Below are 72,089 nucleotides of genomic sequence, written 5' to 3' on the forward strand. Positions count from 1 at the left end.
ATTGTACTATCAGACTAAGGAAGGTCTAAAAGAGCAAATATCATCGAGAAATCAAAGAAATACAAAAATTCTCATGTTGCTTCTAAGTGACCTCCTAGTATACATACAAATTACTTCTCTCCTAGCTCCTGATAATAATAACAGCTGACATTTATACAATGATCCAAGGCAGGGGTGGAGAACCTGCAGCCTTAAGGCCATATGTGGCCTTCTAGGTCCTTAAACTTGGTCTTTTGACTAAATCCATTTTATAGAACAAATCCTTTTATTTTTATTAATACATTTTTGTTCTTTTTACAATTTTTACATCATTGAATGGTCTCTCTTTTTTCCTGAGTATATAAGCTACTTTATAAGGTGCTTCAGTGGCATTATTCCCAGATCTTATTGCTGCTCGAAAGAATTATCTTTGCTTTTGCTTTTCATCTTTTAATTTCTTCAATACAACCTTTCACACATCTCTCTCTAATTTTAAATATTTGTGGTCCTTATGAGTGTTATAATGCTGATGAGCATTTAATTTCTTTAATGTTGATATTGTATCACAAGGCAAGCAAGTCATCTTATCTTTAGCAGAAACAAGATAGTATTGCAATTCTCAATCCTCATTAAAAAAATCTGTTTTCTTCCTTTAGCATTCTCTTAGTCTTTAACATGACAAACTGTTAAATGGACAGAATTAAAAAATACTGTCGAGCCATGTAGCTATTCACAAATTCCACTTCAAACATAAGCAGAATGCACCATTGTCAAAAGATGATAACAGATTGGAGTACTCAACCCCCATAAGCTCATGCCAACCAGCCTTGTGTGGTAGTGGTGCCAGTCAGGTGGGGGCAGTTAGAACTAAATAATGAGCATTGTAGCCATCAATTTAGCCCTTATGGTTTACTAATTTTCTAATTTTGCTGGTCAATCTGGGAGGATTATTTTACTGAAACTTATTCTTTGGTATTTAAAATATGTTCATTTAAAAAATAAAATAAAAATATAAAAGACCAAAAATGTATTAATAAAAATAAAAGGATTTGTTCTATAAAATGGATTCAGTCAAAAGACCAAGTTTAAGGACCTAGAAGGCCACATATGGCCTTAAGGCTGCAGGTTCTCCACCCCTGCCTTGGATCATTGTATAAATGTCAGCTGTTATTATTATCAGGAGCTAGGAGAGAAGTAATTTGTATGTATACTAGGGGGCCACTTAGAAGCAACATGAGAATTTTTGTATTTCTTTGATTTCTCGATGATATTTGCTCTTTTAGACCTTCCTTAGTCTGATAGTACAATGTTATTCCAAGATGGAATTGGAAGAGGTGGTCCAGTGGACAATAATAATAGCTAACATTTCTATAGTACCTATTATGGGCCGGGCAAATATTGGATCCTTTCATTGGATCCTCATCTTCAACCCTGCAAGGTAGGGGCTATTATTATTCCCATTTTACAGGTGAGGAAACTGAGGCAAAGAGAGGTTAAGAGAGTTGTCCAGAGTGGCACAACTAGTAAGAGCCTGAGGCTGGATTTGAACTCAGGTTTTCTTGACCAGCCCAGTGTTCTATGTATTCTACCACCTAGCCACACTGAGCTTGGAACCAGAAGTCCAAATCTGAACCCAGGTGCTTCATCGTCCTCCTCTTCCTCCTAATACCTGGCACTTAGTGTTTTAAAGTTTTAAAAAGTGCTTTACAAATGTTAAATCATTTAATCCTTGCAACAGCCATGTGAGGTAGGTCTCTTTTTATCCCTGTTTTACAGATGAGGAAACTGAGATACAGAATGGTTAAGTGAGTAGCCCAGGGTCACATAGCAGGTAAGGGAGGAAGAGATTTTTCTCACTTTCTCACTCCCAGTTGTATGCTGTCTCCAGTGTCCTACCTAGTAGGCTTAACAGCTGTATGAGCCTGGGCAAGTCACTTTTTTTTTTTTTTTTGCTTTTTGGAGGGGGGAAGGCAGGGCAATTGGGGTTAAGTGACTTGCCCAAGGTCACACAGCTAGTTTTGTGTTAAGTGTCTGAGATCAGATTTGAACTCAGGTCCTCCTGACTCCAGGGCCGGTGTTCTCTTCACTGTTCCACCTCACCACCCCCTGGCAAGTCACTTAACTGCTGTCTGATTTAGTTTCCTTATCTGAAAAATAAGAATAATAACATCTATTTCCTAGGATTTTAGGATCCTGTTTGTAAGGATCAAATGAAATAATATCTGTGAAGCCCTTTGAGCTATTATTGTTGTTGTTGCTGCTATTAGATAAAATTTTGCACATATTAATAAAAGTTAAGGCATTTAGACAGCCCGCCGGTTCTTTGTCTGATGCTGACACAGCTTCCCTGTCTATTAAACATCTATAACGTGCAGTGTAGAATGCTTTGTGCTGAGGGGGCAGTAAAAGAATAAGGCACGGTTCCTGGCCACCTGCAGCTCAGTGGTCCGTTTGGGGAGACAAGGTATATATGCACACGAATGAATTCTGAGTAATAGTATGACTGTATTCTGTACTCTACCGACCTCCATTACAGTGCCCTCCTCCCCCAACACTGATCAATCCCATTTCTTATCCAAATAAAAGAATTCCTAGTTATAACTCAGATAGTCATGTTTGTAAATCACTTTGTAAACCACTACACACTTTAAAAGCTTTAGACCGTTAACTATTATTATCAGAATCTCCTTCCCATCTGGTGTCAAAACAATTGAAAAGAAAAAGATCCCCATTTCTCTTTGTATTGTGAATGGATGATTTGCTTCAGATTTACCTTCTCATTTCCCAACATGTTGGGTTTTTTGTCGTTGTTGTTGCTATTGTTTTAAATGTGTGTTTGAAAGCAGAACTTTTATCCCATAGCACAATACTGAAATCTTGGGCTGCCTGGGCCAGCCTGGTCTTTAAGGGAACCGGCCAAAAGAGCAAATGTTTTTCATTTTTCTTGGCCTGGTAGGCAGAAAAAAAGAGAGACCAAAGATCAATGACCAATTAGTGTCCAGCTGCTAAAAAGCTACAATGCCCTGACCTCAACAGGATGTCATAAACAATTCCAAAACCAGACTTTTAAGGAAGTATTAGAGGGAAATAGAAACAAAATGACCCACTAGAGGACTAGAAGATCTTGAGGGTTGGAGAGTTGGAACTGGGCTGGGTGGAATGAAGAAGGCTGGGGAACATGTGTGTGTGTGTGTGTGTTTTGTAGGATGCTCTAAAATCAGAATACATCATGGCAGCCAGTGAGATGTAATGGAAAGAGTATCAGAAGAAGAGACATAGCTGGAATCCCAGCTCTGTTGTTTCATAGCTGCGTAACTGTGGGCAAGTCACTGATCCTCTTGTAAACTTGAATTTGTCATCTTATGAGATGGGAATATCATCTATTGTGCCCAGAAGAAAGTTGAAGCCTGCTTTGCTGGCTCAAGAAAGCTGATTGTAAAATTTTTGGTGTGAATATTTATGGCTCAGCGATTGGCTAGTGCTACAAATTAGGGCTTGATTTATTGTGTTGTTGCTTGTCGAGACTTAAGAAAGTGATGAAGATAATGTTACTTTAATGTTAACTAAACTTAAAAGTGTGTCCCATGGTTTTTCCCCCCAGAGATCTGGTTGTTAAACCTTTACCAGCATACCACTGGTTGCACCTACCTTAGACAGTTGCTGTGAGGGTCAAAGGAGATAAAGTACACGAATTGCTTTGTAAATCTTAAAGTAGAATATAAACTTCAGCTGTTATAATTAGAGTAAGTATTCTGTGTATGTTTCTAGGATAAAGACTTTGAAGACAAATTAGCAAAGTCTTTTTTTTTTAAAGCAATCGGGGTTAAGTAACTTGCTCAAGGTTACACCGCCAGTTATTTCTGGGTGTGGTGCTGAGTGTCTGAGCCCAGGATTCGATCTCCAGGTCGTCCCAACACTGGAGCCGGTGCTCTTACTCTCTGAGCCACCTGGCTGCCCCAAAATTAGCAAAGTCTTGAGTTATGTTTTTGTTAAGTGTAACCTGGAGCTCAAGCCCATTTGCATAAGACTCTCCTTGCTGGTGGAGAATGCATGAAGGGATGAGTTGAGGAGATCACAGAATAGAAGAGATCTTAATTCTTCTGGCTTCTGGAGTCAAGAAAGCACACCCATGCTTCCAGGCTCTCTTCAGAAAGAGGACTTTGGAGGGAGACAGACTCTGGGAGGAAGCTGACATGTAGAGGAGCCAGTGCCTTGGAGCTCGTCCCTGTTTCTAGTTTACCAAAATAGAAGCTTTGGGGATTTTATCCTTGGGTGAGATCAAGGACTGTTTCTTTTATGATGGAGCTTAGATATTTTAGTTCCAGGGGGAGAGCTCATTCACTGTATATTGTCTGGTATATTTTAACCTGTGCAACTTTTATGATTTCTATTTGTTATGGGCTTGGATAAATAGGTTTCTTTGCTACTCCCTATATGTAATTGTCTTCTTGTAACTGGCATTTGGTGGGAAGAGAATCAAATCTTTGGATATGTAGTTTGGGGTAATCCTTCCCTGTTAGAAGGACAGTGACCAGGAGCACAGTTTAAATCTAAAAATTATTACTCCTAGTTCAGCAATATTTAGAGCGGTGTTGGGGGGAGGAAGGTAGAGTGGCTGGCTTTGTGGCCCCAATTTCCTACTCCCTTCCTGGCAGGAATCAATGTCCCTTGGAAAAAAAGCAGGGAGAAGAGACTCTGAGAACTCTAATCATGTCTCTCTGTGAGCCACATTTGACAAATCCCTGTGGAAACACAAACTACATAGGCAGCAAATACCCACACACCTTACATAAGTTTTCTAAACCTAAGGTCGATTAAGCAAAAGTTTCTGCTCTAATTAAGTCTATTAGAGCGACACCACACTCAGCATCTCACATTGTGTAGTAGTGGAAATAGATCAGAATTGAATGTCTTGGATCATAGTTCCTAATCTTCCAGTAACTAATCTCTTTGACCTTGGGCAAATCACTGAAAGTCTCTAGGCCTTATTTTCCCCATCAATAAAATGAATAGCTGAATTAAATGATCTTTAAGATACTTTTTTAGCTCTAAAACTCTCTGATTCTATGACATTCAAATCCACAGTTACTAAGGGCTATAATCAAAGCAGAAACTTTTATTTAATTAAAGCATCCATTGGCTTTGGGAACAGCAGTCTAAATGGAGACACAATGAATTTGTTAATTGTTCTTCCCTGATTATGACCACAACTGTCATTTGGCTATTATCAATTACATATACATTTAAGGATTTTCCTATTAGAATTTATCATGGTTTATTGCACAACAGGAATGGAAGCAGGTCACCCATTGAAGCTTAGGAGACCCTCATTGGTTTGGCAGAACACAGGATGAATCAGTCCACTTTCCCAGTCCCTGTCCATTAGGACCCTACAATCTCAGTCATTCTAGAATGTGAGCAGCATGGTAAGCCAACAAGGGATTGGATACTAAATTATATTCTTCATATATGTAACACATATGATAAGGTATATGCTAGACAAAAAGTGAAATTATATATGGTACTTTGGTGGAAAATTGGATAGGCAACAATCCTTTCCAGTTTCATGAGACAACTTACCAGGATCACAATTTTTGTTTTAGCTTGTCCTTCTTAATAAAAAAAAAAAATACTTGGTAAATATTTTTTTTTGCTGAATTTGGAAAGGCAGTATCAGTTCAATTGTTTTTCAGATGGAGCTTTGCTGTGGCACGCTGCCCAAAGCAAGAAATTAAAAGAACTGTCAATTCAAATTTTCAAAAACTTTTTAAAAATAGAAAACTGAGACTAATTTTAAGCAAAGGAAAAAAAATCACTTCAGATATCAGAAATAAATGTTCTCCTATTTTTTAAACCTTTTAAAAGCTGGAATAATAATAGATAGTATTGACATAGCACTTTACAATTCTCAAGGTGTTTTATCTAGATTATTTCATTTGACCCTCACAATAATCCTTTGACATAGGTGCTATTATTTCCACTTTATGAATAAGGAAACTGAGGCTGAAAGAAGTGAAATGGTTTGTTTAGGGTTGCCCAACTATTAAGTGTCTGAGGCTGGATTCTAATTCAGGTCTTCCCGACCCCAAGTCAGGCACTGTAATCCCTCTACCTCCTAGGAATTACTTCCTAGAAGAAAAGAAAATATCGTTACATGAATTATTTTAAAAAAGATTTGGTATGCAAATAAAATTTCATGTATATGGATGGAAAGTCCAATAAGTCTTTCTTCTTTTTAATGTCCATATGTATCTTTTACAAACATAAGGATTTTGCAAAGTACGTTTTTGGTCCTATGTATCTTAAATTGAAATTACATGTATAATGTCCATCACAGGTTAAAGAGACAGTGTATCAAGGAAGCAAAATTAGAAAATGGTTGAATTAGGGCCTGTTTGCATCTCTGTTATCAAGCATAATTATTTATTTTGTGGAATATTTCCTGCCTTGAATAAGAACATTACTGGCCATGAATAAATTAAAAGGTATTTGAATTCCACAATTACGTTTGAATTTTACTTGTATTTCATAGCTGAGACCCAGACTCAGACAATATGTTTTTTTTTTTTTTAAGCAATTGGGGTTAAGTAACTTGCTCAAGGTTACACGGCCAGTTATTTCTGGGTGTGGTGCTAAGTGTCTGAGCCTGCATTCGATCCCCAGCCGGTGCTCTTACTCGCTGTGCTGCCTGGCTGCCCCCAGACAATATGTTTTTTTGTTGATACCTGTAATTGGAGTACAGAGTCTTAAATTTACCAAGGATCATCTTTTGCAGTCCACAAATGCTTTCACTGATTTGGGAATTATTTCCAGTGATGTTGATTGAAACCCATTTGGTCTATGCCATCCCACAAGTTCATAACAGGAATGTCCCCCCACTGTGCTGGTGGTCCTCTTTTCCTAACCTTGCAAGGGTACTACTTATCTTTACCCTCCCTCTACTCCCTTATCTCTTACTCTTCCCGCGTGACCAACCTATCACACAAATCTTACTCCTGATCTTCCTCCAAGTTCTTCATAGGTTATACATGTTACAACCTGTTCATACCCACCAGGAACCTCTCCATTGATTTTTAAATGATACTCATTTTACATTTTTCAGAGGTAGCCATTGTCCAAGTCTCCCTGTCATATTAAAAACGACTGGTAGAATGTTGGTATTACAAAGACAGACCTTTGCTTTCATGAGAAGTTTGGGGCATTAGAGATGCCCTGAAATTTCCCAATGGCAATCCAGTTTATTCTGTTCCTTGTGTTGAATCTGTGCCCATCTCATTCTCCCTCTCTATTGTCCATCTCCGTTATACACAATAGGCAAGTTCTGTGGGGTGTCCCATCCTTCCAAATGCATGTTGAGATCTGAGCAATAGCTATTTTTTGCTCTTGTTTTATCTTTCCTGAGCAGGTGGATGGGACAAACTCTTTTCAGTGATTACAGATCTCTTCCAGAAGGCTTTGCAAAGTTCTGGGGGCATGATGTAATCAGGGCAATTTCATCGGCAGGAACACCTAGTGAACCTTACCATACCAAGGAGCCCCTTTGACCTGAATTCTGCTCTGGATGAACTCCACCACAGTGGTGAACAACTTTGGGGTAAAGCCATTGGTTTTGTTCCATTACTAGCATTTATAGAGTACTTCTTAGTACTTTATAACTTTTTATGTTTGCAAAGTGCTTTACAAATATTCTCACATTTGGTCCTCTCAAAAAAACCTGGGAGGTAGGTACTAATATAATCTCAATTTTATAAACAAGGAAGCTGAGGCAGACAGTCAAAAAATGACTTTGCCCAGGTTATACAGCTCATAAATGCCTGAGGCTGGATTTGAACTTGGTCTTCCTGACTTCAGGTCTAGCACTCTGTGCACTGTGTCACCAAGGGACTACAGCTAATCAAATGCTTTTTCATAATCAACAAATAATGAGCAGGATGGAATCTTCCATTCTCCACATTTTTCAATTAGTTGTGAAATAGTGATGAAGTCCCTTGTTGAATATTGTTTATGAAAGCCTACTTGTTTCCTTCTAATGCCTTCATTGATGATGCACTCAGTTCCCATAAAAATAAATGACTGTCATAAAGATTTTGTATATCTAGGAGAGGAGGTAAACAAGTCAGTAGTTATTGATGTTCTCTTGGACACTTTTCTGGGGGTGGAGTGGGGTGGGGGTCCAAGATTTTTTTCCATACCTTTGATAACTCCCTCACTATCAGATGCCTTATATATTCAGCCCTCAATCCCCTTACAGTTGTTGTCTCTGGCATAGTTCTCCTTTATATACACTTGTCCTAATCGGGCTATTTTTCCTGTCTTTGCTTCCATTTTCATTTTTACTCTAAGTATCCCAGGGGCTATGATGTTGATGCCAAAATGGCTCCACTATCCATTCTCATCCTTGAATGACCTTGGGATCACAGGATCATACTGGAGGTGACCTTAGGGGCCGTTCCACCTTGAGGCTCTCCTTTCCTGACTGGTGACCCACTTCTCCAGGACCGCGATTTTAGGTTGGACCTTCAACTTTGAGATCCTTCTTTACATTTTTAGTCCTATCACAGGGCTTTGGGGGTTGTTTCTTTTTGTTGCTGTTCAGTTGTTTAAGTCACATCTGACTCTTTGTGATCTTATTTGGGGTTTTCTTAGCAAAGATATAGTAGCGATTTGCCATTTTTTTCCTCCAGCTCATTTTATAGATGAGGAACTGAGGCAAATAGGGTTAAGTGACTTGCCCAGGGTCACACAGCAAGTGTCTAAGGCTAGATTTGGACTTAGGAAGATGAGTCTTCCTGACTTCTGGCCTGGCACTGTATCCTCTGTGCCACCTAGCTGTCCTGTTCCTTCATAGTGTCTAAGATACTTATCAAGGGAGGAAAATGTGGCTGATTATGACTGGCATTTCCATCATGCTTTAAGGCTTTCAAAACTTTTATGACAATAGCTTGTTTACATGGGTGAGGATTATTTCCATTATGTACCATATCCTTTTTCTCATTCTTCCTTTTCTTGTGTTTTACTTGTTCTAATCTTTGCTCTGACAAGTCAATGGTCTGACTGTACACAGACAGCTGACTCAGAAATAACTCCCACACCAGAAACAAGTCTTTTCCTGTCTGTTAAAATCTAATGGAGTTCATTTTTGTATGTAGTTATTTTGGTGCTCTCCATGTTCTGTACATGACATTAGAAGCAGGAGGTGTCTGTGGAATCTCTTTCTTTGGACTCTCTGATTCCTCTTTTTTTTTTTTTAGAAGAAAAGAACTATTTTTTAAAAATTAATTTACTTACTTTTTAGTTTATAACATTCAGTTCCTCAACCCCTTGAGTTTCAAATTTTCTCCCACTTCCTCTCCTCCCCTCTCCCCTTCATGGAGGCATGCAATCAAATACAGGGTCTACAAATACCTTCACATTAAACATTAGTCAAGTTGTAAAGAGGGATTATAACCAATGGAGTGAACAATGAGAAAGAAGAAATAAAACAAAACATAAGAGAGAGAAAGTAGTTTGGTTCAATCTGCATTCAGACTCTGTAGTTCTTTCTCTGGATATGGATACTCTTTCCATCATGAGTCTTTCGGAGTTGTCTTATAACCTTGCATTGCTGAGAGGATCCAGTCTATCAAAGTTAGTCATTACACATATGATGTGTCTGTAATTGTGTACAAATTTCTCCTGGTTCTGCTCTTCTCACTCAGCATCAGTTTATATAAGTCTCTCCAGGTTATTATGAAGTCCATCTGCTCCTCATTTCTTTTTTTTGGGGGGGAGGGGCAATTAGGGTTAAGTGACTTGCCCAAGGTCACACGGCTAGTTTTTGTGGTAAGTGTCTGAGGCCGAATTTGAACTCCGGTCCTCCTGAATCCAGGGCCGGTGCTCTATTCATTGCACCACCTAGCTGCCCCTGCTCCTTATTTCTTATAGCACAGTAATATTCCATTACATTCGTATACCACGACTTGTTCAGCCATTCCCCAATTGATGGGCATCCCCTTGATTTCCAATTCTTTGCCACCACAAAGAGTGCTGCTATAAATATTTTTGTAGTATGATCTCTTTGGGATAAAGCCCTAGAAGTGGTATTGCTGGGTCAAAGGGTATGCACTTATTTATAGCCCTCTGGGTATAGTTCCAGACTGCTCTCCAGAACGGTTGAATCAGTTCACAATCCCACCAACGATGCATAGTGTTCTAATTTTTCCACATCTTCTCCAGTGTTGATCATTTTCCTGTTTTGTCATCTTAGCCAATCTGACTGGTGAGATGTGGCTAAGAGTTGTTTTTATTTGCATTTCTCTAATCAATAGTGAATTAGAGCATTTTTTCAAATACTTATAGATGTCTTTAATTTCTCATTCCTCTTTCTTGGACCATACTTTAGCATATGTTCCCTCCCATCTTCACCTTTTCCTATCTTTGCCTTGAAGTCAGCAAGTATCAGAGCATATGTTAATTTAATTTGTTGAGTTCAAATTTGATATAGATCATCTTTTACAATAGTATTGTAAATAGACCTCAGAACCTTAATTTATAAATTTGCTAATTATTTTTTTTTCTATACTGTTGGTACTTGGCCACTAATGAGCTTCATGTTGACCAACTATTTGACATTCCTTTCTAAAAATAACCTAACATGGGTAAAAACCCTTTAGATATTTAAAGTCTGAAATTAGAGAGGGTTAGGAAGTGTGTGTGTGTGTGTGTGTATGTGTGTGTGTGTGTGTGTGTGTGTGTGTGTGGGTGGAGGGTAGAGTAAGATAGAACTGGAAAACGGGGAAAAAGATTACAAGCAAAGTCTATCATATATTTGAAAATACACCAGAGGATGAACAGTCTTATGATAGTAGAAATTCTTTTTTTTTTTTTGCCTTTTTTTTAGAGGGCAATTGGGGTTAAGTGATTTGCCCAAAGTCACAGGGCTAGTGAGTAGGAATTCTTAACCAGGGGTCCCAGAGTTTGATTAAAAAAATATTTTGATAACTATATTTCAGTCTAATTGATTTCCTTTGAAATACTATTTATTTTATTTTTTGTCTACCCTCAGTCTGGTTTAGTCTGTCTGCTGGTACAGTTTTCCCAGGATATGGCCACTTCACATGCTACAGTTTCTTGGAACCACAGGTGAGAGCTGGATGAAAGATGGACTCCAAAGGTGGACAAGCAGCCTTGAAAAGGGCTGGGCATACCCTCACACTGGAAGTGCTGGTCCTCCCTGAACACTGGTGAATTAGGGGGATGTCAACCCCAAGTACGTGAAGACTTCCCACTGCAGAATGCGTGTGATGAGGGACGGAATCCCAATAGGTTCAGCAGGAACTCTGATCTTATCTAAGACCAGAAAACCTGCAATAGCGTCTGGAAAGAATTCAAGCTCTCAGGCTTAATTGGAGTGAGAGTTGTAGAAGTTTATTGTTACGATTCTATAAGAAGCGGGCAAGAATCCTTTAGGGGACCTGCGAGTGAGAGGGGTACATGCTTTTACTTTTAAAGGGTAGGGCTGCCATTGTCCGGGCTGACCGGAAGGAAGGGACCTCAGTGCATAGATAAAGGTCAGAGCTGACCCAGAGGAACTTGTGACTTTAGTGCATAGATAGTTTAGATGAGATTTGGGCCAGACCAGAACAGAGGAGACATGAGGCCAGGACAGAGGAGTATTTGGGCCAGACGGGAGGAGACATGAAGAGATTAAGTAAGAACAAAGGAGTCACAAGGTGTTGCCTAGGCGGAGTGCAGGATAGGGGGAAGGGGCAGAGCCTGAGGCTGGGAAAGGGATTTCACAGATTACAATTTTACAATACAAATTGCAGTTACAATTGTACAAACTGGTTTTACAAATTGATTTAGACCGCAGGTACCCTATCAGGTAGATGAGAACAATTTATTCCAAAGACCATGAAGGCAGCTGAAGCAGGTGCTGTGGAACACTTAGAGCTTAGTCAGACATTGAGGATGCCAAGGTCCACTGGATCCTGGGTCATCACCAGTCGTCCTAACTTTTGTCCTGCCAGTAGACTTCAATAACTCTGGAAGAGAGGGTGAGGTTGATGACTTTGCCCAACTCTGCCTCTCTTAAATCTAACTCATGTACAAGTCAAGATATCAGTCCATGATATCATTGGTCCTCTTCAAAGTGAAGGGTGAATAATGACATTTTACTTTATGCATTTAAAAACATTATATAGAGAAGGGGTTGATGGGCTTTACCAGTCAGCCAAAGGGGGTGCCATGACACACAATGGTTTAGAGCCCCTGCTCTATGTTCTGGTCCAAAGAAAAAAATGACAACCATTCTGAAGCTTCTGCCAAGTTACAATATAGGGCCAGGCCTCTAAAAGGCAATGTGGAAATAATACTGGATTTAGATTCGGAAGATGATGGTTCAAATCCCAGCTCTGTAACTTATTACCCATCTAACCTTGGATGAATCATTTAGCTCCTCTGGGCTCAGTTTCCTCATCTGTAAAATGAGGAGTTTGGACTAAATGATCTCTTAAGGAATTTCCTGGCTCTAAAACCTGTGATCCTGTGTACTAAGACCAGAAGATGGCTGTAAGAGAAGGCTCAGTGAGTCTGGGAATTTAAGTTGACTGCCAATTACCAGGTCTGTTAAAGTAAGAATGAAAAGATCTCATAAAGATTTTCCTTTAAGGGAACCCCAAAGGAATGGACGTTTACATAACGTTCTCTTCTTTGGAAAGACCCTTCTTTTCTGTCAATAAACTGTTTTGCAGAGATCTAACAATTTTTTTGTTTGTTTATTTTTGTTTTTGATCAGTCTTTCCTAGGAAAATACAAGTGGAACTTGGTGTTCTGTTTCATTTTCTAGATTTGGGTGTGAGTGAGTTTCCATCTCCATTGTTTTGTAAATCATTACCTAGGTTCTGACTCAGGCATTTTTATAGTTACTTCTGGTATGTACTTAATGCTAAGGCAGAATGGAATGACTTTCCAGGCACTTTGACCCAGCAGAGGTCTCCCAGCAAGTTTCATTCTTGCACCAGAAACAGCTTTGCATTGTGGATACAATGCACCACTGGGAGCCAGAATGCAGTGACTGGTGCTTTCTGTGGGCCAGGACTTGCTCAATTTTCATCCTTGAAAAAGTAGAATAAAAACAACTAAATCTACCCCACATCATTCTTGTGAAGCTAAAATAAGATAGTGAATGAATAATAAAGCATTTATAAACATTTGCTTTGTGCCAGGCAGCTGGGTGGTTCGGGCCTGGAGTTAGGAAGCCTCATCTTCCTTCAGACTCTTACATGGGACCCTGAGCAAGTCACTTAACCCTGTTTGTCTCAGTTTCCACATCTGTGAAATGAACTGGAGAAAGAAATGGCAAACTGCTCCAGGATTTTTGCCAAGAAAACTCCAAATGGGGTCATAAAAACTGAACAAAACACCACCACCACATGAACCACATACAAGAAAGCAAATTAGTCCCTGCCTTCAAGAAGCTTAGATTGGGGGTGGGGTGGGGACATGACTCATAATAGGAAGCCTAAGAATGCTAATGGGGGAATTTTGAAAACCTTACAACCCATGTAAATGTTAGTCGTTGTGATTTCTGTGATGTTCTTCCCACCAAAATGCCATAAATCTGGCAAATCCTGCAAATCTGGCAGGACTGATGGAGAGAACAAGAGGTATTGCTTACGGGGCCATTGAGTGAAAACCCATCAAGCCCATTGTCCATAGCTGTTTTCAAGCTTATACTGAAGAAGGTTACCCATAAAGAGGGTTAGGGTTGCTCTGGAGACCCCAAAATACCAATTCATTGGTCCTGCCAAATGAATTTGACTCAAGTCTTCTCAGCCAAAGAAAAATAAAGTTTATTAAAAGTTCGCTTGTATTGGACACAGTAAGTCTGTGCTAGAATTCTATGGTGCTCTCACACCACATGGAGGGAAGATGGGATCTTAGATACAGAAGGTTGTGGGAGGAATCTAGGGGTGATCCAGAGGAGGAGTTTGGGGAGGGTCTTCAGGAGAAGTCAGATGAGGTCAATGAGTAAGGGTGGGAAGTTGCTGGAGGCTACCTGGAGCTGACAGACAATGGTGGGCTAGACCAGTTCTAGGGTGGATTGATATTTTGATAGGCTCAAGGGTGGGAAGTAGATGGACAATGGAGGACTGGGCTAGTAACAGAGGTCTGGGCCCAGGCCACAACTGTGAGGCTTGTGGCCTCATGCAAATGGGACAATTTAATCAGAGTTCAAGGAGGGTTCCCAGAGCTTGTACCTCAAGGACTCAAGGAGAGCTCAAGGGGGCTCCCAGAGACCGTACCTCATCAATATTAATGTAAACTCATTGAGGGCAGGTACTGTTTGAGTTCTGTTTCCTTTGGCCCTAGCACAATGCCTGGTTCCCAAGTAGCTACTTAATGAATTTGTATAGACTGATAGTGAAATATTCTAGGAAGAGAATCTTCCTTTGGTGCATGATATTTTTGCTCTTGTAGCTAAGGAAAATCAGACCTGGTCAGTCACATAAGGTATACCAAAAATTTGTCACTTAAGAAAAGGCTGAGGAGGCGATGGCAGCTGCTCTCAGTGGAAACAAGGTTGCTGCCAGCTGGGTCAAAGCTGTTTTCAGTGGGAAAGATTTCAGTATAGACCCACTTAGGCTGCTGAAAATTAAAAAAAAAAAAAAGGCTCCTAAGGGAGAATTTGGTTGGATGATGGTGTTATTTCTCCCTGGGGAGAATAAGAAGTTCCCAGCAATAGGGGCCCAGCTTGTGCCAAGCAGAAGTGAGAGAACAAGAGGAAATCTGTTAAATGCCCTGTTGGAAGATTGAAGAGTGTGAATGTAGAAGCTAATCTACCTTCTTCCAAGGCTGACTGAGCAAAGCAGAGCACAAATCATCCGAGTCTAGAGGTCTGAGCCTGGACTATTGAAATCTCCAGGCTAAATTGGATGGCAAATAGCCACTACCACCACAGCCCATGGCATAAGACTTGGAAAACTGGCCATTGTATTTGTTAGACTAGTCCTCTGTCACGTGGTGAGCACTGCCTGGAATACCTTAGAGTATAATTCCCCTAAATAATAAACTTGTAGGAGGAAGGGTACTGCAGAGAGAAAACTCTACTGGAAGGATCTTGGGAGAGGGGAACAAAAAGAATGAGTGTCATCTTTTGAAATCTCAAAATAATTGCGAACTATTAATAACCATATGAAATAATGCTCCAAATCACTAATAGCAAAAGAAATACAAATCAAAAATAACTCTGTGACTTCAACAAATTGGCAAAGATGACAAAGATAGGAAAAATTAATATTGTGGGAAGGGCACAGCAGTGGATTGTTTATGGAACTGCGAGTTCTTACAAATTCTTTGGGAAATAATTTAAAATCATGCCTATAAAATGACTAAAATGTCCATACTCAGAGATTCTACTGCTAGGCATATATCCCAAGGAGGTAATTGATAAGAAGAAAGCCCCTATATACACCAAAATACTTATAGCAGCGCTTTTTGTGATAGTAAAGGACAAGAAACTAGGTATGTACATCAATTGAGAAATAGCTAAATACATTGTAGTATATGAATATAATGGGGTTAATATGATGAATACACAGAAACATAGAGTTACAGGAGCTGATGAAGAGAGAAGAAAGAACAATCACCAAAAAAAAAATCAAAAGTGCATTTTGCCAGATTACAAAGAAAAACTACGGCATCAAAGAAGAGATATTGGAAGATATCCCACCTCGCTCCTTTACAGAAGTGGGAGGTCTAGGGATATGGAACAGGGCATATATTTTCTGATTTTAAAAATGTATTAATTGACTGTTGATTTTTTTTTCCTCTTCCTATTTTTCTTTTCTTTAAAAATCATTGTTAAATGAGATGGCTCTCTGCGAGGAGGAAAGAATCTAGAGAAAACTTTAGCAATATAAAAACAAAAGATAGCAATAAAAATTAAGATTATATGCTGCCCCTAGTTTCCCAGGAAAGAGTGTGATTACCATGCTTCCCCCAATCCCTTTTCTACTTCTATGTCCTGCATTTATGTTTTCTGGGCTTTCACAGTTGAAAAGTAGTTTAATCTAATGATATCCAAACATTTTTGATCAGGTAGCCACCAGAAAGATTTTTGAGCATACTTTCCCAATCCATCTATGTCTCTCCCCTTCCCTCCCCCTTCCCCCTCCCCCTTCCCCTCTCCTTTTCTATACATATATACACACATACATATATGTGTGTGATACAGTACTAATATATTATGTACATAAAATAAAACCTGTAAAGCATGAGATAAAGATGAAATACATATTTTTAAATAATGTCACTTTTAAAAAATGTATTATATTTACTTTCAGTTGGTTGGTCTACAGTCTTGGTCTTTTGCATCCCCTGGTGTGCATGTACCCACTTTCAAAGTCACCAATTTAGTCTTATAAATTGATCCATGGGAATGCCTTAGTGAAAAAATGTTGTCTGACTCCTCCTCAGCTTGTATATTTTAACAGTAATCCACCTGCATTTGTTGCCTCACCTAAAGGAACGACTCTAAGGGTAAGCACTTTCAAGCTAGATAGAGCAAAGATTAGCACCATAATATGCTGGTAGAGGAGACATGTGGAAGCAAGTGTGACCTTATTGCTTTTTATGAGTGGGCACCTACTCTGCCTATGTGGAGTATTGGCCGGAGTGAAAGTCAGCTGGATAACCAGCCAGAAACTACCTCACCTCCCATAATCTGCATTTTCTCCAGCTTTCTCCTTTTTGGGTTTGGTTGAGGAACTTGGCAGAAGAAGGATATATTGTCTTTTCTATCAGGTTTGGCTGAGGTTGGCCCTTGTTCCTAAAGTCACTGCTACTAAGTACTTTTTCCCTGAAGACTCAAAACTAGTCTGAGGACAGGCTGCTGTGGCAGAATACATCTGCAGGGCCATACTTAAATGTGGCAGTGGTGGCTGGGGGAAAAGGGAGGAGGGAGAAGGAGATGTAAATGATCATGTGTTTTTTTTCTCAAGTCAGGAAGGTTAATAGTTCTTCCCCACAAAGGCACAAATATTGGGAAGTGACAAATTATAAATCTGGGATTTCATAATACTTGTGAAATGTGAATCAAGGATTGAATTTATCCTGATATATCTGCATGAAAGAAGACATATTTTAAACATTATGTGCAATTATCGTACGTTTTTATTTAGTGATTTTTTTTTAAAAAGTAAAAAATATTCTGTGGTATTAGCTAGCAAATATAGTTGTTATTTAGGAGTTGAATAATCTAACACTGACTATTCAGGATTTTAGATCTAGAGAATCATCTTAGATGCCAGAACCATTTAACCATCTCACAATCGGACCTCGGAGAAGGACAATCACTTCATTTTACAAATGGTGAAGCCAAGGCTCAGGGAGGTTAAATAACTTGTCCAAGCTTACATAGGTAGTAAGCATTAAGAGGCAAGATAGGACATATGTCCCTGACTAGAGAGCCTCAGTGTACTTTTTACTGCGCACTCTGGATCACATGATGTATTTCTGACACTCTATGCCTGCTCTTGTTGACACTACTAGAATAAGTAGCATTTCTCTTTCATAAAAGTCTTTCCTTTTAATTGATTGACTATGTACAGTTCATCTTACCAAACAGTCCTCCTAACACAACATAAACCACCTGTACATGGAATTCTTTACATTCTCATTTTCCACAGAAAGCTTCACGGTCCACTTCCTTGAGATTGTGTCAGTCTTTGGTACATGGCAAATTTCCTGAAATGGTTTGTCTTTTCGTTTAAATATTCCACAATATACTTTTAAAAATGTTCATTTCCTTCTCTTTTATTATCAATTTGTGGGTCGCTGTTTCCATCACTGTAGAGTTGATCTTCATAGGAATAAGTGTTACCAACTGAAGGATCTATGAGATTTTGGAGCTGTGGTTCATCTGTACAAAAGTTAGGATGGTTTTTATCTAATTCCACCATATCTTCTTTTGAATATTGGCCCCAGTGATTATCACTAAAGTCCTTTTGTATTCTTAGTAAACTGGTCTTATCTTTATTAGTAAGCTTTTTTTGCAGTATTGGTGCCTGTTTCTTGGTATAAGTTTCAAAATGCTCCTCATCTCTTTCTGACGGAAAAGAATGTTCATCACTCGGGACATTAGATTGTTGGGACTGTGCTTGGTTTGTAATCCATTTGGAGCTTGAGTCTAGTGAGGGAAATAGAAGATCTTTTTTCAGGTCAGTAGAGTCAATTACATTTAATTCCGTGTCATTACCTTCAAAACTCTGTTGTGAATTTTTCATTTTTTCTTCTCGATTGATCTCTTGAAGTGTTTCCTTTTTAACACTGTCTGATATCTGCATGTAGGTATCATATTTATAAATCCGTGTATCCATTTCTTTGAAATCACTACTCTCAACATCTGATAGGACTCCAGGATACATGAAGGGGGTTTGTTGGAGTGACGAATTCACAGTGGGGGCCTGTTCTTGTTTTTCCCATGAATGATGCCATTCTGATGGCTCAGGAGTAAGAGTCAAAACATGATCATATATAAACATGCCAGGAATTTCGACACTTACAGGACTGCTGGACGATGAGTTGGGTGGGGATTCTCGTGTTCTAGTTTTACTGCTACTACTAATCTGATAAGTTAGTAAATCTGTCTCAGACAAATTAATATCTGGCCTAGAAATATTGTTTTCAAAATGTTCTTTTTTTTCATACTCACATTTCTTAAAAGTCTTCTGAAAACTAGCCTTGTCCTCAGGACTTTCTGATTGGATATTGTCCATTCTATCAGATGAACTTTTCATTATGCAATTCTCCTCCACTAAAGGCCCCGTGGCTCCATGATCTATTTCATCATGTGGCTGGTCTTGAATATTGTTCCAATCATTCTCTGAATCAGAGGAGCTTAAAGTAAACAGTGACCCTTCATCTGAGTCATAGCTGTTATCTGTGAGTATGTCTTCATTGTGGACATTTTTTGTGTACTGATGATCAGAAAAGGAACTTGGTGTTGGACTGTGGTTAGAATGATCAACTTCTAAATCATTTTCCCAATTGGGAAGCAGGCTGGAGTGATTAAGATCTCTTACATCATCACTGAGTACAGTTCTATTCTCATTCAACCCATACTGTGGTCCAAAATTGCTCCTACTGAGAATCTGTTGTTGAGTGGTTGGTGGATGCAAGTGAGAAGTCAGTTGCATTTCCTTAGGAAACTCCTGAGCTCCTCTGTCTTCTGACTGTAAGTGTACGGCCTCATCTACTTCTCCACTCTCTCCAAAGCTTTGGGTTTTGGGGCACATTGACATGTCAGGAAGAGGAAATGTCTTTTCCTTTGAATATGTCAGGTCTAACTCTGGAGAATAGCTTTGGAATGAACTGTCTAAGCTTTTGTCTACAGAAGAAGTTTTCCATGAATGCTCATGGAAAGAATCGACCTTCCCTAATTCTCTGAGAATGTCTTTCCCATAGACACGCTTCCTCTTTACTGAAATTACGTCATCGTAGACCACATTCATATCTTCTGAGCTACTTGAACAGGCATCGCGGTTTTTTGGAAGCATGTTTTCATTTCTCTTTGTATCTGCTGGGACAGCTCTGCTCGTTCTCTGCTCCTGGTCTTTCCACACTTGGTTTGCTCTTGGTGTTCCGTCATCAGTGATAGAGTATAGGTCTAGAGATTCTGTAGTTTCATAAATACTCCTACTACATGAATCTTGATGCCGACTCTCAGATAGGGGTCTTGGGTTTCCTGTAATCCCTACATCATCATAGAACCCTTCATTAGAATATGCATTTTCTGAAACGGAACTTTTGGCCTGGCACCTTTGCTGCCATAGATGATCGATGTAAGGTCTCGCAAAAGCACCAAGGCAAAAAGCACACAGGAAAGTAATGATCACAGACAGGCAGACTGCCAAAGTGAGGTCCTGAGATGTTGTCTCTTCTCTGGTAGAAACAAGACTGTCCCTGGCCTTTCTCACCCATCTTGGGGAATGTTCTTGCTTCACAGAGATCTCATAAATGATGTGTTTCTTCCTGCCCGAAGTGGAAAAGCAAACATACAGTCCTTCCAAGGGTCTCTCTGCCTTGTTTATCATTAATTTTTTCATTTGATTTAGACTAATATGAGGAATCTGGGTATTCTCAGAAATTCTGTTGTAGGGGGTCCACCAGTATGTTTCATTTTCCCCTAAAACTGGAAAGAAAAAAAAAAGCTAAGATGAGACAGACATTGAAATGGGACTTTATTCATAATAAACTTTTAAAGTAATATACTCACACTTATCTTGACACTTTAGTTCTAGGCTGTGATCTGTAGGCATACAGAGCATCATGGGTTGTATGTGTTGGGAGGAACGGGATGCTGGTACCCTTTGCAGTGAGGAACACTATGGTAATGCTTGCCTCAGGGTATGTAAACAGGTCTAGCCCAGGTTCTGGGCAGGGTCAGGCTAAAGTTCTAGGGTTTGGGGAGCACTGAGAAAGGTGGAGTCTGAGGGTCTGGTCCTGGGAGGGTCTGCCTCAGCAATCTCAGGGTTGCTACAGTGAGCTGGGGCAGGCTGTCACTAGACTGCAGGGCAGTGGGAGTGGAGAAGAGAAAACCTCCAAACCCAGTCCCCATGCCAGGCTGGGGCTTGGTGTGCGTATATTTGTTAACTTTATATGTATGTGGCATATATTTTCATATGTACTTGTCTCTTCCATTTGCATGCAAACTCAATATAAGAAAGGGATTGTTTCATTCTTTGTACTTGTATCCCCTGCACCAAGCAGAGTTTCTGGCACCCAGGTGCTTAATAAAAACTTGTTAATTAATTGATCCTGGTCTCAGTGGTGAGCAAACTTCCACCTCTTGCTTCCCTAAAGTCACTGGAAGTTACAACACATCTGGATGGTACAAAACGCAGTCCTTAGAGTACAATCTGGCTTCTTTCCTTGTTTTTCATCCAGAAGCTTTTAATTTAATGATGAACAGTGAACAGGCCCTCAGTTACCTGTACTCATTTGCAAAAGAAGTAACAAATACATGGAAAGAAGAATCTACTTTCTTCATCAAAATATGTGCTTTTCAAGTTTTCCTTTACTGTATGATTTGGCTCAGGTGCTGCCTTCTCCATGAAACCTTCCCTCATCCCCTGAGGTGAGAGCTTTGTCCTTGTCCCCAGTTTCCCCAGAGCCCCCTTTCTGGATCTCTCCTTCGGTACATCATATTCTACCTGGCATTCTCCTCCTATCCACCTCCCTCACTTATACACACTCATACACACCTCCCCATTGTCCCATCCTCCCAGGGAAACAAACTCTTCAAAGGCAAGGACTAGACCCTTTTTCATCTTCATAACAAGTCCTAGTGATTTGAGTCAAATCAAACATCACACTAAACATTTTAAAACATTGGACTCTCTTCAGTTAATGATGCTGAAAAGTGAGACGAGGCTGTGCTGTTATTTTTCCCTTCCTGCAAAGTTTCTCCCTCATCTGATTTCTTAGCAGAGCGTGCTCCCGTCCTATACACTTATAATATTCTAGTTCATATAATATTAATCTGGAGTGTCCTACATTCCCTCTTTCTGAGTGGTATTCTTTGAGGTCGTGAGCCCTATCATTTATCTTGGCATCTTCTTCAATGCCTAGCAAAGAGCATCATGAACTAGAAAATGGATGGACCTGTCCTTTCAGTCATTGTGGGGGTCCCGTGGCATGGAAGCTCTCTTTGCCCTAGTAGTTCCTCAGCTGGAACACCATCTTAGAGGGCTGCCCTGGCCACTGTGAAGGCCTGGCCACAATCACACATGAGAGGTACACCCTGAGTTCAGGTTTTTCTGACTCCTAAGTCAGCCCCCTCTCCACTGTGGCATGATGCTTCTTAAGCATAACTCAGAAGCCTTTCAAGCATAACTCATTCTAGGTCCTTATGAAACAATTGCTGAATGAATGTCAAATGACCTTTGAAACTCTCCCTTTCTACTTTCTCCATGTAAAAAGACTCTTCTTTATTTGAGTGCTTGAACAAAGTGTTTTTGCCCACCCTGTAGCCAACCCCAAATGAACTGGAAGAAATGAATGGACAGACATCCGTGATTATTCCGGGACCTACCCCAAGGCTGATGAGAGTCGCACTCAAGAAGGGCTGTTGCTCCGTGGGGAACTGTAACTTTTTTAAAAGAGATCAGATCTTCCATGTGCATTTTACAGTTCGAATGGAGCCATTCCAGAGAGAAAAAAGATACTCCAGGTGCACTGATGGACTCGCTGCAAATGCTATTCCATTTTTTCCTCCAGAATTCAGAAATGAAATTTTGAAAGACAGACGTGTTACAGTCACATTGCCATTGGTTGTTTGATAGGTCAGCGTCCAGATGTGGCAGAGTTAAGGCAATGAACATCATTGGTAGGATGGCGGTCATGGTATTATTGCTAAGATTCACAATCTGTTTGAAAAGGGAGAAAAAGAAGGAATAATTGGTGAATGACATTTAATCTTTTTTTTTGCCTTTTTCTTGGAGGGCAATTGGGGTTAAGTAACTTGCCCAAGGTTACACGGCTAATTTTTTTTTTGTGTGTGTGGGTGTTAAGTGTCTGAGGCCCAAACCAAACTCGGGTCCTCCTGACTTCGGGGCCGGAGCTTTACTCACTATGACTCCTAGCCGCCCCTGTGAATGACATTTATTAAAAAAAAAATAAAGACAACAATGAAAACTGTCGTTTTATAACCTCTATGTGTTATAAGTCATACAAGTAGATAAAAGCTGCCTTTTTGTTCCTTGGAAATGTTTTTCCAATAAAAACTTTGTTAATAATTTTGAATTGATTTGACCATTTAATAAGAGGTACTATAAAACACTACGGAGTCAGTCAGTAAGTGAATAAGCACTTATTAAGCACCCACTGTATGCAAGGCACTGTGCTAAGCTCTAAGAATACAAAGAAAGGCAGATGTCCCCTTCCCTCAGGAGGCTCCTAGTCTAACATTAGGGGGAGACAACATGCGAACTTGTATGAACAAACAAGATACACGCCAGATAAACTGGAGACAATCAACAAAGGAAAGGCACTAAGACTGAGGTGATTTTAGAAGCAGAAGGTGGGAATTTAGCTGGAACTCAAAGGGAGTGAGGGAAGCGAGGAGGGAGAGGGTTATAGAAACTGAGAGTCCAGTGGAAGGAAAGCAAGGAGTCCGATGTCACTGCCTCCCAGAGCACATGGAAGCGAGAAGAGACTGGAAAGGAAAAAGGAGGCCAGGTTCGACAGAGGAACTTAGCCTGGAAATGCCATGGAGTGATTGATAGGACTTCTAATATCTCTTCCTGCTCTGACATTCCATTATTCTATGATCTATTTTTAAAAATACATTTTTCCATCATAATCATTTTACCCATCTCCAGTTGGGGTTAAGTGACTTGCCCAAGGTCACACGGTAAGTGTTAGGCATCTGAGGCTGTATTTGAATCTGACTCCAGGGCCAGTGCTCTACTCACTTCAGCACTTAGCTGTCTTCCCCACAATCCCCCTCCCCACCCCCCCATCTAATCTTCCCTGCCGAGGAAGAAGAACAAGTAAGCAAAAAGATCAGATCCAGTGACCACACTGGACAATATCCTTTTCTTCTAGTTCTTTGTCTCCCTGCCTAATCGGTCTTTCTGCCTCAAGTCTTTCCCTACTTCTAAGCATTCTCCACACAGCTGACAAAATGATCTTCATAAAATATGGGTATGACTGTTTCATTCCCACATTCAATAAACTCTACTGGCTTTTTATTACCCCTAGAACTCCATATCTACTCCTTTGATTGTAATTTAAAGATGGCCCCTTTCCCCACCTGGCTCCCTCTACCTACATGTTACTCTACCTACACATGACTTTCCTCCATACACCCAACAATACCAGCCTACTTCTGTTCACCATTCATGACACTCTATTTCATCTCTGAAACTTTGCACTGAAGGTCCCCATGCCAGGAGGGTCTTCCTTCTTGCCTTCACCTCTTAGAAAGCCTACATGACTCAAAGACAACCTTCACAAGAGGCTTTCCTTGTTCCTCCAGATGCTAGTGAGTTCCTCTCTAAGGTGGCTTATCATCTGTATCTCGTATGTAAATACTTACAGCTATAGTACCTACTCCATTGGAGAGGGAGAGACAACATATATTTTTGCTTTTGTTTTTTGCTGTTTTTGCTTTTCTTTGTACCCCTTGAAGCCAGGGAGCATGTCTTCTTTACCTTTTTATCTGCTCCTTTTTACTTTGCACATAGAAGGTGCTCATTAAATTTTTTTTTTTTTAAGCAATTGGGGTTAAGTAACTTGCTCAAGGTTACACGGCCAGTTATTTCTGGGTGTGGTGCTAAGTCTGAGCCCGGGATTCGATCTCCAGGTCGTCCCAACACTGGAACCGGTGCTCTTACTCGCTGAGCCACCTGGCCGCCCCTCATTAAATTTTTTAAATAGTGAATAGTTAAATAAGTTGCAATAGCTCATGTTTTTATAACACTTTAATGTTTACAAAGTGCTTTGTACCAGTTTACAAGGTAGGACCACTCTGTTGGTTATGAAGGGTAAGCCTAAGGATTCCCATTTTACAGATAAAGAAACTAAGGTTCAAGAAGACTAAATGAATAAGTCAAAGAGGTTAAATGTTTCCAAAGTCATACCACTGAAATAGGATGACCATGCATACAACACAAGGCTTCTAACGCCAAGTTTGACCATGCTATCCATATATATATATATATATATATATATTTTTTTTTTTTTTCTTTTTGGAGAGGGGAAGGTAGGGCAATTGGGGTTAAGTAACTTGCCCAAGGTCACACGACTAGTTTTTTTGTTAAGTGTCTGAGGCCGGATTTGAACTCAGGTCCTCCTGATTCCAGGGCCGGTGCTCTATTCACTGTGCCACCTAGCCTCCCCATACTATCCATCTTCTATGGATGGATAGTAGCACAGTTCTCAAATGAGTTCTTTGAAGGCAGATATGCTTTATTTTTGTCATTGTATCCCCGGAACCTCCTAGCACATGACTGGGACACAATAGGACCTTAATAAATGTTTGTTGAATTAAATCCTAGAGCAAAAAAGTTTTTTAGAGGCCAGCTAATCCCACCCTACCTGAGGGTTCCTAGAGGCCTGAAAAGCACCTTGCTGACACATTGATTCATTCAGTTATAATTTAGTTATCTACAGGTTACAGTCATTATCTCCACAATCGTGAGTCATCATATACTAGATAGGGGCCTTCTGTACAGTGATTGAGATGAACATTTATGGAGTAGTTCACAGCCTAATCTAAATTGAAACTTCAGAGATTAGGGTGGATATAACTCTAACTTGCAGGGATTTGAGTTCTTGGTGGGAGCAGAGCTAAGAAAGTCATTACTGGGTTATTAGAGTGAGAATGGAGGAGAGTAGGGGTAGGGTTTGGATTAGGATTAAGAGACACCAAAGACAAACTTTGCCTACTTCTGCAATTTTCGTTGGGGCCTGGTACAGTCTAGCCTTGCAATATGTTGCAAAACTTTTTATGGGACAGCTGAGGACAAAATTGATAAGATGAAGGATTGTTAAAAGCCTTGGGAGGAATAACTTCTAAGAAAAAGATTATGAAAGAAAATGCTAATGGAGTTAAGCAGAAAAATGTGCTAGCAATCCACCAATAACAGGAGGGCTTATGCTCCAAGGGAAGATGAAGAGGGACATGATATACTACAGTACTATTATCTGTAAGGAATGGGATGAGATTAAGAAAAGGGAAATTTTTTGAAATATCAATGAAACATTTCATTCTGTCTCCATATGGTGATTAATTTATATACTTGAAAAATCTACCTGTTTTGTAGAGAGGAAGAATTCCCAGGTGGGAAGATACATGGATAAGTGTAAGTTTAAATTAATTGAAGAATGAATAAATAGAACAGCCCTTTTAATATCATATTCTTCTATTTATGATATGTAGATCATATTTTGGGTTTATTCCCAAAGAATACATTTATTACATAGAAAAATTTCAAAGGAAAAATGAATTACTTACTAGAGTATTCCAGAGAGATTCTTTCTACCTTCACTTTGTTCTCTGTTTCTCCTATATTGGGTAGTTTTTATTTATGATTTCTTGAAATATAGTTTTATGGCTTTTTTTGTCTTTATTTATTTTTAGTTTTTAGCTTTCATTTCCACAAGATTTTAAGTTCCAAATTTTCTCCCCATCTTTCCCCTACCACCAAGATGGCAAACATACTGATTACTCCTTTTCCTAGTCTGCCCTCTCTTCTATCTTCCCCTATCCACCTGCCCCCTTCCCCCCTGCCCCCTTACTTTCTTGTAGGGCAAGATGGATTTCTGTACCTCTTTGTATATCTCGTTTCCCTGTTGCATGTAAAAACAAATTTTTTTTTAGCATTTGTTTTTAAAACTTTGAGTTCCTGATGCTCTCCTTTCTTCCCTCCTCTCCCCCTCCCCCCCCCATAGAGAAGACAAGCAATTCTATATAGGTTACACATATGTAGTTATAGGGCTTTTTAAAAATTATAGTTTTTAGGGAGTCCATAAGTTTTTAAATGATCTCTCTTTTGCTTCCCTCCTTCCCCCCCCACCCCTGGGTCATTTGTTTTTGATAGCAAATAACTTATATTTTCTTCCGTTTTTCAATCATTTGTTTTTGTTCAATATTTTTCTTTTTTGTTTTTCTTGGAGGGCAACTGGGGTTAAGTGACTTGCCCAAGGTCACCCAGCTAGTAAGTGTTAAGTGTCTGAGGTCACATTTGAACTCAGGTCCTCCTGACTCCAAGGCTGGTGCACTCTATTCACTGTGCCACCTAGCCGTCCCTGTTCAATATTTCTTATGGTTTTATGGAGTTATTGACTTATGCTGATACTATTCTAGTTTTCAAGGAAACTATTACCTGGATAAGACTTACTAATTTCTGTTCTAAGCCATTTATACTCCTTCCAATTATTTCCTGAAAGGATTTTATTTCATTTTTTATCTTTTGTTTAATTCCTTTTAGATATCCATGTGGTCTTCATGTAATACTCATTTTCTCCTTTGAATCGGTGCTTCTAGTTGTTACAAAATCATCCTCTTCCTTTGTGGCAATCTTTAGAGATTTCATGATTTTAAAATACTTGTAGGTATGTTCTTTCATTCACTCATCTCTCCAATGTTAGTTCCTGAATTTTTTTTCCAGGTCTAGGCTCTACTTCAGCAGGGGATGGTTAGCCCCATGTGTGGCCTTGAGCAGAATCTCTTGGGTTTCTTTACTAACTTCTACGTACTGGGGTTAGGTCCCCCTAATCTTTGAAGTTCAGAATACTGGATCTTCAGCGCCTTCTTTGACATCTCAAGATAGAGTTTTAGGGACCTCAGAGTCCACAGGTCCAGGGTGTCCCAATCTGAGAGTTGCAGCACTTTCCTGGTCATTGTTATTTCCTGATGATGTTCTTTGATATTTTCCAGGTCTCCCTGGAGCTTTCTGACCCCCCTGGGGCTTTTCTTAGCTTTCTTATGCCTCTGGTCACAGTGCTTTGCAAACTACAATGTGTCCCTGGTCCATCTCTGGTCACTGTACTGTTAACTTTGTTGGCAGTCCTCTCTCCTACTGATGTTTTATGTAGTTCCGGGGTAGAAGCAGTAACCAACAATCATTTCTTAATGAAATTATTGATCATTACTCAATCTAGTGCAGACTTTAAGGTTCTGCTTGAGTAGGCATGTGGGAGATGGGTAGCACACCTCCCATGTAGGCAGACATCTTGGCCAGAAATCCAATGGCCAACATTTCTATAGTACGTACCTGAAGTTTACAGCTTCCATAAAATCCTACTCTGATACCTCACTCTGGTATGAAGGTGAGTCTAGGTTCTCAAAGGCTATGATAATGGAACACAGGCCCTGGTACATTCTACCATGCTGGGAGGCCTTCAGCTATAGTCTCTCCAGTAGACTGATTCTGCTTTCTGAAGATTATCCTAGTTAATCATCCCCACTTGAAAATGAATTCTTTAACCATGACTACTCGTGAAAAAATAAAAAGTGATGCTCAATCTTGCATGGCACCCTTCCTTCTCCTTCTATAGTGAAGGAGACAGAGTGATGGGGAATGGTCCAGAGTGAGCCAGGAATTATAGTTTTTAGACCATTTATAAACATTCATTTAGCTGTTGGTACTTTAAATGTGAAACCCTTGCCCAGTGATCAATAAGTGGACATTCAGAAAAACTGAATAGGATCAGTCTTGATGTTCTTACTATAAATAAAGCCAGAAGCAAAAACTAAACTGCAGCTAAATGGAAGAATGGTTCACAGGTACTTTTTGGAGAGGAAAATAAAAGAATTTGCAGAGTTGCATCCTAAAGCAGCAAAAAATCTCATGGGATGCTTAGTCATTGTATTGTAGCACTTAGGATAAACATTTATGTAAAGGCTACCATGAAGATAATTATAATTTCTTGCCAATATGAGTTAAGGAGGATGATTAGACAGAGAAATTTAGTGAAGAAATGGGAAATGGATAAAAGCATAGACTACTACAATTTCCTAAGTAGGTTTACCCCACAAAACAATTGCCACTACAAGGGCACCAAAAGAACCTAGAAACTAACTCCATCTGTAACTGATCTCCTTTTCTAAGAGGAGACACACAGCCAAGGGAACACTGACTTAGACTATACATTTATTTGTATTATCTGATGAAGGAGAATAGTGGAAGATTTTAGATAATATCACTGCTAAAATAGTAAGAATCAGTAGAAGTAAAACAAGTTTACAAAAATCTTGGTGAGAGACCCAACTAAACAGCTTCAACCTGAAGGCATTTAAGAATGAAACTGAAAGAAAGACAATAAAAGACCCAAAACAGAAAAGATATGTAAAGATTCACATAGCCAACTCTTCTATGAAAGACACTGGCATCATCATATTTGAATTCTTACATTACAGCCCCCATTGCTTTAAGGAGAAAGAGAAATAGTTCTAAAGAAAATAAGGATGAGAAGGGATAGCTGGATTTCATGAAGTATATATACCTGATTTGATTGTGATGGAATACTACCGTACTATAAGAAATGATGAGCTCAATGATTTTAGAAAGACATTGAAAGACTTCCATGAAATACTGAGGAGTGAAATGAGCAGAACCAAAAGAACATTGTATACAGTAACAGCAATGTTATCTTAAGGACGGCTTTGAGTGAATAAGTTATTTTGTCTATTATAACTACCCAAATTAACTATAAAGGATGTATGAAGAAAGATGCTATCTAAACCCAGAGAAAGAACTGATAAATAGAAGTATGTATAGAATAATTATATATAGGGGTGGCCAGGTAGCACAGCGAGTAAGAGCACCGGCTCCAGTGTCGGGATGACCTGGAAATCGAATCCTGGGCTCAGACACTTAGCACCCACCCAGAAACACCTGGCCGTGTAACCTTGAGCAAGTTACTTAACCCCGGTTGCTTTAAAAAAAAAGAATATACATATATATGATGTGTGTATATATACACATACACACATATATTTATTTGAGTCTAATAGTAGCCATCTCTAGGGTGGGGGGAGGAAGGAAGAAAAGAAGGAAAAAAATTTACATGACCATTTTGTTGTATATTTGGAAGGAATAGAAAGTTGTACATAGTAGATTTGCATTTCCATGTGCAATCATCTTTTTTATTGTACTATATCATAGAAATGCTTGTTTTATTCCATAAATTAAAAATAAAATAAGTTTAAAAAAAAGTATATATACCTGAGGTATGTCAGAAGCAACACCATTCTGAGGGCACTGAGAAATTCATTCTCAAGATATATGAAAGAAGGGAGGATAATAATGCTTGGAAAAAATAACGAACCTTATCATTACAAAAAAGATGAATAAGAACATATTAATAACTATAGGCAGTCATGCCTACTTTTCCATTGCTACATATGAGACTGTATGCCCATCAATGATATCTTTGGAGAAAGTGTTAGATGGGAACAAGCAAGCTTTTGCAAATTATATTCTACAGCTGACTACATTTTTACAGTCACACTCTTGTCTGGAATACAAGATCTTACTGTGTTTATTATTTCATGACTTTTAAAAAAAATTTGATTTCACAGAATAAAATGTCCCCTTAGTGGCTCTTTCCTTGGATAGCGAGGAAGGATGAATAAAGAAGGTATTTTGTCTGGACCTGCGATTCCATTGCTGTGAGGAACTCCCAGTGTAGAAACTTTGTCTACTAATACATATTGGCAACTTATCTACACTTACAGGCTTAGGGACTTGCCCATGATCAGACAATCAGTATATGTCTAGGGTAGGATTTGAACCTATCTTTTAGACTCTAAGGCAGGCCTACTATTCACTTCACCAAATTATTTGTCTATGGCACCAGATATGCTGCCTTAAAAGGTAAAATTAGAGACAAATAAAGAGGAAGATGACTAGAAGCACTAAAAAAAAAGGCTGGTGGAAGTTAGTCAAAGCAAAAAAAATGAAGCTAGAAATCCATTGTGGACTCTGAGCTAGGCAGAAAATGCTTGGGGAGCTAGGCTAGCTGGTGAGATTGTGGTACTGGAATCTCGGGAAGCAGACAGTGAAGTAGTTGAGGATTCAGGGTTAAGGGAAGGGGGGTGGCTGATAGAAGAGAGGGCAGATTGGGGGAGGTGGTGGTCAGAAGTAAAATCGTTTTGAGGACAGAGAGAGTGAAAGGAGAAAGAGAGAAAAGGAATCAAGAGGGTATATGTTCAGTTTGGATTGGAGTTTGTGTTCGGAGGTTGGCCAGGTAGGACCTAGTTTTATCAGGTAGAGTACTAAGAAGTAGCTGGTTGGCCTGAGGGTGAAATAGTTTGAAACTGAAAAAAAAAAAAAGAAACCCCAAAACCAAAACAACTAACCCAGACATCTGTGTTTATGGCCTGCATCTGGCTTTTGCAATAGTTGATTAGTTTATCCCTCAAAATCTTTCATACTGTAGAAAATTTGTATCTGAACAAGTTATTGAGCATATGATATACTAATAAACCACTTCTGGCATCCAGGTATGATGTGGGCATGCCGAAATGGGCTAAGGGTTCATGGTGCAAAGTGGGGAAAAACCCTCCAATTCCTTGGATGGAAGTAGTGGGAAGGACAGTGGCACATAGCATAGTGGAAAAAATGATAGATTTGGAGTCATAGGACCTGAGAGAATTAAAATCCAGTTCTGCTACTACCTGTAAGACCTTGGGTAAGTCACTGACCCTCTGCGAGCCTCATTTTCCTACTCTGAAAAATGAGGGTGTGGGACCAGAGGACCTCTACAATCCCTCCAGCCTTAAATGTAGGGTTCCTTTCCTTGAGCATGCCTTGGAAAAGTTTGTCACAGTATCCGTCAAGTACTGGCGTGTCTTACTTAGTACAGGCCGAGGGAAGAGACAATACATCTTTATTTACTTAAATCCTTTCCTCAAAGCTGAGCTCAGATACCAATTCTTCCATCATCCTCCCTGCTCCCTTGTCAAATCTCTTAGGCCACTCTGTTCAACTTCTAATAATTTCCTACCCTACAATTATATGTTGTTGTTGAATTGTTTCAGTCATGTCTGACTCTTAGTGACCCCATTTGCGGTTTTCTTGGCAAAGATACTGGAGTGGTTTTGCCATTTCCTTCTCCAGCTCATTTTACAGATGAGGAAAATGAGGCAAACAGGATTAAGTGACTTGCCCAGGGTCACACAGCTAATAAGAGTCTGAGACCAGATCTGAACTCAGGAAGATGAGTCTTTCTGACTCCAGGCCCAGCATTTTATCCACTGCGCCACCCAGCTGCATGCGCTTCCGTCTCCCTCCCCCCCCATTAGATCTGGGCAAAGGTCACCTCATTTTTCATGTTTTCATTACTAGTGACCAGCACAATGTATAAACATTTTAATATTTATTGATAGCTTGATAAATATTTGTTACTGAAGCACAAGTTGCCGTGGCCTTTAAGCCTCAGTCCAGAAGCTCTCTGTTGCTGCTTATGGGACTGTGAAAACCCAGCTGACATGGGCCTGGGATCTGGTGCTGCCTCAGGGCAGCATCTTTCATGGAATAATTTTATGTGTTCTGATTCACACTGAATATAGAAGTGAAACTCTACTATGACAAATGATGCTGTGGAAAGGAGATTGGTTCTGGGATCAGAGACTCTAGGTTCAAATCTTCTCTTGTTGTCGTCTGTGTGACCTTGGACAATTCATATAAATAACCTCCTGGGGCCTCAGGCCTGTAAAATGAAGATGCTGGAGAGGGCAGCCTCTGATGTCCCTCCCAGCTCTGGGTTTTTGATTCTATGAAATCTTATGAAATCTCACTTAACCAAAATATTTCTAAGCCATGGCCCATGGCCCTCTTGTTTTGAATAATAAAAGAATTTAAGTTCATTAGGGCTAAAAAGGACCTTAGCATTTACCTTAATTTTACAGATGAGGAAACTGATATCCCCACAAGTTAAGGGGCTTGCCCCCAAATCCTCTAAGTACTTAATGGCAGAGCCAGGACTAACACCCAAGTTTCTAGAATCTGAATACAGTTCTTGTTTTCTTCTCCGTATGATATTGTCTATCCTACAATATTCTATTTTAAAAATTCTGGGGGGCAGCTAGGTGGCACAGTGAATAGAATACCAGCCCTGGAGTCAGGAGGACCTGAATTCAGATCTGGCCTCAGACACTTAACACTTACTAGCTGTGTGATCTTGGGCAAATCACTTAACCCCAATTGCCCTGCCTTCCCCCCTCCAAAAAGCAAAAAAAAAGGAATTCTGGAAACTCCTTTGGAGGTTGTTGCAATGGGATTTCTTATAGCAGAGAGAAAGCCTCATGATTTTTTAAAAAAATGTTTAACTTCTACATGCTAAGATCATGCGTCCTTTTTTAAAAAAAATAGCACATTTATCAAGATAGCCACCTTAATGGTCCAGTATGATGCCATATTTTTCTCTTCCACGTTTTCCCAGACTACTTCTTTATCTTAGACGTATGGGATTTGCTTTTCTGGCCATGATTATCCATTTATTTCATGACATCCATTCCAATACCAGCATGTACCACAACCTTATATATGTATAAAGGGCTTTAGATTTGTTGCACCATTTGATCCACCAGCCAATAAGTACCTAGCAAACACCTTGCTAGGAACTGTGGTGGGTGCAGGAGATACAAATACAAAGTGAATCAGTACCTATCCTCAAGTGGTTTTCGGTCTGATTTAACTCTTACAACTTCGTTAAGTTGGTAGTGTGAGTATCCTCATTGTACAAATCAGGAAACTGAGTCCTAGAGAGGTTAAGTGACTGGCACTGCTAAATCTTAATTCCCAGTCTGCTGAGTTCCAGGTTCTTTAAATTTTAGGTTCTTTCATACTTGTATTTTCCAAAGTTGTCGTAGCTTTAGGTAAATATTTTTTGGTTGACTTCTGCCTTATGGCGAGCAGTTCTTCCCTCTCTCTAACCATCCCCATCATCCTTAACATCTCCACGACCAGAAAGTGGCAGGGGAAGTGGAAGGTCAGAACACTAAGCTCTGTCTTTTTTGCTACCTGTTCCCAGCCCCAGGAAAGGTGGGCTACAAGATTGAAAGGGGTGAAACTAATGGTTAAACTGAAGTTTAGGGATTAGCCATAGCTTTCAGACATTTGTGGTGGTATTTCTGTCCTTCGTGACCTTGGGTAACCAAGCTCGACACTAATAGAAGCTTGTTAGACAGCTTGGCATGTGCTGTGTGTTACCCTGGCAACAGAAACTAAAGGGATCACAAAGATATCTTTCCTCTGAATGTTTATTATGCACTGAACACTGTTGGGTTTCTGCTTCCTTAAGTTTGAAGACTTTTTGAAGTTATCACACTTTGTCTGAAACTGGCCTATGCTTTTTTGGGTAAGAAAGATTATATCAGCTTCTCCATGGCAGGTTCCCCACCCCTGCTCTATGGGACAGTGAGGACATTGAAATGGAGGACTGTTTGAAAAAAAGACCACCTACTAAACATGTAGTACAACAAAAACTGATTTTTTTAGAACCTGAAGGTTGTTGAGATCCTTGAAGGCATCTGGGTGAATCCTGGATATCTTGTTGTTTTGTAAATAAAGCTTCTCCAGCTGTAGACAGTTTTGAAAATCAGTCAGGTCAATCTGTAATATGGCATTGGATGATAGATCCAGATTTTGTAAAGACTTCAGTTTCCATAGCCCTGAGTTTCAAAGAAAAAGAAAAAAAAATGATTAAAGGTCTAACAGACAATCTAATTTGGTGCCTTGCACAAAGTAGATACTAATTTGATTTAAATGTGTAATGGGGAGAGGGAAGGAAGACCGGCCCATACGGGTTCAGTCCCCAGAGCAGGCCTGCTGCCAACCCAGGTTGGTAGTTTGGGAAAGGAGGACCACCTGCTTCTGGAGGGACCTTGGCCCCATTTTGGAGCATATGCTCCTGTCCTCTTGCTGTGAGGTGAAGAAAAGCTTTTTGATTGACGGTTGAGCTAGACCTCACAGTGCATACAAAAGGCTCTAACAGAGAAACTCTGCCTCCCTTCCCAGAAGCAACAAGCCACTAGTGAGGGACACTGCAGCTCCCTCTGCCGCATCCTCGGGGGCCACGTGGCTGTGAACATGTGGAATCTCCTTTCTTGCCTCTTTGTCTTTGTTCTTTCTTGCATTTAGGTGAATGAGTATTGAGACAGAGCAGAGAAGACTGCGACCTTGTGAGGTCTAAGGAGCTACTTCCTTCCCTGGAGACAATCGGCTCAAACTCGAAAAAAATGGCTGCAACTGAATGTTCACCTCACCAAAGGTCCAGCTCCCTGAGGAGTAGCTGACTTGCCTGCAGGATGTAATATCTCAGCTTCTAGGTAGACTCGCTGGAGGCCTGGGTCATTCAGTGGTTTCTTGGGGCTGCTCTGGTTGTGACTTCTCCTTTGTTCAGCTGCAGTAGCCACTGACACATGACCTTTGGTAGCTCCTCCAACCTTCTGAAGTTCACAAGGGCATAACCTTGTCCTCTCCATTTTAATACCCATTTACCTGACAGCAAGAAAGAACCAATGGAAGGAGGCAACCAAATAGAGGTTTCACATGTTCATGGCCAAGTATCAGAAGACGGCGGCAGAAGCGCTTCTTTCACCTCCTCACCAGACATTCATTGCAACTCTTCCTCCTCATTTGCCATCAGGAAAGAGAGACAAGATTTCTCTATTGGCCACTTTGGCACGCATAGTCAGGGCTAGCTCAACAGCAAATTAAAGGGCTCTTCTTCTAGGAAGCAGAAAGGAAACAATCACAGAACCCCTGCCCTTGTTTTGAACTGGGGCCAAGGCCCTTTCCATTATAGGCTCACCAAACTCGAGTGAGGGCTGGTCTTTCCATGTGCTTTTGGACTGGAGTCCCACAGGCAGAGACCCCCATTACACATGTTCTAGAACAAAGCACTTTTTATCTTTGCTATCTCTCATTGCTATATTCTTCAGCTGAGAAGACTTTTAGAGCTTTCTCCAGCTCTAAAGTTGTCCAAGTCTCCTATGTGTTTATGTCCTTTTTTATAATTACTTATTTTTTCAAATGCTTTATTAACTTCTGATTTACATCATTCATTTTTGCAAGATTTTGAGTTACAAATTTTCTCCCCGTTTTTACCCTACCCACTGCCCCAAAATAGCAGTCCCACAGGACATCCCCTCCTCCAATCTGCTCTCTCCCATATTTTCTCCCACACCCCTTTCAACTTTTCCAGTGGATCTCTATGCCCCAGTGCCTGTATATCTTATTTCCCAATATATTCCATATAAATATATATATATATATATTTAAACATTTGATTTTAAAACTTGAATTCCAGATTCATTCCCTTCCTCCCTTGTCACCCACCCTTACTGGGAAGATAAGAAGTTCAGTATAGGTTGTACATGTGTGGCTAATGCAAAACAATAACATAGTAGATATATTGTAAAAGACTGACTATATTTCCCTCCCTCATATCCCACCTCCCACTTGTTCTATTCTCTACTTTGACCCCTTCCTTTTCAAAAGTGAGTGCTTCCAACTTCCCTCCCCCTAAGCCTGCCCTCCCTTCCATCATCCCCTTCTCCCCTACTCTCCTGTAGGGTGAGATACCCTATTTAGTGTATATTTCATTCCCTCCCTGACCCAAATTCAATGGGAATAAGGTTGACCCATTCTCTTTTGCCTTCCTATTCTTCCCCTCCATTGTGACCATTTTCCCTTGCCTCTTCTATATGAGTTAGTTTACCCCATTCTGTCTCTCCCCATCTCCTCTCATTATATTCCCCTCTCACTTCTTAATTTCACTTTTAAGTATCATCCCTTCCTGTTAAATTGGTCCTGTGCCCTCTATGTATATCTGTAAACACATGCCCATAAACCATAAATAAAGACATATATATATACATATATATATATATATATATTTCTATTCCCTTCAACTACTGAGAAAGGTTTCATGAGTTACAATTATTGTTTTTCCATGTAGGAATGTTAATAGTTCAACTTTGATAAGTTTCTTATGATTTCTTTTCCTTGTTTACCTTCTCATGCTTCTCTTGCTTCTTGTATCTGAATGTCAAATTTTCTATTCAACTCTGGTTTTTTCAACAAGAATGCTTGAACATCCTTTATTCCACTGAATGACCATATATTCCCTGAAACATGATACTCAGTTTTGCTGGGTAGGTGACTCTTGGTTTTAATCCCAGCTCCTTTGACCTCTGGAATATCATATTCCAAGCCCTTCGATCCCTCAGTGTAGAAGCTGCCAGATCCTGGGTTATCCTGCTTGTGTTTCCACAATATTCAAATTGTTTCTTCCTGGCTTCTTGTAATATTCTCTCCTTAATCTGGGAATTCCGGAACCTGGCTATAATATTCCTAGGAGTTTTCTTCTCAGGATCTTTTTCAGGAGGTGATTGGTGGATTCTTTCAACCTCTATTTTGCCCTCTGGTTCTAAAACATCAGTTTTCTTTGAGAACTTCCTGGAGGATGATTTCTAGGTTCTTACTCTGGTCATGGCTTTCAGGTAGTCCAATAATTTTTAAATTATCTCTCCTGGATCTATTTTTCACGTCAGTGGTTTTCCCCATGAGATATTTCACATTCCCTTCTATTCTTTCATTTGTTTGGATCTGTTTAACAGCATCTTGATTTCTCATAAAGTCATTAGCTTCCATTTGCTCCAATCTAATTCTGAAGCAATGATTCTCCTCAGTGAGCTTTTGGGATTTATTTTCCATCTGGCAAATTCAGCTTTTTAAGGCATTCTTCTCCTCATTGACTTTTTGAGCCTCTTTTGCCATTTGAGTTAGTCTATTTTTTAAGGTGTTATTTTCCTCAGTCAGGCTGTTGACTCTCATTTTGTAATTTTCTTGCATTGTTCTCATTTCTCTTCCCAATTTTTCCTCCACTTCTCTTATCTGCTTCTTAAGGTCCTCTATGGCCTGTAACCATCTCCTATTTTCCTTTGAAGTTTTTGGTGCAGGAGTTCTGACTTCACTATCTTCCTCCTGTTCCATGCTTTGCTCCTTTTTGTCGCCAAAATAGGAGTCTAATGTTGGAATCTTCTGTCTGCTTTGTTTCCTTTGCCTGGTCATGTCGCCCCTCAGTCACTCGACCCCTGGGCTTTTTGCCACAGTAGGACTCTGCCACCAGACAGGGGAGCTTTCATCCCAAACACTGGAGTTTTCTCAGCTGCTGGAGGTATTAGATGGGTGCCCTCTCTGAGACCTCCACATGCTCTAGCAAGCTGGACACACACCCCAGGACCTCCACCCTAGACTGCAATCCAGATCCAAGCAGGTTAAAGCAAGAGCAATTATCCCTCAGACTGGTGCTTGGTCCCCCCTACACACTGCAGGCCAGGAGCTGAAGCTGCCATGTAGCTCTGGCTGGCTGTGCCGGGTGTCTCAGCAGCTTCTCACCCTGGGGGCAAAAGCCACGTACTCCCACTTACTGGGTCCCAAAGTCCAGACTGCACTGACCTCTTACTTTGTCCTTCACATCTATGTGTTGATAAATCTGGAAAGGCCACAGCTGCTGCTGATCTGGAGTTCCTCCAGCTGGGGGCTGGTCAGGCCCACCCTGGGGCTAAAGCCTTGGCATAGGGCTGGGTTTGGCTCCCAGAGCGCTGTGCTGAGATTCCTGCCAGCCTGCCGGGCTGTCCTCATTGGGAGGTTAGCTTCTCTGTGTCATTTTGTGGGTTCTGCAGCTCCAAAGTTTGTTTAGAGTCCCCTTTTTACATGGACTGGGGAAGATGGAAGCCAAAGTGTTGGGTGGGGGTGGGGGACTGCTTCTATTCTGCCATCTTGACTCCACCCCATATAATTACTTATAATGACTGAGAAATCATATTTCTCTTACTCCATATATATAGGCATAAGATTAAATAAGATGTATGCATATGTATGGGATATGATTTTAGTAATGTGTAAAAAGTCTTCCCTGGGGTACTGATTCAAGAAAAAAGGTCATGGCACCATCATTTGCAATAGTGGAAAGCTAGAAAGAATATAACTGCCCAAATGGTTGAACAAATTTTAGCATGTGAAGATGATGGGCTATTGCTGTGCCATAAGGAATGACAATCGAAAAACTCAGAGAAATTTGGGGTGACTTGTATGAACAATGCAGACAGACAGAAGAAAACAGAGCCAGAAGATCAAGTACATGCAGTGACTATACCAAGGTAAATAAATCAATACAAAGAGGCAATTTGTGAAAAGATAACTAAGGATACCAGGTGGTGATAAGAAGATTTCACATTTCTAGGATATTTTAAGATAGAATAATTATTGCCATTTGTATTAATCCTTAAAGTTTGTAAAGCACTTTTCATACATTATCTCATAGAAACCTTATAATTAATCTCTAAGGCAGTAGTTTTCAAAGTATAATCTTGGGGCCCCTTGAGACTCCATGAAATCCTTCCAGGGAGTTTGTGAAGTCAAAATTGTTTTCTAAAATAATATCAAGACATTTTAATTTCTAATATGGTAAATATAGATATAACCAACAAAAGCCAAAGTTTTTGGGGAGTCCTTGATAGTTTTTAAGAGTGTAAAGGGACCTGAGATCAAAAAGTTTAAGAATCACTACCATAAGATAAGTGCTATAGGTATTGTTATCCCCATTTTACAACCTAGGAAACTGAGGCTCAGAGAGTTTAAGAAATGACTTTTCCAGCTAGTAAATACTGATAGTAGGATTCAGGTTTTCTTGACTCCAGGTCCATTGTTCTAGCCATTCTGCAATATAACCCCTGTGAGGTTTACAAAGCACTTTCCAACAATCCTATATTTTAGCAAGTGCAAGAAATACTGTTTTTATGGTATAGATGAAGAAATTAAAGATCAGAAATGTTAAGTAATTTGCTTTACACAAAGCTAATAAGTGTTGGGGTAAGGATTTGAACTCAGATCTTTCCTGACTCCATGTCTAGCAGTCTTTCTTCTATACTATATGCCTTTTTTAAAAATTAAATTTATTTTGTTGTGCCCAAACCCAAATTGCATGCCACCTAATTTGGAGCCCACCATTAACCTCTTTATATTTGTCTTTGTCTCTATCTTACACACTGTAATAGCTTGAAACAGCTTAAGGCATAGTCTTGGGTATTGCCCAAGGCATAGTTCTCTAACCCCCTACTTCCTGAATTAGCATTCTGTATGTCATCACTATGTACAAGGATCAGTCCCAGGGTTATAGCACAAGTTTAACTTAAGAGACCACCCTGTTCTGTTCCTGCTGACCAAGTAGGGTCCCCATACTCTTTACTCAGAACATGACCCCTAGCCTGTCCGCATTACCCAATGACCCTTCATCCCTTCACCCTGTACCTTCCACCCTGTTCTGGGAGGGACTCCCCCTTCCAGGAAAAGTTGCACCCTTGTTCCCTTGCATCATTAGCCCTGAGTTATAAATCTAACCAATGGCAATTCTTGGCTTCTGTGTGTCATTGCTTATGCTAGGTCCCCTCCCCAATTGTGGTTTTTGTGGTTTTAGCCTTTATAAGCACTCTTTGTACCTCAATTCAGGGCTGCCTGATTTGAGTTTATACTCCAGGCAGTCACGCACTTCACCAATAAAGCCACACCTAAATTTACCTTGAACCTAGGTCTCAGCTCGCTCTTATTCTCTGTACAATTGATTTTTAGTTTTCAATATTTACTTCTATAAGATTTTGAGTTTCACATTTTCTCCCCATTTCTCCCTTCCTCCTGCCTCAAGATAACATGTAATTTGATGTAGACTCTACATATACACTCAAATTAAGTCTATTTTCACAATTGTTATGTAGTATAGAAGAATTACAACCAATGGGAGAAACCATGAGAAAGAAGAAACAAACAAAAAAAGAGAGTGCAAATAATATTCTTCGATCTGTTTTCAGATTCCTTAATTCTTTTTCTGGATGTGGACAGCATTTTGGAGTTGTCTTAGATCCTTGCATTGCTAAAAAGAGCTAAGGGTATCATAGTTGATCATCACACAGTGTTGCTGTTACTGTGTACAATGTTCTTCTGGTTGGTTCTGTTCACTTTACTCAATGTCAGTTCATTCAAGTCTTTCCATGTTTTCTTACATCTGCCTGCTTATCATTTCATTTAGCACAATAGTATTCCATTACATTCATATACCACAACTTGTTCAATGATTCCCCAACTGATGAGCATCCCCCTCATTTTCCAATTCTTTGCCATCACAAAAAAAACTGCTATAAATATTTTTCTACTTGTGGGTCCTTTTCCCATTTGTATGATCTCTTTGGGATACAGACCTGGTAATGGTATTGCTGGGTCAAAGGTTATGCACAGTTTTATAAAGCTCTTTGGGCATAGTTCCAAATTGCTCTCTAGAAAGGTTGGATCAGTTCACAACTCCACCAACAATATATTAGTGTTCCAATTTTCCCACATCTTCTCCAGCATTTATCATTTTCCTGTTTTGTCATATTAGCCAATCTGATAGGTATGATGTGGAATCTCAGAGTTGCTCTGATTTGCATTTTTCAAATCAATAGTGATTTGGAACATTTTTTCATATGACTATAGATAGCTTTAATTTCTTTCTTTGAAAACTGCCTGTTCATATCCTTTGACCATTTATCAATTGGGGAATGACTTGTATTCTTTTTTAAAAAAGGTGTTTTTTTGGAGGGGGACTGCAGGGCAACTGAGGTTAAGTGACTTGCCCAAGGTCACATGGTTAGTAAATGTTAAGTATCTGAGGTCAGATTTGAACTCAGGTCCTCCTGACTGAAGGGCTGGTACTCTATTCACTGTGCAACCTAGCCACTCCATGACTTGTATTCTTATAAATTTGACTAACTTCTCTATATATTTTAGAAATAAGGCCTTTGTCAAAGACACTGTAAAAATTCTTTCCCAGCTTTCTGCTTCTCTCCTAATCTTGCTTGCACTGGCTTTGTGTAAAAATTTCAATTTAATGTAATCAAAATCATCCATTTTGCATTTCATAATGTTCTCTATCTCTTGTTTGGTCATAAATTCTTCCATTCCCCATAAATATGACCGGTAAACTATTCCTTGCTCTCCCAGTTTGCTCATAGTATCCGACTTTATATAAAAATCATGTAATTCACTTTGTATTTATTTTGGTATATGGTGTAAAATGTTGGTTTGTGCCTAGTTTCTGCCATATTATTTTCTAGTTTTCCCAGCTGTTTTTGTCAAATAGTGAGTTCTTATCCTAGAAGTTGGAGTCTTTGGGTTTCTCACTACATGCCTTTTAAAGGTTAAATTCCAAATAACTGAAATAGTAAATTCTGTAAGAATTCAGAGAAGAGAGAGAGATCAGCTTCAGTAAGGGGTGGCTAAGGAAGGATCACAGTGAAGGTGAGAGCTGAGCTAGACCTGGGAAGGGGTTTTTGAGATGAATGAGTAAAGGCGGGTTGGGGGAAGGTGTGCATTCTTGGCAGGGAAATGACATGGACATAGTAGGCTAAAGTAGCCTTTTTGTTACCCAAGTTCCAAAGTCCATTGGTATGGGACTCTCTCCTCATTGATCAGGATCAAGTCTCTGCCCCTTGCTTGAGGGGCTGGGCAAAGTTGGGGACAGACAAGGTATGCTTTTCTTTGTGAGTTTCTTCTAGTCTCTTGAGGTTCTACAGATTCTTCTGGCTTCAATGAAGAAAAGGGAAGATGCCAACCTCACTTTATTAGTAATCTTCAAAGACAGGTGGAACCAAAGGGTACATAGGATTTAAGGAAGAGGGGAAGAAGCAGAAGAGGGAAGAGGAAAAGGAGTAAGCATTTATGTAGCATCTATTATATGCCAGGAGCTGTGCCTAAGCATTTTTGGGGGGAGAGCAATTGGAGTTAAGTGACTTGCCCAAGGTCACACAGCTAGTTTTTGTGTTAAGTGTCTGAGGCCCCATTGGAACTCAGGTCCTCCTGACTCCAGGGTTGGTGCTCTATTCACTGCGTCACCTAGCCGCCCCAAGAATTTTTATAAATATTATCTCATTTGATCCTCACAACAACCCTGAAAGGTAGGTTTGTTATTATCTTATTTTCTAATTGAGGAAACTGAGGCAAAGAGAGGTTAAGTGACTTGCCTGGGGTCATACAGCTAGGAAGTGTCTGAGGCTGGATTTGAACTAAAGTCTTCCTGACTTCCTCTATCCACTATATCACCCGCTGCCTCAGAGACATCCCAGGTGAAGGAAATAAACATGTGGGAATAAGCATGGTGAATAAAATGGACAATGAAGGGGCTGCCTCAAGAGAGAAGAGGAATGTATTGGTGAATATTGGGGAAAAAAAACGAAGAGTAGGATTATTGGACCAGATTATGGAGGGACCTGAAAGCCAAGAAGAAGGAGTTTGAACTCTCCAGACTAGGGAACCACAACAGATTCATGACCAGGGAAGGCAGACAAGGTATTTAAGTCAAAGTTGGCTGCCATATGTAAGATAGTCTGGAATGGGGAAGAGGCTGGAAGAAGCAAGAAGTAAGTGGATGCTGTAATAACTGAGGTGAGAGAGACATGAATTTAAGATACAGAAACAAAAGAGCATGTCAGAGAGACATTTTGAACAATGTCATGATTAATTTGACGCAGGGATTTGTCCATGGCAGGTGTTTTTTAATACATTTGCTGGATAAATGATGTGTGCAGAATTGAACTGAAAAAATTATTCCACTTGGTTATAAGCTAATTGAAAAATGTCCCCAGAGGCTCTCCACTAAGGAGGGAACACTCCCTTAGTAAACATTTCCTTTGACTAATGAAGTAGTTTTAGTGATTGGAAACACAAACCACTGGGAAGCATATATAATTATGTCAGGTCCAAAGAGCACTGGGAACAAGAGAAGGAAGGGAATTAGAAATGCCCTGTGAATAACAGATGTTATGGGAAATCTCTACTGAGGAGAGTTTCACCAGATAAGCCTCAGAATGCTCCTTGGCCCTCAAGGCTGTGTTCAGGCATCACCTCCTCCAGGAAGCCCTTTCCTCCTTTTTTTTTTTTTTAAATAAATAAATTAATTTCTTTTTAGTTTTCAATATTCACTTCCATAAGTTTTCAAATTTCTCCACCTCCCTCACTTCCCCTCTCCCCAAGACAGTGTGCAATCAGATATAGGCTCTACATATACATTCTTATTAAACATATTTTCACTTTAGTCATGTTGTATAGAAAAATTAGAATGAATAGGAAGAATCATGAGAAAGAAAAGACAAAACAAAACAAAAACCAGCAAATAGTCTGTTTCGGCATGCATTCCAACTCCATATTTCTTTATCTGGATGTGGATGACATTTTCCATCATGAGTCTTTTGGAATTGTTTTAGGTCCTTGCACAACTGAGAAGAGCTAAGTTTATCAAAAGCCCTTTCCTTTTTCCAGCTTCAAGTCTTCTTTCCTCCTCAAAGGCTTCGGAAGCACTTGGTCTCCTTTCTCCTTGGCTCTCAATCACTTGCCACCTTGTTGTCTACATAGCTGGTACATGTCCTTTTTCTCCCTTCCTTTGTCCTCCAATGGAATATAAGCTTCTTGAGGTCATGTATCACGATTCTTGTTCATTTTTATCTTTGTATTCCCAGATACTTAAAAAATTGTTCATTGAATTGAATTGAAATTCATGAGCCCATGTATCACATAGTAAATGCAATAGTAACTCGGCACTGACTTTTTGGGAGCAATTATTTGTAGGATTAATATTAATTTGTCAAGGATAGCTAGGTGGAGAGAGTGCCAGACCTGGAGTCAGGAAGACTTGAATTCAAATCCAGCCCCAGATAATTCCTGGCTATTTGACCCTGGTCAAGTCACTTAACCCTGTTTGCCTCTGATTCCTCATCTATAAAAAGAACTGGAAAAGGAAATGGCAAACCATTCTAGTATCTTTGCCAAGAAAACCCCACATGAGGTCATGAAGAGTCAGACATGCTGAAAAGGACTAAACAACTAATTTGTCAACAATTAGGAAAACGTGGTTTTTAAAAAAGTAATCACTTGTAACCAAAAACCTATACATGTTAAAATGACATCTTCTTTTTTCAGAACAAGCCAAGGTGGGCTGAAGCTGGCTTGACCAAGAGCCAATTGTTAACTTTCCAATGTGAGCATTCACACCTCCGATGTCAGTAAATGCTACAAATCAGGACTTGATTTATTGTTTTGTTGATTATCTACACCATTGGTCTGGACACTCAGGAGTGTCTAGACAGAACCACATTGAAATGCATGACATTTAACAAAATTAATAAAATACAACAAAACATATGTTTTGATTTGATTATGTTTTCTCATTCAATATGGCAGCCTCCAGGGATCCATTTCTATTTGAAAGTGATAAAGAAAATGCTAATAATGCATTAAACTTAAACTTAAAAGTTATCAGGGGTATATTTTTCCCCCTGAAGAACTGGTGGTTAGATGTCCCCGCACTTCTAGAAGGATTCAAAGTTAAGTGTTCATCCCATTTTATTTGTAACAATTTTCACCTTCTGATTCTAATGTTTACTTTGTTCTGGGTGGTTCCTTGAAGACTATAAACTTAACTAGAATAATAAAATATTTGTAGGCTAATACATTGCCAAGTCTCCTGCAGGCACTTGGAAAAGATTGTTTGCTGAAGCGGGGACAATCTGACCTGGGATCAATTCCATTATTTAAACTATTTTAAATTGACTGGGGGGAGGGGAGCAAAGAATTTTGCAGTTAAAAAGCCTGTGTAAGAGGGCTGGTTCGTCCCTGGTGTTAAATTCACCATAGGCTTCTCCTCTGTCTGCTGCACCTGCCAGCTCTTTCCCTGGGTGTTGTCCAAACAAGCAACTTGCTGCTAGTATCACAGCTGCCACAGAGCTCAAAAAACTAGCTGTCATTTGGTCAGGAACAGGTGACATTCAGTGTTTAGAAATGAGTTTTGTTGAGTGAGATAAACTTTTTACAGAATCAGAATCACAAAACATTAGAACAGGAAGGGCTCTTAGGGCCATCTAGTCCAGAGGTGTGGCTAAACCAGATTAAAATGTAATTGGGAAATTAAATTTAAATAAAATCAAAATATAATTGGGAAAACAACAAAATTAATAAAAAGATGATGAAATATGCATGACGTTAATTTATGGTTTTCTAAGTCAGTGTGAAATGGAAGGTCTAAGTGGCCCTGCTTCTACTTGAATTTGGCACCCCTGGTCTAGCCCAATCCTCCTCATTTTTATAGCTGAAGAGCACTGTCATGTAGTGAAAGGTGTGCTAGGCTTGGCATCAAAAGGATCTTTGATACTTCCTAGTTGTGTGACCTTGGGTAAGTCACTTCTCTCTGAGTCTCTAAAAATGAGGGCAATTATATTTACATTGTCTACCTTGGAGGGTTTGGAGGAATGTACTTTGTCAGCCGCGGAGTGCTTTGAAAATACGAAGTATTAAGTGACTTTCCTGAGGTTCCATAACTAATAGATGAGAGGCTTAAAACTCATACCTTCAGTTTTTCTTCAAGTGCAGTGTTTCTTACCCAAAGAAACGGTTGTTACCAGTACATAAAGACCATCACTATTATCTGGAAATGTGTTGTACTCTCTCCTGAATATGCAAACTGATGTATAGATCCCATGAGTATTAGTTGCATGAACTCACCCACCAAACATTTGTGAAGCTGGGGATTCTGTGACCAAAAAATGAAGCATCCCTTGTCCTCAAGGATCTTTTATTTTATCAATTGGACACAACATGTACACATGTAAATAAATACAGGACAATTTGATCCCACTATCTTATTCTCTACTCAATGACATGACTTCAGCTCTCTTAGCTTCTCCAACTACAGGACCATGTGAATCTTATTTCTCCAAGAAGATTTTTGCTCAGGAAATTCCTTTCTCCAAAATGTCTGTTCTCTAATTCTTACATTGGGGGTTACTCATAAGCCAAGCCTTGACTAATAGGCAGGATGTCCCATTGGGTCTTTCCAGTGGCCACTTGGTAAGGCAGGGGAGCGATTTCCCTCTGTTGAGAGTGAGGCCCAAAGGAGCCTGAAGCCGAGAACAGAAAACGCACAAAGGAGGAAACGAAGTTACTCTTGAGGATGGAAGTAAGTCCATGCACCAACCCAGGCAAGGAGAGGCCTGGGTGACTTGGTGGTGGGTGGAGTCGATTGAGTCTGGCCAGGAGTAGCACTGAAATTCCTGGACCAAGAGATCAGCACAGTTTGGCTAGACCTTGAACCTGCAGGGGGGAAGATGACTGACGAGTCCTCTTGCCTGACCCTGGGTAAAGGGAAATTTCGCTTTCACCCACAAGCAATAAATTAATTGGTAACAGAGTCGGGTAGGGATTTTCCCTTCAGTTTCCCCTGATACTCCCTTGGGAAATAAATTTAGCAACTGGGATACATTGCCAAAGTATGAAGAAAAAGATAAAAAAGAAAATGACCAAGTGAAATTGATTTGAATAGTCTTAGATTTCTGGTTCAGTCTGGTTGGGATTCTGTGTTTGTTCTGTGTGTTTTTGTGTGAAGTGTGTGTCTGTGTTCAAGAAAGAGAAAATATTTTACTATTTAGATTAAAAAGCCTTGGTAACTGTTAAAAAAAAAATCTTCCTTCTGTCTACTTTCTGAACTTTGACTAGGATTAGAATGTAGGAGAAGATTAAGGAAGACTGGAAGGGAGATAGGATTCAGTTCTTTTAGTATGTAAATTGTTAGACATTTGACTTAACATTCCAGTTTCTTAGGTGAAAAAGTGGGAACAGAATTGGTAAGTGAAATTCTTTTTTTTTATTTATCTGAAATGTCTGAGGTAGTTTGATTAAAGATTATTTCAATTAATTAAGCTCCCAAGGTATCTGCTTGGAAGAGAAGTTAACCACATCTGTTCAAATTCCAAAGGCCTTTTTTTAATTTTGGGCAAACCCTTTAGCAAAGCTGACCAAAAACTCTCAGAAGAATGGAAGCCTCCAGCAGTTTTACTTGAAGTCTCTGAAAGGAGACAAGATTTCAGCTTTTTTTTTAAAGGAAGAGGAGAGGTTGTAGAGTTGGGAACTTACAGCTACGTGTCTTTTAAAAGGCCAGAAGTATTGGATTGTTATTTGGCGTTCATTTGAAATCTTGGCTGCTATGAAAATGCATACAGTGGTTTAAAGTTATAATTTATTTCCTGTGTAAAGTGGTTTGGAAATGCATTCACCTAAAATTGTTAATAGGATGGAAGCAAGTTTTAAATACATAATGTTTGGGACATTGTACATTTCTAAATTGTGTAATTTGGTAAAAATTATGAACTCTGTTGTTAAAAACAATTTTCTTATTATTCAGAAGCTGTTAAGTAACCTAAAGTTCTTATGAACTCTGTAAAAAAAAAAGTTGTGTTGTAAGCATTCCTATTTCACAGATGAGAATCCTGGGAAAAGATAAGAGTTATGATTTTTCAAGTCTGTTTTATGTAAGGATATATTTATGTATGTTAATTTGGATGTATGTGAAATATATTATGTTTTGGGAATTTTTATTCCTAAAGGACATTTTACGCCAAATTAGTGTTAAGGAATTCCCATGTTTGAAGGTTTATTTTTTTGTTTTAAGTGGAAAGACTAAATTGGGTGGTCATTGAATTTGAATTTAAAGATGGGCATTGATTATGGTAAAGATATAGATTACTGTGGTTTGTAATTATTACAAGAACCAAAAGAAGCAATTAGAATATTGGCCCAGCATATTTTAACTGACCTGATTATAACAGGTGATTTCAAACTGCTTAAAAATGCGAATGTGAATGGGGAACTGACATATTAAGAAAATATATAAATTTATGGATATTTCCTTTTTGAGGGATAAGGGTATTAGAACTTAGAAATATATGGTTATATGATCAAAAAGGTACATAGTGTTATTTGGCATTAAGAAATTGATTCATTGTATGGCCCCAGAAAGTTTTATTTACCTTAGTTTACTGTTCAGTAAGGTGGAATCCACATCCTAGGGATTTTATGGGACTAATATAATTGTAAAGGTGCTTTGCACAATGCTTGGTATCAAACAAAAATGCTATTTGAGTGTAAACTGTGTAAGCTAAAGTTAATTGCTTTTTTTTGTTAAACTTATGTGAAATTTTCCTTAGGTGTGAAGTTCATGCCAATGGTTATGGAATGAATGATTTTCTGTGCAAAGCAATTTGGAAACAACTAAATTAAGGTCACCAGATTGGTTAATTACTTGATTTTGGTTTCAAAGTTTAAATTTAGGTACATGATAATTGTTGCTGGTAAACAGTTGTATTATTTGTGTTATAGGAGAAGCAGATTTTCTTATAGTCCAAAATGCTGTTAAATTAAGAATTATACTATCAGAGGAACAGGAAAATAATGAATGGGGCACTCTGACCATGTGTTATAACATTTTGAAATGTTGTAATTTAAGAAATCATAAACTTTCAAGTTTGTCTTCGTTTTAAAGGAAGTTTCAGTTAAGATTGTTTGCTATCATTTATGAAATATGTGAGAATTTTAACCAATCTATTTGGGGTTATTGCATAAATCAAGTATTTATAAAAGTATGCTTGTGAAAAAGTAATTATTGGTAATTATGTGAAGAAAAGACCCGGTGAATCCTCTTGTAAGTTTTGTAAAACCTAGAATTATTAATGTGTATGGAAAGGAGGGATTAGGTGCCCCTGGAAACAATCTGTGTGGACAAAGTCATCAGCCCTGGGAAGGGGGCTTGTTTTAGTTATGAAACTCCTAAACAATGAATTTGACTTGCTGAGAAGTAGCAAGTCTATGTACAAAAGATTAAAAAGGATCTCTAGGGGGTGGCTAGGTGGTGCAATGAATAGAGCACTGGCCCTGGAGTCAGGAGGACCTGAGTTCAAATCTGGTCTCAGCCACTTAACACTTACTAGCCTTGTGACCTTGGGCAAGTCACTTAACCCCAATTGCCCTGCCTTCCCCTCCTCCAAAAATAAGCAAAAATAATTAAGCATCTCTAACAATTGGCTTTTATGCCAGGACAAATTTAAAATTTGTAAAGAGAAAGTTAGTAACTATACAAAGACTTTGTAAGATTTCTAGTTATTTTATCAGTTATGTGTAGATTTTGTAATATTCAAATTTACTGTGAATTTTCTGAAGTTTCTAAATGGGACCCTGAGATTTGGGGAGTTCAGGTAGATTGCCTAAAGAGCCATTAGATTTATCACAGATCAGATTAAGAAGAGAGCTTCACCACTCTCCACCAGGAAGGAGGGGGCAGGAGCAGCAGTTACAATAAAGGCCTCTAAAGAAGTCTTACTGAGGGGCCATGGAGTTGGAAACCAGCCAGTCTCCAAACTTGCCTTTAAAGTCAATAAAATTGATTTCTAGTAATTGGTTTTTAGTACAAATTTGGAATTTAGAATGGGAATCCTGGGAAGATGTTAAAGGGAATTCCTAATGTATGTGAGTCCTGGTAAATCTTTATGGTATATTGCAACTCAATGATAGTAAATTGATGGTAAGGTAAAAGGGTTTTGGGACCATACTGCATGCGTATGCTTTGTCAAATCAGGTCCTTACTTTTCATCTTTATGACAAATCAATGGAAAGTTAGGCATAAGGCAATGTACGAATTTTTGCTGTTTTGACATTCTTCCAGAATGTTATGGGAATAATTAGATACATAATTCATCAGTTTGTGAAGTTAGACATTAACTTCTTTGTTTTATCTACTCTGGAATTCCAGTATAGAACATACTAGTAATGGGGATCAGAGGGTTGAAAAGATAAATGAAGATTGGGTTAGAAATAGGGATTACAGTATAAGTTCAGATTAAACATAGTCCCAAGAAGATAGGGATGCATGGGAAGTAGATGCAAATCTATTAGAGCAATAATTTATACTCCTGATGAGAGATTTGATTTTTATGAACAAGAATAAATATAGAAATGAATACAAGTTATTTGAGGCTCACTTTAAAGATGTTCCTTAACCAATGTGAGATTATAATCATATTTTAAGCTGATTGTTGAAGCTCATTATTTAAGATTTGATGGGACTGTTAACTGACTATTTCTCTGAGTCTAACTCCTGGTATGAATATTAAGAAAGGCTATTCAAGCTAACTGAACCACTCTGATCCATGATGCCAGACCCTGTGAAATACAGGCATGGAATGCAGAGGGAAGGTCAGGAGAATGACTGTTCCACATGAGCTGAGGTAGAATTCCTCTGACTTGATTTCCCCCATTGACACCTGGTAGACTTTAAGCTTGGCTCAATGCAGATTGCAGCTTGGTATATATTTTGCCTGAAATTGACATTCTGAAGTTGGGGAAATATGGTTCCCTCATGACAGTTTTGTCCCTATTCTTGGTGACAAGTTTCAATAATCAAAAGTTTTAGAAAAAACAACAACAATAAATCTATTAAATACTTGATTCTGGAACATCTTAAGTTACTATAAGATAAAGTTATTAGGTTTAGGATTTAGTATAGGTATTGCTGTATAAGTTTAGTTCTTTGTAATAATATGAGGACAAGTAGGTTAAGGGTTTGTGGTAATATTATTCTATTAGTTAGTATCACACTTGTCTCAGCTTTGTTATAATTTAGTTAATGGTAAAAGGAGGATAGTTTTTGGACTACTTGGTAAATATTTTAATTGTAAGCTTAATGTAAATCCCTTAGTGAAATCCTATCCTCCTGGTGGAGGAATTAATAATGGATTAATGCAAAATATAAGAAACTAGTTTTAATGTGTGATCACGACAATTGACCAAGACTCTAATTTTAATTTTGCAAGAATGATAATGGTTCTGGAATGGTCATTTAAATTGGTTCCAAGATTCCTTTTGTAGGAAAATGAATGAAAGAAGGTAGAAGAAAGAGAGGCTGGATGCAGAGCTGAAGATGGATGACTCTAAGGACCAGAGGACTTCCATCAGATGGTATACTCCTCAGGCAGCGGTGTTAAAAGAGATTTTTGGACTTTGAAGGTGCAATTGTTTGTTATTGTTTTCTTTTAAATCTCTGTATCTGTACTCATAAAGGGGACTGCCCCCTTGTATGTTGTCAATGTGATGATCTTTTTTAAAGGAGAGATGGGAATTAGAATTAAGAAAAGTGGGGAAACTTAATCCTAATTAAAAACAAGAGGAGGTCTATCAAGAATGGTGTGAGGAAACTTCAAGGGGGATAAGAAAAATGGGGAATTGTGAGAGATGAGTCACAGTAAAATTTCCTCATTTCTTTTAATTCCCTGTTATATTCCTATCTCTTCTCCATACTTTGTAAACCCGTTCAGTCTTTCGAGTAACTCATGATTTCCCTGAAATGAGGTAATTTGAAAGAAAACCATACTAGTCCATTTCAGATTGGGCACTTCCAAATTTGGTGAAAGGAAATACATAATGAAGGATTGAAACTGCTTTGCACCAATTGGAAAGATTGTGAGCTTGCCTCACCAGCCAGTGGTGAGGTAGGACAGGGGTTAGAGGTGGAGTTAGGATCAGGACAAGAGAAGCCCATGAGCTTCCATATGTTGCACTCTCTGGCAGATGCCCTTTGAGTGACAGGGACAGTGCCCTTTCTCATGAGAAAGAATAAAGACCTTTTCTGATCTCAGATTCAGACTCAGAACTCTTTCATCTCACATACCCGTTTAACTTCGCAATAAAATACTTAATTTGTTTAAAAATGATTGGGTGGTGATTCCCACCCAAACTATTATGTTTTTTACTTACATTTTTTCTGAGCTATTTTTTGATTGGGGAGAAAAAAATTAGATTCACCATTCTCTTCTAACTTCTTCCTGCTAACTTCAAGCTTAGGTCAAGGGAAAATATTGTAATGCAAACTAAAAATTCACATTTATTTAATTCTCTAAAGGCTGTCAAAAACTCTCCTGAGAACAATCCCATGGGCCAGATAGTATAAGTATTCTTAGTCACGTTTTATGGGTGGGGAAAGTGAAGCTGAGAAAAATTAAGTAAATTACTGGTATTAAGTATTAATTAAGGTAATAATAATTAAATTAAATTAACAAATGTAGTGGTCTTCATTACTCTCCAGGCTACACTCCAGACTTTCTCTACCTGCCCTGGAAACCTCTTCCTCCTAACTGCTCCCTCTGGCCTTGGAATTCACACATTGGAAGTACCATCTACCCTTTGTCCTTCCCACTCTCTTTGGATAGCTCCCTTAGGACATTCTTTTAGGGAAGGTGCCCAGGCCAGCCAAGTCTTCATTCCATTCCAGTCTTAGCTTCTGACTTGCTCTACTAAGGCACCATTTGGGTATTAGCGCCTTCATTCCCATCTCTCCCTCTTCCCTTTCAGTTTGGTTTTCTGTAAGTCTTCCCTCATTAGAATGTAAGCTTCTTGAGGACAGGGACTGTCTTTTTGCTTGCCCTTGTTTTCCCAGCCCTGAGCACAAGGTCTGGCACTTAATAGGTACTTAATAAGTGTTTGTTGACTGACTGACTTACACATAGTCACACAACTAGAAAGTGCCAGAGTTGTAGTTCAAACTCTGTTTTTTTTCTGGTTCTAAGGGTATTACCCTTTCCATTACAACATGGCACCCTCCCCATAGGAAGATTCATACTGGATAATTATTTTTAAAGGCTCGCCTGAAGAAGAAGAAAAGGTAAATAAAAATTCATGGAAGGACAAAAAAAAAGAGGCCAGAATAAGCTGGACTCAATGGTACTGTAATTAAACAGTGAATTATTCCAAATATATGACCAAGCTTGTGGTGCCATGAAAAGAATTCTGGATTTAGATTCATAAGAGCAGGGTTTATGTTGTAGCTCTGCAGATTAGTAAGTGGGTGACTTGGGGCAAGTCACTTAACCTCAGTTTCTTCATCTATAAAATAAGATAGTTGGACTAGATGATGTCAAAGGGCCTTTCCTATACAATATCTATGAACCTACATATCAGCCATACAGAACTATGTACAGGGCAGTGCTGCAGTCAGATTCTTCCAGCATTGACTGATTCAGTCACTCCACCTCTTCCTCATTGAAACTCTCTAAATATGTAGAGGTGGCATGTCATTATGGTGCTAACATTTAGTACTCCTATAAACTGCTAAGGGTGGGGTGGGGACTAAAAATAGCAAATGGCTGTTGGGAGAAACCAGAGTAGCCTTTATGGGAAAGGCTTTGATCATGTGATTATTCTCTAGAGCAGGGATTCTTAACCTGGAGTCTGTGGACTTAAAAAAAAATGTTTTGATAATTATGATTTCCTTTATAATCATATGTATTTTATTTTATGCATTTAAAAATATTATTCTGAGATAGTCCATAAGCTTCCCCAGACTGCCAAAGGAGTCTAAGAGACAGAAAGGTTAAGAACTCCTGTTCTACAATAAGGGACTCTAGGCAGCACCTCTCTCTTACCAGCCCTGTCTCCCTAGAATGTTCTTGTCACACAAAAATAAATGAAAATTTGGCCACAAAGGCATATATGAAAAACAGCAAAATTACCCTGGGTAAATGCCAGATAGTACGATTAGGGAAAAGTAATTCAAACCATAAAAATGCAAGGAATTAAAAAGGCCTGAAAATGAATTACACACAGAATCATAGCAGTGATTGTATATACAAAACTAAATTCAGGGCTTCTATTTGGACTTTATTTCAAAGAATCTCAAGCCTAAAATCCCCTTATCCTCCCTTCCTCCCTCCCCCCCTCCTTTCCTCCCTCCGTTCCTCCCTCCCTCCCTCCTTCCTTCCTTCCTTCCTTCCTTCCTTCCTTCCTTCCTTCCTTCCTTCCTTCCTTCTTTCCTTCCATCCATCAGATATTTTCCTTCTAGTATTTCTAGAGCAAAGTCCCATTGATGGCATGTATATTTCTGGCAAAGTATTACCTTATTTTATTGGAATGGAGGGGGGGAGGTGCAAAGGTTCTATTACTACGGTACTTTCTGTAATATAAAATAGTTTCAGTTTTAACTACTTATGTCATCTGGCTGATTGAAAAAAGTAACTTACGTTTACAGGGGCTCACAAACTGTGGTTGTAAGTTGATGTGGATCCTCTAAGTGCCTTGAACTTAATTATAGCTTTTTGAAGAGTTCCACATATGAGAAGTAGATTGGAGTAGAATACCCATAATGCTACATAGTCCTGACTTCATATTACTGAGGAAAATACTGAGACTAGAGAAGTTCAATAGCTTGCTCAAGGTACAACAGGTAAGTTAGATTTTGAACGGAGGCCCTATAAGTCCAGATTCAGGGCTCTTTGATTACATCTACTAGACTGGTGCAGAATAAAGGGCTATTTGATGTCTAAGAGGTCCAAATGTTAGCACTACAACTTCTAGATTATCAGTATAGCAAAGGGCAATAAGTATACCCTTCACTGGCTGTGGAGGAAAAGGGCCTACCACCTCAATAAAAAAAGAAAAATAAAACAAAACATCTGACCTCATTCCATGAAATATAAAAGAGAAAGGTCAATAGGTTATCTCCCAAAAGGAGGGAAGGAGGAAGCCATTCTTTTCTATACAATTCCATTGATATGATCCTCAGAATAATTATCTCTTCAACTCTAGGCCACCACTATCCAAAAGATGCTAAAAACAAATTTAGAGAAAAGGCACAAAAAGCAGAAAATGGAATATAAGAACTCAATGGAAAAGTTTAATGGGTATGAATTGGGATGGAGGGAAGACGACAATCTAATATTTCTTTGCATGCCCTACTACACCTAGCATAGTGTCTTGGACATAATAGGTGCTTAATAAATTTTGAGTGAATATATAAATGTCTCCCCATCCCCCCACTAAAAAAAAGTATAGTAAACTGAGTAGCAACATGTAATCAAAAGAAGGTAAGGCAAGTTTAGACTGAAGAGTAAGATATGTTTCCTAGAATAAAACACTGTATTATTGGATAGTCTCCTAAGAGAATCAGTGGGAGCACCATTTATTACTTACAATATTTACCATCAGACTGGAGGAGCCCTGGAGGGGGTAATCTTGTTATGGAAGAAGGCTAGAATCTTGTTAGGAACCAGAGATGGATATGGGATTTTGATTTTGTTACATTTTGACAGCACAATGTATTTCTGTAAGTTTGTTTTGCAAGGAAGAAAATTTTTTGGAGGAAGAAAATTCAACATTCAAAGTTACTTTGCATACTAATAGACAGAAATAGCATATTTTTAATCCTCATCCCCAGACCACTGGGCAAGCTGTGGTAAAAATATATCCTAATAAGATAAGAAAATTGAAGATGTTCTCTTTAGTAATAACACTGAACTTAAATACAGTTCTATAGCAAATGAGTCAGGTCCAAACCTAGTCATTTCTTAGAGTTTTTTGTCCCTTGGATAATTTAGTATATTTAGTAATTAACAGCTGACCACATAAAAGGTAATTTAAAATCCAGCAGTTATATGTTTCCTAATGTACTTTGAGAAGTCTACGTTGCCAAGAATGAAATTTATATCATGGGAGATAAAACCAACAGTTTATATAAATCCTTTAAGTTATATCACTAAGTTTAAAATTATTTTAAATGTAAGAGACTCTTCTTTTAAAGACAATACCTGCTCCAAAGACAACAGACTGCTTTCTTTTCAGCTCTAATTCCATGCAAGTAAAACCGAAAGATAATATGGAGCCCCATATTTACACAAAGGCATGCCATGTCAAGTGGACACATTTATTGTATACTACATTCTCTTTTTTATACTTACACTTACCTTCTGGAGTAGCATTAAGATGATTTCTTTGAATTGACAAAACTTTGAGAGATGTAAAGACATTTCTGAAACCCTTTCTTTGGCATTTCCCCAATAAGCTGCTATGTCTCTGAAGATCCAATGAGATGGAGTGGATTCCATTGTCACTCAGGTTTAACGTTTCCAAAGAGGGAAAACACATAAAAGAGCTGAAAGTTAGCTCAGATATCCTATTGTTACTAAGGTTCAGGTGTTTTATGGTCCAATCTTCTTTTTTCATGTTAGACACTGAGAGCACTCTAATAGAATTGTAACTTAAATCTACTGTGGTTGCTGTTTGTGGTATAGCCACTGGTATATCAGATTTTCCAGTAAAAGAACAATCCATCAAAAGGTCCCCATTCCATCGACATCGGGAGTCAGACAGAATATCAAGTTTTCTTGATTTGGTTGCTGCTGTTCTGGTAAAATAAAGACTTAGCACTACAGTAATCACATTGAGGTAAGAGCTTTTCATAATGCCTATTGGAAAAAAAGAAAAGGAAAATGAATTATATTATTCACATACAGCAACATTTTTAAAAGTCAGAAGCAAATAGAAAGATGGATATCCAAACTGAAAGAATTGTAAGTTTTTTCAAAAGAAACTTTTACTTGCTTCCAAAATCAAACATCTTAGTTTTGAAAGATTTTTTTTTTGCTAAGATTTGTTTTCCAAAAGATTAAAGATTTACCAAAATTAATGTTTGTATCACTTTAAAACAACTAATCTTTTTTTTTTTCTGAAAGTAATTTACTCCCCTGGGTCTCACCTTTAAAATGCTTTTGCTTTTTAAACAGCCGTCACCCAGCAGTCACCCGGCAGTCTACTTTGGAATTAGTGAAACATTATCAAGGTTTGGGACTTTTCTGCTTCCTCCCTGGTTCTACGGAAGGAGCAAAGTCGATTATGCTTATCTACAATTCTTTCCCGAGTGAGACATGTGGCTTATTATTAGAGCACTGAGTGGCAGAAAGTTCAATGGCTCAAACAGATCCTGTATGCTAACAATTTATATGTAAATCAAATCAATAAGTAGGAATGGAATGTTTAGCCTTCAGTGGCTCTTGCATCTTTGTCTTTGCAGGTGTTTTGGAATATATTGTCACTCTCAGGTTATAAGATTTAGGAATACATCATGTAGATTGGTTTGGTTTTTTTTAAAACCTTGCTTTTCCCACATCCAGATAATATTAATATCTTGAACCTTTTTAGGGGCAGGAGACTGAGAATGCTGTAAGTATCCTATTCATTTGAATGTAGGCTATTTGAATATATACGCCTTATCCCCAAAAGGAGAATTCTCAGCTGGAAAATAATTGTTCTAAATGATTTTAAAAAAATGAATCTATTTGAGATAACCATATTTTAAAAAACTTTATTGATGGCTTTTGTTTTTACATAACCTTCATTTCCAAATAGATTCTTCCTGTTACTCTAAACCAGGGACTTATTTCATATAACAAAAATTAAAAAGAAAAGAAATTTTAAAAGTTTAGCAAAACTAAGCAATATAGCAATTGAGTCTGACAGTATATGCAAGGTTCCTCATCCATAGACCCCAACCTCTCTAGTTAAGTGGGGGAAGAGAGACATTTTCCTATTACTATTTCAGGGACAAGCTTAAGTCATTGTAATTATACAATATTCACTTTATTTTTTATATTCTTTACATTGAAGGTTTTTTTTCCCTAAATGTAAATAACTTAGGTCACAAAAATATGTAAAGTATCACAGAAGGCTAAAAGGGACCCAAGGAAAATGAATTAATTTGAATTGGCCAATGAACATGGGAAGTTCTTATAAAATAAGGCAATTCTAAGATTCCTTTTGGCTCTAAATCCTATGATGCTGATGCAGGGAGTAGATTGATTCATAAGTTCAGAACTCTGGAGCTGGGATGGATTTTATAAATCTTTAAAATCTAGTCCAAATCACTTCATCTAGAGGTAAAGAAATGGAGGCCCCAAGATGACACCCAAATAGTAAGACAATGAACCAGGATTCAAATCCAGGTCTTCTAATAATTCAATATCCAAAGGCGAGAAATAGCACGGGGGGGCACCAGCCTCTGTCAATGTTTTTCACCCAGTCCTGTGATGCAGCCCATAACTGCGTCAAGAGAGTTGAAAGGAATTGAAAGGATTTTTTTTTTCTACTCCAACTTATATGAATTTTAACTGATATAAAACTGAATTTCAGTCACTTTCTCCTAACTCCCAACCAAGTAGCTCAAGAAAAGCCACTTAAAATCCAGATTTTAAATCCTTGAAGGCTAATTTTTTAGCTAGTTTCCTGGGTTATCAAAGAGAAAGAAAATAGCCTGAGGTTGTGAGGTTTTTTTGGAGATGGGGTTATTCACGAACAAAGAAGCTATGTTAAGACAGAAGGCAGGGAGGAGCATCAGCAAGTTGTAGTGATGTTCTCAGGGCAGCTAGGTGGGCAGTGGAGAGGGGAACTGGATGTGGAATCGTGAAGGATCGTCTTCAAGAGATCAAATCATTCCTGCCGTGCCCCTTTCCACCTGCCCCTGCCAAAAATAATCTACTGCCGGACCTAATGGTCTTTTTTCCCTCTACCCTCATCCTTTTTGATCTCCCTATAGTATTTTCATGATTATCCACCCCATCTTCTGGATATTTTCTCTTTGATGGGTTTCCATGACCCTACTTTGTTGTTCTCTTCCTTACCTGATTCTTCTCTTAAAAAATTTTTTTTTCTAAAGAATAGTTCCACACACAGAGAACACAAAAAGAAGATTCTATATAAAACTGAACCTTCATTTTATATCACTTGCTCTAAAGAAAAAGTAATGAATTTTATGTTTCCATCCTGTGCATTTTAAAAACTGTTTCAATGACCCTCTTTTTGACTAACCCTCTAAAAAAACAAACAGATAAAACCCCTTGTAACAAATAAACATAGTCAAGTAAAATGAATTCACACAATGGTTGTGTCCAAAAATGTATGTCTCTTTTGTACTTTGTATTTGTCATCTCTTTGTCAAGAATAGGCAACCTACTTGATCACAGGTCCTTGGGAGACATAGTTGGTCATTGCATTGATGACACTTTAAATCTTTGAAACTCATTTTTTTTTATAGTGTTGTTGTCCTTTATATATAAATCATTCTCCTGGTTTTACCTGTTTCATTCTACCTCAATTCACACTACCCAGGAATTTCCTTTCATTAATTCTAACAATAATATTCCATTATATTCATGTGCTATAATTTACTCAGTCACTCCCCAATTGATAGATATTCCCTTATATTCTAGTTCTTTGCCGTTTGCTTTTGCCATTTTAATCTCCTTTGCAGAATTATGAAGTTTGCTTTGTTTGTGGCCATTCTCTTTCTGTTATTAGCCTTCCTCTTAACTCACTGTTCCTGCTCTCCTTCCCAATTCCCACTTGTTTTTCTGTTGACTTTGATGTATACTCTTCTATACATATTATATATAAAGATATATATTATATTACATATGCCATATATAATATATCTATATTCCTTGATGTATACTCTTTTAATAAAAGGATTTGCTCTGTGAAGTTCAGATTCACTCAAAGGGTTGCACTTGAGGACCTACAAGGCTACATGTTGCCTTGAGGCTGCAGGTTCCTCACCCCAGCTAGAATCTTATGTTTGCATCTCAAAGTTCCTACTCAGCCCTGTCTTTTCATCAGGAATGTTTAAAAGTCCTCTATTTCATTAAAGATCCATTTCCCCCCAATAGATTCATACTTGGCTTTGCAGGGTAGGTTATTCTTGGTGCAAGCCTATCTAAAAGAGATAGGTAAAAGACCTTTTGAATATTGTATTTCAAGATCTCCTCTTTTTAAAAATAAATTTCTAAGTCTGTATGTTCCTAACTCCAGTTTCTTAATACTTGATTTTTTTTTTTCTGGATGCTTAAAGTCTTTTTTTTTCCCTTTGACATGGGAGTTCTGAATTTCAGGACCTTTCCTTTTGAGGTTTATTTTAGGAAAAGATTAGTGGATTCTTTCCATCTTTCTTTGCCCTTTAACAAATCTGGGTAGCTTTCACTTACAACTTCTTAAAATATGGTGTCCTGGGCTCAAGATGCAGAATTAGCCAATGTGGGAATTCATCTGCCTTGACTATGTATATTTATTATAAGGGGGAAATTGGGAGGGAGAAAAAAAATGCTCAACTAAAAAAATTCTACCAAAAAAAAGAGATATAATGTCCAGTATTTTTTAAAATCATAGTTTTCAAGGAGTCCAGTGATTCCTAAATTATCTTTTCTTTTCTTTTTGCTTTTCAGAGGGGTGAACACAGGGCAATTGGGGTTAAGTGACTTGCTCAAGGTCACATGGTTAGTAAATGTTGAGTGTCTGAGGTTGAATTTGAACTCAGGTCCTCCTGACTCCAGGGCAGGTGCTCTATTCACTGTGCCACCTAGCCACCCTTAAATTATCTTTTCTTGAATTGTTTTCCAGTTTGTTTTTTTCTTTTTTTTTAATAAGGTATTTTATTTTTTTCCTCAGGGAATTCATTTCTTGGCAATATTTAACACTTTCTTTTCTAAGACAGTTATTCTTATTTCAGTTCCTTCTTGTGGAGACTTTCATTTTTTAAACTCCCGTGCTTAATTTCTTCTAGGTATTCATGCAGTCCTCATAGAAAATCCAATTTTTCCTCTGAGTCTGTGTTTATAATTGTTTCCAAGTTACTTCCTCCTTCTTTTGGGGCTCTCTAGATCTAGAGGAATCTTTTTATACTTATCAGTCTTTTCTCTTTAGTTTTAATTCCTGAATTAAAGCTGTGTGTCGTGGCTAGGATTTGCATCTTGCTATGTGCATTTGGGTGAAGTGGTCAGTTCTGCTTGGTTTCACCCTGGGTCATGTGGGTTCTTATGCTGACCTTCACCTTATGTGGTAAGTTCCCTCTAAACTTTTAAGTTTAAATCATTAGGTATTTCAGGCTCTTTCTGGCATTTCAGGAGTGTTAGCAATCTCAGAGCCCTTGGTTTTAGAGTGTCCTGATCTGAGTGTTATGTTCCTTGGGGTTTCTAACATCGCCACTTATGGAATTTCTGTAACCCTGGGACTGCCTTGAAGAAGCCCTTTTCTTTTACCACCTCAAGACACAGAGTCTCGTAGCTAACTATGTCCTTGGCCTGTCAGGCTGGGTGCTGGCTTTTCTGGTAGCCCCTTTTGCTATTATAGTTCTGAGACTTCTGACCAACTTCTTGTATAGTTTTTGGAGTGAAAGTAATCACTTATCACTGTATCTTTTTGGATTTCTTGATCATTATTCTGCCTAGTATGAACTTCAGGATTTTTCTGGAGTAGGTACATGGGAGGTGGGCGGTCTCAATTGACAAATATTTGTCATCGTTCATGTCGCCATCTTGGTGTGAAGTATGACTGATTATCTCCCTGGCATAGGTGTAGGCCAATATACTGCATCTTGAGCCCTCTACTCTTCTTTTCTCTACACTTTTTCTTGGTGATCTCATCAGCTACCTTTGATTCAATTATCATCCCTACACTGAAGATTCTCAAGTCCAGTCCTCAGTTGTCCCCATATCTCACTTTCCCAAATGGAACTCTGATATACATCTCAAATTCAACATATTCAAAAGAGAATTAATCTTTCCTCTTAAATTTACTAGTCCCTCTATTTCTGTTGAGGGCATTACTACTCTAGCCACCCAGTTTTACAACTTAGCCGTCTTCCTGTATTCTTCATTCTCTTGCTTACCAACCAATAGCCAATTAGTTGCTAAGTTCTCTCAAATCCATCAACATCTTTCAAATCCATCCCCTTTTCTCCACTTATGCCAGTACCATCCCTAGTACTACCAGGCCTTCTTCACCTCTTGCTTAAGCCAGTCTTCTCATTTCTTGCCCTGACTTCAACATCTCTTTCTTTACTAATTCATCTTCCACACAGCTTTTCAATTGATTTTTCTATTGCAAATATCTGATGATCTCACTCTTCTGTTCAAGAAGCTATACAGATGTCTCATTGCCTGGAGAATCAAATATAAATTCCTGTGTTTGGCATTTAAAGCCCTTCATAATCTGGCTCTAATCTATCTTTCTAGACTGATGACATATTATTCCCCTTTGCACACTCTAAATTCTGGCCAAACTGGCCCTCCTCCGGTTCCTCACAAATGACATTGCATCTTTGCTCAGGCTCTCTGCCAAGTCTAGAATGCTCTTCTTTCTCAACTACTCCTTTTAAAGCTCTTATCTCCCTTCAAAATCCAACTCAAGTGCCACGGTCTTCAGGAGGTCTTCTCCGCCTCCCTAAGTTGCTAATGCCCTTGAGCACTTTGCATTTCTTTTGCCCCTAACCACTTTTCATTATTTATTTTGTATATATCTTGTATTGTATCTGTGAATTTATTGTATTCTGGTAGATTGTAAACTCCCCTAGGGTAGAGCCTCCTTCCTTTTTGCATGTTTCTGTTGTGTTCAGTTCTGGGTGACACATTATAGGAAGGACGTTGATACAATGGAGAATGCCCAGAAGAGCTCAAACAAGATGGTGAAAGGTCTTGAGTCAATTCTTAATGAGAACTGGTTCCAAGAACTGGGGATGTTTAACCTGGAGAAGAAAAGCTTCAAAGAGTGCATTTACCTGGGTTCGAGTATTTGAAGAATAGTTATGTAGAAGAAAGATGAGAATTCTTCTGTTTGGCCCCATAAGAAGGAAACAGGAACAATAAATGGAAATCACAAAAAGACAAATTTAGATTTGATGTTTGGAAACAAATGAGCACTGTTCGAGAGAGGATGAGTGGCTTCAGGAGTAATGGGGTCCCCCTACCTCCTTTGGAGGTCTTCAAGAAGAGGTTGGATTGCTATTTGTGGAGTTTTATAATACAGACACCTTTTTGGGTATGGGTTAGATTAGAGGGCCACTGGTGTCCCTTCCAACTACAGAATTCTGATTCATAGGGCAGAGTGTTTGGTAACCATATCATTGTACAATTCCAAATTCTTTTTTTTATAGTATTTTTTTTCAACTAGAGGTAAAGAAAGTTTTCAACATTCACTTTTATAAGATTTTGAGTTCCAAAATTTTCTCCTTCCCTTTCCTCCCCTTTCCTCAAGTCAACAATCTGATATTGGTTACACATGTACAATCATGTTAAACATATTTCCACATTAGTCATGTTATGAAAGAAGAATCATAACAAAAGGGAAAAACCATGAGAAAGAAAACATAAATTGAAAATAGTGTCCTTTGATCTGCATTCAGACTCTATAGTTCTTTCTCTGAATGTGGTTAGCACTTTCCATCATGAGTCTTTTGGAATCATCTTGGATTCTTGTTTTTTTTTTAATAAACTTTGTTTTTACATCATAATTCTTTCCAAATATTTCTCAACTGTACCAAGCTTACCCTTGTTAACAATGAAAAACAGTTCATCAAAACCAACTTACAGAAAACCTATATCTGACAGTATCTTCAGCACTTTAAACCAGTGCATTACTACCGCTCTACAAGAAGGGAGGAAGATGCATTTCATTAATTGTTCTCTTCTTCGATGGGTGTTAATTATAAACATTCAGTTTGGCTCCTGTTTAGTATTCTTTTTTGTTTACATTTTTTCATTTTTCCTTGATACTATTTTTATTTTTTCCAATTGCACATAAAGATAATTTTCTTTCTTTTTTTTTGCTTTTTGGAAAAGCAGTTGGGGTTAAGTGACTTGCCCAAGGTTACATGGCTAGTGTCTGAGGCCGGATTTGAACTCAGGTCCTCCTGACTCCAGGGCCAGTGCTCTATTCACTGTGTCACCTAGCCGCCCCTAAAGATAATTTTCGACATTCATTTTTGTAAGATTTTGGGTTCCAAATTTTTCTCTTTCCCTTCTCCCTCCCCAAGACAGCAAGTAACCTGATATAGGTTATACATGCACAATCATGTTAAACATATTTTCACATTAGTCATATTGTGAAAGAAGAATCTGAACAAAAGAGAAAAACCATGAGAAAGAAAAAACAAAAGACAAAAAAAGTGGAAATAGTATGCTTCGATCTGCATTCAGACTCCATAGTTCTTTCTCTGGATATGGATAGCATTTTCTATCATGAGTCTTTTGGAGTTGTCTTAGATCATTGTATTGCCAAGAAGAGCTAAGTCTATTATAATTAATAATCGCACAATATTGCTGTTGCTATATACGATATTTTCCTGGTTCTGCTCACTTCACTTAGCATCAGTTTATGTAAGTCTTTCTAGGATTTTCTGAAATCTGCCTGCTCATCATTTGTTATAGCACAATAGTATTACATTACATTCATATACCACAACTCATTCAGCCATTCCACAATTGGTGGACATCCCCTCAATTTCCAGTTCTTGGTCACAACAAAAAAGAGTGGTTATAAATATTTTTGTACATGTGGGTCTTTCCCCCATTTTTCTGATCTCTTTATGATAAAAACCTAGAAGTAGTATTGCTGGGTCAAAGGGTATGCACAGTTTTATAGCCCTTTAGGCATAGTTTCAAATTGTTCTCCAGAATGGTTGGATCAGTTCACAACTCCACCAACAATGCATTAGTGTTCCAATTTTCCCACATCTTCTCCAATATTTATAATTTTCCTGTCTTGTCATGTTAACCAATCTGATAGATATAATGTGGTACCCAAGAGTTGTTTTGACTTGCATTTCTCTAATCAATAGTGATTTAGAAAATCTTTTCATATGATTGTAGATAGCTTTAATTTCTTCCTCTGAAAACTGCCTGTTCATATCCTTTGACCATTTATCAATTGAGGTATGACTTATATTCTTATAAATTTGACTCAGTTCTCTCTATATTTTAGAAATGAGACCTTTGTCAGAGACACTGGTTGTAAAAATTCTTTCCCAATTTTCTGTTTCCCTCCTAATCTTGAATGCTTTGGCTTTGTGTAAGAACTTTTTAATTTAATGTAATCAAAAATTTCCATTTTTGCATTCATAATGTTCTCTAACTCTTGTTTGGCCATAAATTCCTGTTCTCCATAAATCCGACAGGTACACTGTCCCTTGCTCTCCTAATTTTCTTACAGTGTCAGCCTTTATATCTAAATCATGTATATATTTGGACTTTATTTTGGTATATGGTATAAGATGTTGGTCTATGCCTAGTTTCTGCCATATTATTTTTCAGATTTTCCAGCAGTTTTGTCACACAATGAATTCTTATCCCAGAAGCTGGGGTTTTGTCTACCTAACCTATTGCACTGATCCAGCACTCTACTTCTTAGCCAGTACCAAGTAGTTTTGATGATTGCTGCTTTATAATACTAGAACTGGTATGGCTAGGCCACCTTCCCTAACATTTCTTTTCATTAATTCCCTTGATATTCTGGACCTTTTGTTCTTCCAGATGAATTTTGTTATTATTTTTTTCTAGCTCTATAAAGTTATTTTTTGGTAGTTTGATTGGTATATCATTGAATAAATTAATTTAGGTAGAATTGTCATTTTTATTATATTATATTAGCTCGGCCTACCCATGAGCAACTGATGTTTTTCCATTTGTTTAGATCTGACTTTATTTGTGTGAAAAGTGATTTGTAATTGTGTTCATATAGTTCCTGGGTTTTTCTTTCCAGGTAGACTCCCAAATATTTTATGTTGTCTACAGTTATTTTATTTTTATTTTTTTGCTTTTTGGAGGGCAATTGGGGTTGTGAATTGCCCAAGGTCACACGGCTAGATTTTTGTGTGTGTTAAGTGTCTGAGACCAGATTTGAACTCAGGTTCTCCTGACTCCAGGGCTGGTGCTCTATTCACTGCGCCACCTAGCCACCCCCTCTCCCCCCCACCCCATCTGCCTCTACAGTTATTTTTAAATGAAATTTCTCTATCTCTTGCTGCTGGCCTTTGTTGGTAATCTATAGAAATGCTGATTTATGGTGGTTTATTTTACATCCTGCAACTTTGCTAAAGTTGTTAACTGTTTCAAGTAGTTTGGTTGATGTTGATTAGATAAAGTTTGAATTGTTTAGAAATCCAAGGCTATTTATGGTGGAGCACCAGGGTACCTATGCGAATATATTTCTCACTGCTGCTTAATGTAAGCCTTCCTTCCCCCTTCATCAGACTACTCTCCTCCCTGAGCACTCAGTGGAGACCAAATATCTTCCTCTCAAAATCCTCCTACATCATGAAGTAGAAGTGTATCTGGGTTTCTATACTTAACTGTGGTTGTAAGGAGCTAAGTAACCTGCTTCCATTCAAGCTACTATCTTGGTTGGAAGTCAAGAAGTTGGAATCTCTACACTAAAGGTGAGCTTGTCTTTAATTCCTGGCAAAATTTCTGGACCACATTATTAAACAGATGGTGTGTGATCACTTAAGAAGGAAACAGTGATTACTACAAAGGAGCATTGATTCATCAGGAACAAATCATTCCAGACTTATCTCTTTGCCTTTATTTGAGAAGTTTACTTACTGGTACATCAGGGGAATAATGTAGGCACAACATGTCTGGAATTCAGCATGGCATTTGACACAACAATAATAATAATAACTAATGTATATGTAGCCCTTTAAGTTCTGCAAAGTACTTTATACGTATTGATAATATCCTTGTAGACAAGATCTGAAATAATTTTGAGATGAGAGCATAGTTAAATGGATATAGAATTGGCTGAACACCTGGACTCCAAAAATGATGGTTTGTGCCAACCAGGAAGATTTTAGTGGAATGCCCCAAGAATCAAATCTTGACTCTAACTCTATTCAACATAGTTATCAGTGTTTCTGAAATTTGCAAACAATATGAAGGAATATGAGGAAGTTTTGAGGAACAGCTAATATACTGGACAAAAAAAAATCAGGACATCAAAAGATCCTGAGAGGTCAGAATGAATTGGTGCCTCTAAGAAAAGTGAAATTTAAGACAACTAAATGTTGCATACCTACTTGTAGGTTAAAAACAAATGGTACAAGTATAGTATTGGGGATGTGATATGGCATGTGAAAAAGACTGGGCATTTTAACTAAAATGCTGAGAGCTGATGAGTCAAATATGACATGCAAGGCAAACTAAAAGGCTTGAAGTAGCTTTGTCAGCCTGTACTCATACTACTACTAGTATACATTTAAGAAGCATTTTATGGTTGTCAAAGTTTGCTATAGATTATCTCTTTAGAGCTTCACAATAACGCTGTAAGACAGATAGTATCATTTCCAGCTAAGACAACGCAATATTAACAGTATTAAGGCAATATTAGCACAGTGTCTGGCATGTAATAGGTGCTTAATTATGTTTATTGACTGGTCGATTTATTGATTTTACAGATAAGGAAGCTGAGGCTTCAAAGGGTTGTGACCTGCCTAGGATTGCACAGCTAGTTTTGTCTGCAACAAAATCTGAACCCAGATCTTCTGGACTTTGAGTTCAGCCCTCATTTGCACTACATCATGCTGTTGCCTCTCCATAACTGAAGCAGTATCCAGACTGGAGAAGAGGTTAGTCCCACTGTGCTTTACCCTGGTCAGACCACTTTGGCTTTGGGTATTGAATTTATGGAAGAAAACTGACAACTCTGTCCAGAGAAGGGCAACAGGAGGGCAAAGAGACTTGAAACTACACTATGCAAGGCAAAATAAAAGGAGCTGAGGTTACTGAGTCCAGATAAAGAAGACTCAAAGGGTTTACAAGAAATGTCTTAAAGAACGTGAACCAGGGTATTGGGTCTAAACTTGTTTCATTGCATTCTCTTCCTAACTACCAGCTTTTTACCCATATACATATCTCAGAATAATGTTTTTAAGTAATTGAAGGAAATGCTAAATTTCAGTTAGGGTTTAGTAAAAATAAAGATGTAATTTTTCCCCCATCAAAATTCATGGGCCCCCACAAATCTATTCACAGATCTCCCCGGAGTCTAACAGCAGGTTAAGAACTCCTGTTATAGAGCCTCCCCACCCACCCACCCAAATTCCCTGCACTTGAATGAATAGAAATGACACCTCCCATCAAAATCTAACTCTGCTGTAAAGATCTGGGGGATTGAGTGGATGGGATTAGATAAGTTTTCTGACAAGAATTACAAATATGCCAGAGAACATGGTGGTGAAATATTTATAGCATTTTTGTTTTATGCAATTTCAGGGGGCTAAGTCTGTAAAACACTTGTCTCCTTATTTATAACTACAATATTTAAATATACAAATGTTTATCAAACATTGGTAGTCAGAAAGAATAATATGAATGATATTGGCTGTCAGAATAGTAAAAACCATCATTTACTTATCTAACATTAAGTGACTACTATGTGGCAAGGTACTTTGGTAGCTACAAGGAACACAAAAATAGATGGAAAATGTACTCTGCTCTTAGGAGAATCTAAAGTGGGGAAAGACAAGCATAGAAATAAATATGATACAAGGGAGAGTGAGATAAGTGTAAAGGAAAGATCCAAGCAAAGCACTAGGAGTAATTTGAGTGGGAGAGATCTTTCAGTTGTGGGGGGATGGGAAGGGATGGGATAGGGCAGGGAAGGTTTCAGAAAAGTGGGAACTGAGTAAGGCTTTGAGGTTAGGGAAGAACTTTGGAAATGAACAATTTTTTGAAGAGAAAGATATGGTTAAAAATGATTTTTTGAAAGGAGATTTAAAAATTCCCTGCTTCTATGGGGAAAAAAAACTTTTTACCTTTTTTTGGGGGGGGGTTTGTTCTTATTAGATCCCCTTCTGAAATAATCTTGTGAAGTCAGTCAAGAGATATGCATTACTGTGACAAAACCAGCATTTTCCTAATGCAACTGGCTTCTGCTCCAGCTTTCGTGACTGTGGCCTTACTAATCCCACTTCCCTCATGCTGCTGTCCCCACCTAATTGGCTCCAGCTTCCCTGATGAAGCTTCCTGATCAAGAGGCCTAAAGTCTCAGGGGACTGCAGTCTGGGCCTCTCAGACCTGATGGGTGCCTGAGGCCACACTATTTGCTACACCCCTATGACATACTCAGTAGACACATTCTGAGTGTTCTTGCATCCTTTTTGTTTATTCTTGCTGTGTTAGGGCAAAGCTGACCTCTTTTTCCTTTGTTAAATGTTCCTAATACCATTCCAACATTGAACTTGAAGAGGGTGCTGGGACAAGAGCCCTACAATTACATTACTGCCAGAGTACTGATGTTCTGAGAAGATAAAAAGTAACCCTTATAATGCCTTAAAGTGAGAGGTATTCATTTCTCAAAATGAAAAAGTTAAAATTAGAGAACAAGTTTCTATGGAAATTAGAAACTAAAATAAATGTATTGGTCTTTTAAGTGAATGAAATAATGTGTGATATAAGGAAGTAGAAGGGTAAGAGGAAAAGTAAAAACAAAAAGAACTCACCCTGGGAAAAGTAAAAAAAAAAAAAGGATTCATGCTAGCAAAGGAGAAATAGAAAAAGAATTAGAAGGAAAAAGCAGATGGGGGGGATATATAGCACTTTACTTGGAAGGTTTTTGTTGATAATGGAAGTGTTCTTTCAACATAATTTAGGAGGTAACATTACTTCTAAGAAGGAAAATTTTTGGATTCTTGGGTGAATCAAAGGCACATTTAAAATAGATTGCTTTATTTACTTGTAGGGTAAGCAGTGAGAAGGGACTGGGAGACAGGTCTTCAGTTGACCACTGAAGTCTTCCAGGAGACTTGTTGGTTCTTCTGAAGCAGTCTGGAAACAGTAGGGCCAGGTGCTACTAGATCTACCTGAGGTTAGAGAGTTGGCAAACCCTCTCCTCTCCAACTGTGGTTTGTTGGTGTTGTATGGCATGAGGGCATGCACAGCACAAAGTGCCCAAACTTTGGCTTCAGAACCGAGGCTGTAGTGAAGTTGTGTGATGCAACACAGGACAATGGCTGTCACAAACACCTCGGATTCATTACATGTTTGATTTTTAATTAACTTTTGTTTGTTGCGCATTCAGAAACCTTTTACTGTTGCCAAATTTTTCATGACCCCATGGAGATGTCAACTAGCACCTTTTCATTTGCATTCTATGAGAACAAATTAGCCCACCCACCTATGCTTACCAGGGCACAATGAGGTGGTGCATGCTAAGAAGTGGGAGGTTAGCCCCCTCAGTAGATACCAAATTATTAAGAAGAAGCCCTTAAAAGCAAATGCAACAGCAATAATGATATTACATTATCAAACTACATTTAATCATATTAATTTTGATGTGATTTTCAAATAGAAACCTATCAACATATAACCCTTAACAAATTAGCAGACATTTGTTTATATCATCTTTATTGTAAACAAAGGTCATTAACATGTTACATCAACTAAAGTTAGCAATCCGGAACAGAGTTATATAATTATTTTTTGTATGGCAGAATTGGTAAACACCAACATCTTTGAAACAGATTACAAATTATCAGCATTTCAAAGGTACAATGGTCTCTTTAGTGTCATGTTTAGCACCACTGAACTCTCACCTCCTAAAAATGAATTTAATTACCAATGGGCAACAATAATTACTATGAATAATTACTACACAAATTGTAATTAAATAATACAAATATATATATACTTTAAAATGTGTAGACCAGCAAATTATATACAAGGAGTTCATGCTTTCCCTACTATCATAGATTTAGAGCAAAAGGGTTCTTAAATGCCATCTAGTCCAAATCCCTCATTTTACTAATGAGGTTAAGAGAGGTGTGACTTGTCCAAGGTCACCTAGCTATTATATGGTAGGGCTGAGATTTAAACCCAGATTCTCTGACTCCAAATTCAGTGCTCTTTCCAATACAATATAGTCTTTTTATGAATTGACTACTTTTTCTAAAAATCACTGAAGGCCAATCCTGGGTTTCAGAACTTTACCCATTCCTGGAAAGGAAGATTTAGCCTCAATATAAGGGAAATGTTCTAGTAAGGAAAGTTGTCCCCAAGTAGAATGGGCTGTCTCTGGAGGTAGGTGATTCTCCTTCACTGGAGCTATTCAAGCAGAGGCAAGATGACCACTGAGGAAGGGAATTATGAAGGGGATTCCTTTTTGGGTTTCCCTTATAAAGCTAAACCGATGATGGCATGAACTTGGTTTCAGAAATATAGTCAAGCACCATCTGGTGGCAAGAGAGAGTAACATCGAATTTTTATTTAATCAAAGCCTTATGGATGTGCAATGATCCTCGGACCCCACCCTCACCCCCTTTTGCTGTTTGGTTTTCTTATGTGGTTTACAGGAGGGTATTGCAGCAAAAAGTAGGGACTGCTTACTTGTAAAGTATTTTAAAACGCTATCCTTTGAAGTTATTTGGTAAACTGCACCAAATGATCCTATTTAGTCAAAAGTACTTGGGATGGGAGTTAACATATATATATATATATATATATATATATACACACACACATACATGTATAAATACACATATGTATATAAACCAAAAACAAATGACAAAATTTCAAAAAGAATTAAAAATAGATTATGTGTGATTATTTAATAAACAATATTGTGTAATAAACTTATACAGTTTGTATAAAATACTTATTTAAATAAATCTGAATAAAGCACGTAACTGTAAAAAGAATAGCTGGGGGAACTTGAATTTAATGAGATTTCTAATTGAAGTATACAGGGAAGGACAAAGTGCTAGCAAAACTGAGGCCACAATTCTGTTATAAATTCTTAAAGTGCAACTTTCAGTATTAGGAAAAGATCCAATGGTTATTTCAATTAAATTTAATGAACCCAAGGTTATGTTTAGGTTTTGATAAATATTTTGTTTTTAAGCTATTTACACAGACAATAGTAACACTATCAAATATGGGTTTTTTTAGACCTCCTTGTCTACACAATGTAAGTAATCCTTTAAAAATACTTGCTAGATTAAAATACTATGTAAATGTAAATTTAAACCTATTTCCAGAATAAAAAAGAAATAGGTGGAGCCTGTGGTTCATCACTGATGACTGTTTCACAGTAGGCCAACTCATTTTAAGGGCTCCTTTAAGGGCC

The 72,089-nt window shown here is 38.5% G+C and overlaps 2 protein-coding genes across 3 annotated transcripts in view; both read right to left on the bottom strand.

Moving 5' to 3' along the window:
* Positions 1-17,123: 17,123 nt before the first annotated feature.
* On the bottom strand, positions 17,124-57,027 carry LRRC66 (leucine rich repeat containing 66). 2 transcript variants are annotated; one of them, XM_069105217.1, is made up of 5 exons: positions 56,908-57,027; positions 56,117-56,617; positions 33,978-34,147; positions 22,055-22,388; positions 17,124-20,152 (listed from the first exon to the last, which is right to left on the bottom strand). In XM_069105217.1, exons 2-5 carry the CDS (start codon positions 56,610-56,612, stop codon positions 17,751-17,753), a joined length of 3,402 nt encoding a protein of 1,133 aa, XP_068961318.1. In that variant the 5' UTR covers positions 56,613-56,617; positions 56,908-57,027; the 3' UTR covers positions 17,124-17,750. The 2 variants fall into 2 exon arrangements, with proteins under 2 accessions (XP_068961318.1, XP_068961319.1); XM_069105218.1 differs by lacking the exon at positions 56,908-57,027 and having other exon boundaries at positions 56,117-56,733.
* Positions 57,028-70,355: 13,328 nt separating this feature from the next.
* The window catches only part of SGCB (sarcoglycan beta), a 24,801-nt gene continuing 23,067 nt past the window's right edge, over positions 70,356-72,089 (bottom strand). Inside the window, exon 6 of the mRNA XM_069105219.1 lies at positions 70,356-72,089. This exon is cut by the window's right edge and continues 1,408 nt beyond it. The gene's annotated coding sequence lies outside the window, so the exon portion shown is untranslated.

The sequence above is a fragment of the Petaurus breviceps genome, unplaced genomic scaffold, assembly GCF_028583685.1.
Source record: "Petaurus breviceps papuanus isolate PSGF00001 unplaced genomic scaffold, PetGlider_PUasm1.0 76, whole genome shotgun sequence".
NCBI classification, from domain to species: domain Eukaryota; kingdom Metazoa; phylum Chordata; class Mammalia; order Diprotodontia; family Petauridae; genus Petaurus; species Petaurus breviceps.

Coding starts and splice junctions, on each gene's coding strand:
- LRRC66 (XM_069105217.1), bottom strand. CDS start 56,612: ATGAAAAGCTCTTACCTCAATGTGATTACTGTAGTGCTAAGTCTTTAT. Junction 34,148..56,116: donor TCTTAATGCTACTCCAGAAG/GTAAGTGTAAGT, acceptor TTTGAAACTCAG/GGCTATGGAAACTGAAGTCT. Junction 20,153..22,054: donor CGACTCTCATCAGCCTTGGG/GTAGGTCCCGGA, acceptor TTTTCTTTCCAG/TTTTAGGGGAAAATGAAACA.